Below are 72,089 nucleotides of genomic sequence, written 5' to 3' on the forward strand. Positions count from 1 at the left end.
TTGTGGCTTATATTAGTATAAGTAGGGGTCTTGGGTAGAGTTTTAATTGTAATTTGAAGGCAGAGAGTTTTGGGGAAATAATTGATTATAGATAATTGATGAAAATCTGAACTTGAAGTTGGATCTTGGATTTGAATGTATTTATATTTGGCCATAACCTAGAAGGCCTTACAACTGGGCATGTATGATGATATTTTCATGAATCAATAAAGAATATTGTTCTCTATCTCTATGGCACTATTCTCTTTTATGTTTTCTTCCATTGTGTCAACTCTCACATGGTGGCTTGGGTAGCTAAGTGTGCCATTGGCCTTAGTTACTCCCAGCCTACCCTATGCCATGTGGTATTAGAGCTTGAGGTTCATCCTTGTACCCTATTTTGGATATTGGTTGTAGAGTTGAAGATTTGCAGATTCAACCTATAACTTGCAGAGGGTTACAATCTTGTAGGATCCTAATTTGTGAATATGGTTTATGGTAGAGGAAATTTTGACAATGCTATATTGGATGAATTGAGCCAAATTATAGCCAAATTAGATGCTTTGGAGATATCCTAGAGGAGAGGAGCACATATTGTCGATGTAAGTAATGATGAAGCAGTAACACCAAACCATAATCCAAAACCTGAAGAAGATCAAGATGGGGAAATATTGTTGAGATTGCTATCTAGGGAAAATTTGAAGCCTACTATAGAAGTTGTTCCTTATGATGGATAATTAAATACCAATGCTATGTTAGATTGGATCTTAGATATGGAGAAGTTCTTTGAGTATGAAAAACTCTCTTGATAATAAGAAGGTGAAGATCTCAGTTACTAGGTTGAAAGGTCATGCTTCACTATGGTGGGAGAATTTTCAAACTGATAGAAAAAGGAGAGGAAAGGAGAAGTTCAAATCTTGGCTAAAGATGGTAAATAAGGTAGAAAGAAAATTCCTTCCTACTAATTACCAAGTTATCTTGTTGAGAAAGATGCAAAATTTGAGACAAAAGGACATGACTGTGAAAGAGTATACCAAGGAATTCTATAGATTGGACATCAGATCTAGACATGTGGATGATGATGTTGAGAAAATTGGAATGGTACATAAATGGGTTGAGATCTAGAATTTGAGATGAAATATGTTTTGTGAAGTTGGAAAGTGTAGAAGAAGCATATCAATATGCCTTGAAAGCTGAGGAGATCTTGACAAAGAAGCATGAACAAAGACAAAAAGGTAGAGGTGGTAGATTCCTAGAGCTAGTTTTCTCAACAAAGCACCATACAGATTGACACCTATGGAGAATGAAGAACTTAATAGAAAAGTGCATGAGTTGTTGAAAAAAGGTTTAATTAGAGAAAGTTTGAGTTCATGTGCTATGCCTACTATATTAGCAAATTAGAGAATGTGTACTCATTCTAGAGCTATTAAATAAATCATAGTGAAATATAGGTTTCCTATGTTAAGGATGGATGACATAATGGATTACTTGAGTGAAGCAAAGTATTTTACCAAGATTGATTTGAAGAGTGGCTATCATTAGATCAAAATTAGAGAAGGTGATGAATGGAAGACTGCTTTAAAGACAAAAGATGGTTTGTACGAATGGTTGGTTACCCCTTTTGGTTTGACTAATGCACCTAGTACTTTTATGAGGTTGATGAATGAAGTTTTAAAAAGATTCTTGGGTATGTTTGTGATTGTTTATTTGGATGGAATTTTGATATTTAGTAAGACTAAGGAAGAAAATCTTGAGCATATTAGACAAGTATTGTAGAGGTTGAAATAGGAAAAGTTGCTGATTAATTTGAAAAAGTGTTTTTTTTATGCAAGAGTAGAATGTGTATTTAGGATTTATGAGTTCAGCTGATGGATTAAAGATGGATCCTGAGAAGGTCAAAGCAATTTTGGAGTGGACTACCCTTGAGAATGTGGATGAGGTATGATCATTTCATGGTTTGGCTAGTTTTTACAAAAAGTTTATAAAGAATTTCAGTTCTATTTGTAATGCTATGACTGAGATAATGAGGGGAGATAAAAAGAAATTCAAGTGGACACATGAAGCTGATAAGAGTTTTGAGACTTTGAAACAAAAGGTTGCTAAATTATTTATATTGGCTTTGCACAATTTCAATAAGGTATTTCAAGTTTAATGTGATGCAAGTGGTAGTGCAATAAGAGTTGTATTAAGTCAAGAAGGTAAACTTGTTGCTTTCTTTAGTGAAAAGTTGAATTATGCTAAAAGGAAGTATTCTGTGTATGATCAAGAATTTTATGCTATATTCCAAGCATCGAAGAAGTGGAGACATTATTTGATTCCTAAGGAGTTTGTGCTATATATTGATCATAAAGCCTTACAATACTTGGGATGTCAACATAAATTGAATCAGAGACATATGAAGTGGGTTGAATATTTGCAAAATTTTACATTTGTAACTAAGCACAAGAGTGGAGTTACTAATAAAGTTGCTGATGCATTGAATAGAAGATGTTTTTTGTTGACTGAAATAAAGGTTGAAGTTCTTAGTTTTGATGAAATGAAAGAGTTGTATGATGTTGATCCTAATTTTTTTGAAGCATGGAGAGAGTGCAAAGTACAAAATTTGACAAATCACATAAGTAAGTATGATGAGTATTTCATTCGAGAAGGTATGTTGTTCAAAGGTATTCAATTGTGTATAGCTAAAAGTTCTATGAGGTCGAATTTGATTAAGGAAAAAAATAGTGGTGGATTGGCTAGACATTTTAGAATTGATAAGACATTGAGTTTGTTGAAAGAGAAATATTATTGGCCACAAATGTATAAAGATGTTCAGAAATTTGTAAAGAGTTGTGGTTATTGTCAAGTTGCAAAAGGAGTGAGTCAAAATACATTCCTAAGAAACCTTGGAGTGGCATTAGTATGGATTTTGTTCTTGGATTACCTAAGACAATGAAGGGTTATGATTCCATATTTATTGTAGTGGACAGATTTTCTAAGATGGCTCATTTCATACCATGTAAGAAGACATTAGATGCTTAGCATCTTTTTGAACTTTTCTTTAAAGAGATTGTGAGATTGCATGGATTACTAGGAAGTATTATTTCTGATAGAGACAATAAGTTTGTTGGTTATTTTTGGAAGACTTTTTGGAAGAAGATGGGTACTGAGTTAAAGTTTAGCTCTACATTCCATCCATAGATATATGGATAGACATAGGTTGTGAATAGAAGCTTGGGTAATTTCCTAAGATGTTTAGTTGGGAATAAGCCAAGTAATTGGGAGATGGTATTGGCACAAGTTGAATTTGCATATAATAATTCTGTGAATAGGAGTATAGGGAAGAAACCTTTTGGGATTGTTACTAGAATGAAGCCTAGAGGAGTATTAGATTTGAGAGATATTGTTGGTGAAGAAAAGAGAAGTGTTGTAGGAGAAGAATTTGCTGATTTTATGAAATATTTACATAAGTGAAGTTGAGGATAAAACAAAGTAATTAGAATTATAAGGAGAATGCTGATCAGTCTATAAGACATCATAATTTTCAAGTTGGTGATGAGGTGATGGTTCATCTAAAGAAAGGAAGACTTCTAGTTGGAACATATAGTAAGCTGAAGATGAATAAGTTTGGACCTTGTAAGATCTTGAAGAAGTTTGATAGTGGAACTGCCTATGAAATTGAGTTACCTAATGACATGGATATATCTCCTATATTCAATGTTTCTAATTTATACAAGTGTCATGAACTAGATGATGAAGTTACTATATCAAAGGACCATCCTAAGATGTAGATTAAAGAAGTTGAACAGATATTGGATCAGAGAGTTGGTAAGAGCACAAGTGGAAAAGATTATTATGAATATCTAGTGAAGTGGAAGAACATATCTATAGAAGATGCTTCATGGATTTCTCAATTTGAGTTGGATTTATAATAGGTTGTGACATCTCAATGATTCTGGAGAATCATTTTTTTCAACCCTAGTTGTCAGATGGAGGAGCATCCTAGGTTGCATTGCTATCCTACATGTTTTCAGTTTTTACCTTGCTGCTGAAACTATGTTTTTTGATTTCTGGGTGCCTCTTGCAAAAAATGTAACTAAATTTTCACAATGAATGAGAGGATTTTCTTTTTAGGTATTGAATAGGGCCAATATTTCTTCCTTTTATCAAAGGAACAAGTTTTAATTCCTCATTAGTTGGGAGATATGGCAATTCTCCCAAAGTATCAATTTTTGGTAGTTTTGCACGATAGTTTTTTGTGCTTGACTTTTGGGATGGATGTGCACTTATCCTTAGTGAATCAGCCTTTGCACACTTAAGGGGCTATAGAGGAGATAAATTGCTACCCATATTTTGAAGTGCGAGTTCTAATTTAATTGGAGCTAGGAGATATCACAATTTTTCTTGGATATTGATTTGTGGACATTTAATTGCTTTTGCAGGCTAACTTGTGGCTTAGATTAGTATAAGTAGGGGTCTTGGGTAGAGTCTTAATCATAATTTTAGGGTAGAGAGTTTTGGGGAAATAATTGATTGTAGATAATTGATGGAAATCTAAACTTGAAGCTAGATCTTCGATTTGAATGTATTTGTATCTGACCATAACCTCTGACCATAACCCAGAATGTATGATGATATTTTCATGCATCAATAAATAATCTTGTTCTCTCTCTCTCTCTCTCTCTCTCTCTCTCTCTCTCTCTCTCTATGGTGTTGTTCTCTTTTATGTTTTTTTTCTGTTGTGTCAACTCTTGCATGGTGGCTTGGGTAGCTAAGTGTGCCATTGGCCTTAGTTACTTACAGCCTTCACTGCATCACCATCAACCCATCCAAATCAAGATCCTATCCTTCCATCCCCTCTTCTTCATGATCAATATTACCCTATAGTCCATAATGATAGACCCATAGAAGAATAACTAACTATCATATCCAAAGCTTTTAATCCTTCAGCTAGTAATGGACTCACATCTTGTGTTCCAAATAATGAACATCATAGTGAAGAAATAAATAAAAGTGTGTCTCTAGATGTTGGTATCCCTTCTATCCTTGTATAGTCCCAAGTCCTTCCATATTCACCCCAATGTTCCCATCCATCTTGTTATCTATCTATCTTGGGCCCTTATCCTACTACTTCTTTCCCACCCTCCATTTTGGGTCTGTATATCCCTTATCTAAATCCCCCACCCTTTCCATCCATTTTGGGTCCTTATATACCTAATATGAATCCTTTATCTCCTCCCTCTATTTTGGGACCTACTCCTTCCTCATTTCCATCTATTTTAGGCCCATATCCTTCATTCCCTCCATCCATTTTGGGAAATTATATGCATCCATATCCTATATTCCAATCCAAGATTCTGTCTCCTCAAATCCACAAGATAGATCATCAATGACAGTCATCCTTGAATCCCTTCCAACTTTCAAACCCTATCACTCCATCGATAATCTCTCCATTTCATCCATGCTCTTGCTAACATACCATGGCTAATAAAATCATATTGGATGCCAAAATAAAAAATCATAAATCCAAAAATCCACAAAAATCCAAGTTTTGACATGTCCCTTCTATAACACATGTTCCAAAAGAGAAACATTTAATCCCACTAATAGAAGAAGTCAAGAGGCCACAAAGGCCCAAGCTACAAAAGTAAAAAATGATGTGGATACCTAGGATGCTCATAAAAGAAATACATCTTAAAGAAAAATCTCAATGGTATCCATTCATGCTACTCAAAAAGCCTCATCCATTCATACTCTATCCTAATATGCATATATACATCCTTCATCCCCCCAATCTACTCTTAGTCCATATCCTTCTTATCCTAAATTTACCATCCTCCATCAGCCAACTTTACTTGTAGTCCTTATATTTGTCTTTCTCCATTTTCTCCTTAACCTCACTCAACACCATATTTCATGCTACTTTATCACCTTTCAAGGTGTGTGCCAATGATGATCTTTCCATTTTTCTCATCCATTTACCCACAAGTCTTATGTATTCCCATCTCTTATATGCCAACTTCCACCCACCATTCCACACCTTTAATCTAATCTTTTTCTCCCCATCCTACCAAAATTTATGAGTAAAAATGCATCAAAAAAGTTTTTTAAAATTTTTTTTTAAGGTGAAAGCTTGGCAAATCAAGTGCCTTGGACAAGTACCATGATGAAAACTTGGCAAACAAGTGTCATGCATAATTCATCCATCCAAATGCTCCGCACGCTTGGGGGCACTTTCCATCACCCACCATACCCATCTCATCCCACCATACCAACCACATCTTATCTATTTCACCCGCCATCTTACTTTTGATCTTGATAAAAATAAAGTCTACCAATGGATACAAGCTTTTGGTCATCCTTTTGACATCCATTTCCCATCAAAGTTTTTATCCACGTATCCTTTATCCAACCACCTATTCTTCCATATAATTCCTCCACCTCCTCTTTTTCACACCTTAACCACCAAACATTATTATCCCCTATCTTCCCTACTCATTCACCTTTCCTTGTTAGATTAGGTGAAAAAATAATCTCCCAAGAACACTTGCATGCATAAACCTGTCACATGGATAAAGCAAAGAACAGAGGCAAGGAAAAATCATGGAGGCCAAAAAGCTAGAGACATCTTATGGACATGCAAAGAGAAATTTCTATTATGATCCAATAAGTGAATCAAAAAATACAAAGAGGTGAATCCTTATAAAAGGAATCATGAAACCCTAACTAGGTTTGCACATTATAATTAATATAAAATATTAATTATATGCACCTAAAAGCAAGCTTAAGAACTAGAGTAATAAACCACTTAATTAATTAAATCAAGATGATCTAATTAATAAGTGAAACAAAATAATTACTCTAACACCCCCCCTTAAGTGAAGCTTGGGAGGAAGCTAACCTAGCAAAGCTATGAAAGCAAAAAAAAAATGGGTCCTGGCAACAAGGCATGATCAGGTACCCAATACAAGGAAATGAACTAGATGAAGGAAAAAAAGCCTCCAATCTAGGAAATGTCCCAAAGAAAGGAACAAGAAAGAGCATGAAGCATCTCTAAAGCATGAAGCTACAAACACTGTCAGAAGAAACTATTGGAACCCCCACTGAAATAGAGCATGACCAGGTAGAGAAGACAAAGTCTGAAGAGCTAATCAATCAAAGAGGTGACCTCCAAAAGTAGGAATGAATGAGTGTCTATATAGTAGATGAACCATCTCATTGAAATGCATAGGTGCCTAGCCACTACATCCACCTAGTACATAGGAACAGAAATTGAATACATAGATCACTCAACTGAACCAAGGAAGCAATAGAGCCAATAGGTGAACCCCCCCATAATGCTAAATAAGGAGAGGGGTGACAAGAAAATTGAAATGTAATGCCAAAAACATCTACAAGAAGAAGAATTAGGAACACTAATAGTGCAAAAGAAGTAAAAGCACAGGATAAAGGGTGGTGTCACTGACACACTGCATGGGCTAATGTCATGGAAGGAATGCTCACTTGACAAAGGTGGATGAGCACAAAATGGAAAAACATCATGACCCCCCATGGCACTTTATAACTGAGTGCAAGTACAAACAAACACAAGGTGTACAAGATCCTAGATATGCAAAAGAAGGCACTTTATCTCAGTGTGTTTACAGAAAAAAGAATGCAACAGAAGAGAAGCATACAATGCTCAGAAGTCAAAAAGAAGAGTGAGCCAAAAGAACAGAAGAAGAGATCCTAGGACCTGTATAATCTAAGTAATCTACTAGAGTATGAAAGTGAAAAACTCAAAGAAGAAAGAACCTGGAATAGAATCTGGATAAAAGACCCCTGAAACTGAATAACTCACAGAACCAGCTTTCCAACGATATCTGGCGAGCCCAAAAAAGAGTCTGGATGAGCGAGATATGGCTTTCAGAAGGCAAAACAAAATATCTGACTTTGACTGCCAAAATAGGCAACCAAACTACATCAAAACTCAAAAAAACCTATACCATCATCTTCATCTCAGAACTGCTTTTCGGTGCATTTTTCAGATCGAAAAAAAAGTCCGTATGCTCAAGTTACGAAAGAAAAAACTCCAAGCTCTCTAAAATGAAAAAAATTATTATTTTTTAATAAAAAAAATAATTTAAAAAAAAAAGGGCTGCCACCCCCACACCACCAGTGGAGCGATGGCTGGGTAGTAGAAGGGTAGAGAGTAGCCACTGGGTGGGGCCACAGCGGGAGCCATCGACAGAGCCGTTGCGGGCCACTGGCAGATCGCCAGCAGTAACCACTCACGGTTTCCTCCAGCGATGACCGCAGTGGTTAACTGCTAGCGGTTCTACTATGGCTTATTAACTGCCAGTACTGAAAACTGGGTAGAATTATTTTTTTTTGCGATTTTTAAAAATTTTTCAGCTCGTAACGCGTGCAGGGGCCCGTACATCCCTATTGGGCAAATTTTTTTTGCGTCCCAGACCAACGTTGTCTAAAATGGATAAGTTTTATATGGATTCTACATTTTTTGTGCGCTCTAAGCGCAATAGTGATGTTCATTTGAGCCCAAAGTGACCAAAAAAATAAGGTCCCCCCTAAATCCACATAAAAAGCTTCTGAAACCCTTGAAAAATGTAGCTTCTAAAATGCTTCAACAAACCACTAACAACGAGCAGCAAGCTTGCTTTGATACCATGTTAGATTACGTGAAAAATTAATCTCCCAAGAACACCTGCATGCATAAACCTGTCACATGGATGAAGCAAAGAATAGGGGCAAGGAAAAATCATGGAGGTCAAAAAGACAGAGACATCTTATGGACATGCAAAGAGAAATTTCTATTATGATCAAATAAGTGAATCAAAAAATACAAAGAGGTGAATCCTTATTAAAGGAATCAAAAAACCCTAACTAGGTTTGCACATTATAATTAATATAAAATATTAATTATATGCACCTAAAAGCAAGCTTAAGAACTAGAGTAATAAACCACTTAATTAATTAAATCAAGATGATCTAATTAATAAGTGAAACAAAATAATTACTCTAACATTCCTATCCTAGCTTCCCTCTACCTTATTATCCTCTTATCCTCCAACCCTCTATCCTATCACACCCCTCATAAAAAACTCCTCCTAGCTTCCATCTATCTCCCTCATCCTGTTGTTGACCAATCTTCCATCCTATCCCATCCCTTGTAAAACCTCCTCTTGAATAACCTATAATAACTGGGGCCACTATATTCCTTGGAGACTATGTCATGTCCATCTTTCCATCCCCTCATTCTAGTCTCATTTTCATCTTGTCATCCCCTTTTCTTCTATCCTTGCATTCTCAACATCTCTCCATCTTTTTCATGGTATATCCCTTGTCATTGCTATCTAGCTCTAGGCTATCCCCATATACCCCAATGTCATCCATTCATATCCTAATGGTCCTAGAATTCTACCATTCACTGGACCATCCCATTGCACATCTTTTTAACTCATCCAATCACCTTCTTAATGTTCTACCCAACCTCGTTACAAGCCTTGTTCACACCAAAATCATCATCATTGGGATGCATCCTTCCCACTCCTTGAGATTTTCATCCACATCACCCTATCCACCCTCAATCCCACTATCTCCTCATCTTGAGCTTTTCATCCACTATCTTCTCATCTCGAGCTTTTCACCCACTATCTCCTCATCCTGAGCTTTTCATCCACTATCTTCTCATCCTGAGCTTTTCATCTGCTATCTTCTCATCCTGAGATTTTCATCTACTATCTTCTCATGTTGAGATTTTCACCTACTATCTCCTCATCCTAAGGTTTTCATCCACTATCTTCCCACCAAGCTTTTCATCTATTGTCTTCTCATCTTGAGCTTTTCACTTGCTATCTTCTCATCTTAAGCTTTTCATCTGCTATCTTCTCATCCAAAGCTTTTCATCCAATATCTCCTCATCTTGAGATTTTCATCTGCTATCTCCTGATCCTAGGCTTATCATCCGCTATATCCTCATCCCAAGATTTTCATCTGCTATCTCCTCATCTTGAGCTTTTCATCTTCTATCTTCTCATCCCAAGCTTTTCATTCCCTTTATCAATTCATCTTGATCTTTTTCTTTATCTCCTTACCTAAGATTTTCATCCACTATATTCTCATCCCAAAATTTTTATCCACTATATCCTCATCTTGAGCTTTTCATCCATTATCTTCTCATCCCAAGCTTTTTATCTGCTAATCTGCTCATCCCAAACCTTTCATCTACTACCTTCTCATATTTATCTTTCCCATTGCTATCCTATCATGCTAAGATTTTGTTCGATAATCCCTTGTACATACTTTGGTTTTTCAGTTGTATATTCCTTGTGCGTCAGTCCTTCACTTGGTACCATTGTATGTCTCTCATCTCTTCATGTCTATTCATGCTTGATCACAAATTGCAATTATCTTGGTGAGGTGCTTTAATGAATCCTCGTACAAGATCCCTTGTCATCAAAATGTTGTCCTAAATTTTTTTGATTGCCTAACTTATCTTAGTCCTTGGTATTACCGATAGGTCCTTGTGGGATGCATCCTTCCTGTCATTAGATCTTGGTTTGTCAGTATTTAGTCCTACTGATCTCTTTGGAAAAAGGTTACATTTTAATGGATTCACATTTTCTTTTGATTTATTTTCTTTTCAAGATTTCAAGTTTTGTTCTTAAAGAATCTCTTCCAAGCGATTTGGGTTATTCCCTCCTCAAAGTTGCCATGATCTCTTATATTATGGTGTGCTACAAATGGGATAGTTCTAGAGCAAGGTTTTGATCTGGTTGCTTTCATCTTCTTTTTTCTACTTGTGAGTGAGTTGGATACGACCCTTACATATTACAAACATGTGATCACTTGTGGTTACATGCTACACTTGGAAAATATCATTTTCTTTTGAGTTACCCAATATCATTTCCACTCCGATTCTTCTAGGATTCATGTGTGATGCTCAAGAAATCCTGGTGTGTTTGTTTCACATTAGTCCCATGTAATATTAGTATAAAGGCCTTGATGTTCTCTGTAACCTTGGCATATCCCCAATATTCCTATATCAAAATAAGTGATCAACTATATGGTAGTGCTCCCATTTGGAACACCTCCATGCTCAAACTTCAATGTATTACTTCACACTCCCATCCTATCCAAGCATCCCATCCTATCAAAACATCACATCCTATCAAAGCATCCTATCCAATCAATCTTGCCATCATGATACAACCAATCTACCAATTCCATAGTATCCAATCCTGCATCAATCATAATTATAAATCTTGAATCAATCATAATCATAGCTCCTACATCAATCATAATCTCCCCAACCCTACCATCTTCCAAATTACTTCACTAAGTTCAATTTAAAAAAACCAATCACCCTCCCCCATCCCCTATAACCAATGTTCTTAACCATTGGTTATCCTTGCACACAAGGTTTTCCTTTGTATCATTCTCCCATTGTGAGAGTATGCACTTCCTTAAACCCCCTCTCTTAGTCTTCTTGCTCGCCCTAGATTCTTGTCCTTTTCAAGAAGCTATCAGGCCTCACCTTCCCTCCCCAACACATTATTGAGGGGGCATCATGCATTCCATTCTCTCTTCTTCTTTCCAAAACCAAGCTAACCATGTTGTTTTAAAAATTCTTCTTCATGTTGTTTATATTAGAACTTCTTTATAAAATAATGTTGTCCCAACACTATGTCAAAGAGGGGAAAAATGTACACACCTCTAGGTAATCATATTTAGTCATCTCCTAGGACATTACTAATTAAATATCTATTATTTAATTAACTAATCATCACCCCCTAGTTAATTAATTAATTAAATAAAATATAGTCCAATTGATAAAATCAAATGATAACCCAAAATTAATTTAGCAATTAAATCCCTATTCCTCTACTAAATTAAATAAATCTCCAAATCTATTTAATTTAATCCCACATCCCTTATTTATTAAATAAATCATTTAATAAATTATGTAAACCCCTAAAAAAATCCCTAAACCCTATCTTTACCCCTAATCCAATCCATTCACGCACACTAACCTCACTTAGCCTCCTAACTAACCCATCCCATCAAAGCTAAGGCACTTGCCCCCTAACCCCATTTCTAAACTTAGTCTAATTCCCCTCCTAAACATGTACACAACTTTAAGCAAAGGTTAAGACTTGCTAACCCAAGCCAAAGTTAACAAGTCTCCCTTGTCCTCTTCCATCCCTATCGAAGAGCATTAATGGCTCTTACATGCCATTAATGCCTCTTACACCCATCTTGATGCCTCTTACATCCCATTTACAAACTCATCCTCCCTCATTACTCCCCATGACCCTCTATTTTGACCACCCAATCCCCTTGTGACACTTGTCACAAGGCTAGAGCCCTGAACAAGTACAATCCATGTGCTTCCCTTTCAAAGCATCTTAGCCTTTCCTCACCATTCTTCTATCCTTGCATCCTAACCCTCCATTTTTCTACCAATTAGCCTATAAATAAAGCCCTTCCCTTGCAAAATCCATATCATCAACTTTCATGCAAACTTATAATGCCCCACTGACCACTACACCACAACCATTTTACACCATCACTATGCTAAAATCCATCCACAGTTCTATTGTTGAGACCCTCACCCATCTACATGCTTGGTAAAATGCCTACCCATTGGAAGCTTGAGAACACTACGAGCATACATCCCCTATCCATCAGGGACATATCTCATCATCGTAGGTTACACCCAAGGAGGTTACCATTATTGGTTTGCCTTCCTTCTTGGTGATAACCTCATCCTATCATAAGTGTTAACTATTTTAGTTTTGTAAATAATTTTGTTAGTATTAGTATTCAATATTACACTACTAAATTAGGCGATATAGTGTTCAACTCATATAGACATTTATTCCATTTTGAATTAGTTATAGCTTTAAATTCTACAACTTTATTTGTTCATGTCCATCTCAATTTTGTATAGGATATCAATCATATCATATTCTATTTCCACATTAGTTTCATCATTACAATAAGCAATAAACCTCTCATACTTCAAAATTCCTGCAAAAAGAAGTAGAGCTCTATTGCCATTCTTTCAGCTTGCCTTCATCATCAATAATTTACACAAAGCCAGGTTTGCCTTCAACAATGGTATTCATCTTGTTTTGGATTATCTCCATCTTTCCCAAGAAAAAACTGTCCAACTCCTTAACCTTATTAAAATTTTCCTAACTGGAATAATGATTTATATTGATAATTCTTACTTTTTTGTCAACAAAGGAACAAGATTATCAAAGAATTTCTTGTATGAACCCCATTTAGTAAACAAAGGGGAAAGAAAAGATAGGGCCTCTGAACATTGGTACTCATCACCTTTAGTGAAATGTAGTTGCTATGGATATTCTGTGATATCTACTTCAGGACACCTATCTTGTAGGAAAGAATATTTTCAATTGGTCTTTATCTCTATTTTCTTATTTGTCTCCTCTTCATCCACATCTACATCCATTGGCTGATTTTCCATTACACCCATGTCTGATATATCTCGCTCTATTTGGGTTTCACTGTCATTGACCTCTATAATAGGTTTTCTAATAGTCTTTAATGTTCTTATCTCATTTTCAATAGTAGCATTCCTTTGCTCCAATACATAAGTTTTCTTCATTTCCTCATATTTCTTTTTGGTCTCTATGTATTTTCAATAGGAATGATAAAGTTGTTCTTCTAGTAGATCAATCTTACTCTTACCTATGAGTGACCTTGTATTCATCATATTGAAAATCCGATCTCGAAAAGTGGAGCTGACATTCTAGAAAATTAGATTTCCTTTTGGAGAGTCTCTAACTTTCATCAATGTTGGCTTATATTGTTCTGGAGCAATTACTCCATATTATCATTGTTTGGGCATCAATATTAAAACCAAATCCCATGAATTCTCCAATCATATTATCATCTTCAAAAGATATAGATCTTTCTTGTCTCCTTATTTGCTCAAACATAAAGGATGAGCTCATTTCCTAGCAAGGGAATGATATCATCCCACTTCTTGTCACTAGTTCTCTGGCTTCTTCTACGGGTAGAGTTTCACTATTAGGATCATATTCTTGTAATCTTCTTACTAGTTTAGCCACCTTTTCCTCTAAAACTCGTGGGTGCAATTGCAAGATCAATTCACTTTTCTTCAATTTAAAAAGGAAGATTTTAAATTCTTTAGTCAAGATGAAATCATCATCACACATAAACTCTTAAGCTTGAATGATTCTGTCCTCAATGATCTTAGCCTCAGGCTCAATCTTGTTAGGAATTTTCTCATTTTCAGTGGCTTGTCTCATTAGAAATCTATGCCTTAGATCATCAAAATATTGGTTCCTTATTGGAATGATTTGGAGAACCTTTTCCCTAACCTTATATGGTATTTCAATTAGTTTTTTTTTTTTTGTTTTGCCTCCTTGGGCCAATGCTGAACTCTCTAGTTTCTCTTCTTTGTCATCAACCTCAAGTACAACATCCTACTCAAGAGAGTTAAGATCCAAACTATCTCTCACTTTTGGAGGAACTTGGAATATTATTTCTTGATAATTTTGGATGCATTTATTGTACCTATCCAAATATTTTTCCTCATGATAAAAACCATTAAAAGAAGGGCCATCCTTTTTATCTCTTCTTCAATGGCCATTAGTTCCCTTCATTTTGTAATTATGTTCCTACATTCCTCTATTTCCAAGTGACTTTCCAAGAAGTCACTGATAACATCATCCTCCCATATTTTTCTTTTCAATGAAAAATTGAATTAGCCTCATCTTGCGTAGGGTTGTCCTGACAATATCATTGGGATCATATGTTCTAGCAAGACCAGTTGGAAAGTTAAATTATCTAATGACCTGACAATATTATTGGGATCATATGTTCAAGGAAGACTAGTTGGAAACTTAAATTATCTAATGAATGCATCCAATTCTTCAATTACATCTTTGCCAACATTGAAATCTCTTGCCTTGAAATTTCTATAAAAAAAATTCCCCTTTCATATGGTGGAGAATTTAAAAATAAAAATACGCTTCCCCAATCATGTCCTAGTCTCCTATCCTCATCATAGAATCTAAAAGGTTTAAACAATTTTATTGCATCCCTTGGGACCCTCTCAGATAATTCACCAAGCATATTCAAAATAAGATATACAAAGTCATTATAAAAAGCAAGAGAATTTGCATAAGGGTAGAATATTTTCCATACCCTTGTTCAATGCTGCATAGGTAGATTCTCTCCCATCTCCTTTGTTTCTTCAAGAAGCTTGGGTTTATATTGTAAGGAAACTTGGCAATAAAGAATATAACCATTTCCACATAACCCATAATAGATTTGAAATAAACACGGAATTAAAATCCACATGCAAGAGAATAGACAACATACCCACAAAATTGTGACACAAGATATACCCTGGGAAACCCTCATTGAGGGAAAAACCCAGCCTCCAAAAGCATCCATCATCATGTATTATTCAGCAAAAATACCATTGCCATACAACCATGGAAGTCTTCATGGCCATAGCCACAACCGAGCAAACTATGTGAACAAGCATGAATCCACACATCCCATGCCATGCTTTCAACCTTCACAAATGCTCCTTTGGCTAACCTATCAAGCCTTGTCCTGCTCGACTCTTACCTTTTTTCTTCTCCTTGTCACTCTCTCTATTTTTCTCTACAACAACTACCCTTGTGGCTACTTATATAATAGCAAGTCCCACAAAACCACCAAGTGGTATTACATTAACCATGTGCTAAAACAATGTGCTACCTAACCCACTGACCCCACATTTAATATTGGGCATTTAATTCTTTTCTCCAATATTAAATAATTACATAAAATATTTTCACAATGTTACAATACAACTCATCAAGAATATTCCATGGAAATCTTTACATGTTGCATGTCCATCTAGGTACAACATTACATAATAAAAATAAAATAATAAAATAACAATATTATGCAATGTGTGCAACACCCATTATCTCAACAATCTCCCACTTGTTGTATACATTGCATAGGGTCAATCCGTAGCCACATAAATGAACAAGGGAACAATCCCTCCCAGCACATCCACCATCATGGATCAAAATACACCAAGTGCTCGATCCTGGTACCCGTAACAAAATCAAAGTATCTAGCATCTCAAACATGAATGATCTCACCTCCTATTATGCCACTCCCACTAGACATACATAGAAGCCATCCAAAAGAGAAAGCCACCCAACCCGTCGCATTAGAAGATCATAAAATCCTGTACCAACTAAAATTTCAAGCACAAAAAAAAAACCTGATCCAAAGGTAATCACATGTATCCGTAGTTGTCAAAATATCCATAGCTGAAATAGCACCCACAACAAGTGCCAAACCCATCCAACTATCCATACCTCAAAGGTATAACAAGTGAATCTCATATCACTGACATATCCAATCTCTAACCTGCAATCACAAGCCTCAAGAGTAATACCTACCACATATATACCAAGAAGCTCCCACTGCAAAAGATAATGTCAAATCTATAACCAATCCACTCACAACACCTCAAAGAAGTGAATCCATGTAGTATCAAGGACATCCATAATACATAATCTGATATCCTATAAGAATAACTCTCATAACAAGTCTCCAATGCTCTCCCAAGTTCTCCACAACCAACAGAGGAAAGAGAAAGAAATAACCATGGCATCTCTCATGTGACATACATGAGCACAAACCAGTGATCACAATCTCTAACCAATCTCAAATCCAATGTAGTCAGAACTGAACATCCAAGAAAATAACCAAGACTAGAGAAACCATGCAAATCGTAACCTGTATCATGTCCTTCTACACACACCTCTAGATGTAAACTGTGCAAGTATGATCTCCTCCATAAAACCCCAACAAGAAGCCTCAACAACACCCAAACCATACCATATAGCTAATCATGGATGTAAGCCTCTCACAAGAAGATCAAACTCAATAAAACCATTCCTAAACCAAGGAATAGCCATTCCTAATCCAAGGAATAGCCATTCCTAATCCAAGGAATATGTCCAATATAAAACCATCTCCCAAACTCAACCAGCATAACAACATATGCTCATGGAGATAACCAATGCTAAACCATCTCTCAAATGAACCCTCCAGAACTAACTCATGTACCATAGCTCAAGATCCATATCCATGAAAGACAAGCATAAATATAATGCAATTGAGAGAAATAATGGGCTATACCTCTCAAGTAGCAAACCGCCGAGTAGACCAAGAGTGGGGAATGAGAATGCTCATCAAGATACCCAAGTCTCCAACCAAGACTCATCTAAGAACAATCTCCTCTCAAGTCCATATCAGGTGACTGCCCCTCGGACTTCTTGTTGAAACTATCAACCGTCCCAACAAATACTTCTCTAATCCAAGAGAAATCAGCATCACCACTGTCTCTAAGTATCCATGAGCACCTGTAACCAATCAATCCATGCTAACTCCAAATGCAACATAGCAATATCATGAAGTATCTAGCTTATGATCAGTGTACTCAATACCAAGAAACTAAACCAAGATCAATGTCAAAGTTCCAACCATGGCCTCAGGAACATAAACATGACAACATGATCTTACCATCTCAACTAAAGAGATAACATGCTCCACATGAACATACTATAACATGTCACAACTCTAAATGCGTATCAAGAGTATACCATGACATAATAATGAAACCATCCTCATACCAAGGATAACATGCCAAATAAAAGCATAAACCACACCTTTTTCAAGAACCCTGTGAGTCCTCAAGATGCAACCATCTCCACACACCATGAAGATAACCAAGAACTCCATGAGTCCTCAAGATCTAACCATCTTCAAACACCATGAAGATAACAAGTGCACCATGCAAATGTCAAAGACACTTCTGCAGCAACAGGATCTAAGACAAACCTCCAACATCTGTAAACACTCAATAAACATATCAATGCCAACAACTCCCACTCAACCATGGTACCAAGTCACCTATGGCATCATAAAATCCATCTCCTATATGAAGATCCAAATCAAACCAGGAACTAATCCTGCACTGTCACCCCATCACTGTCACAAGCTCCCATTAAACCATGTATCCAAGCTATCCATGACATAATGATGAAAAAACCATCCTCTAACTATAAGAATCAACCAAGGCATCAAACCATCAAAGAACTCAAAGTGCACATCATGAGCTCCTCAAAAGAAACTAAATAACTATGATCCTCAACCAAGAAGATATACCACCATAACTAAATCAGAAATCCAAGCTAATGAACATCAAGGATGTACCTGTATAACCAATCATGTCATGCCAAAATCCATGACACCATGATCACATCCATGAATCGAGCATCTGGCTCTCAAAGTGTCCAACCTGTCAGGATAGTCAACCATAATCCTCTGCCATGACTGTACTTGGTTACAACATCTCATCCCTTCTACATGAAGATAAAATCATGTGACTTAGGACATAGACAACCCAAATCCAAGCCACCAATCTGAATATGCATCAATAATGAAAGATCAATGGGCAAAGACAACCCATAACCAAGTTATAAATGCAACCTGTAAGTATAGACCGCTTACAACACTGCACAACTTGTAGATCCAACAAGTCATCATGCATACCCAAACCAAACACTAATAACCATATCATCATGAGACCAATCTGAAATATGAACTGAGTATACAATGACATCAAAACTTAAATCTCCAATGTCATAAACTCACAATGTTACCATAGTCAAAATATATTAATAAACTATTCATATCAATATATCAACAAATAAATCATGCCAAACCTGCACCAAATCTAAACCAATGTGTAGAGCTCTCTAACAGCTTTCCGTTGACTACTTGAAGTCCAAAATCCGATTCCGTATGCCCAAGTTATGCCCTAATTCGTGCTCAAAATAAACAACATCTAACTTTAGGGCTCTTAAAACTTAAAAAATTTTCAAAATCACAAAACCAAACCTACACCATGTTGTAGTGCTCTGAATTAGCTTTCCAACGCCTATAAGAACTCTGAAATCTGATATTTTGAGAGAAAGTTATGACCATTTTACTAAAATAGTCTTTTTACCATTTTCAGTACGATTTTTTATTTTTAAATTTTTTCGGTGACGAAAATTCCGACGGGATTAAATTTGACGGCCATCATGGGCTGAAACCAAAAAACTCTTTCATTTCCTCTTAACATGGCCAAACTAGGGCATATTATATATGAAAATTTATGGAAATGTTGACCCGGATCCAATGGTGAGGTCTGTTTTTACCCAAGAGGTCATTTTTGCATGCTACCCCCCAAAACCCTCATTTAAATGAAACATCCGAAAAAACCCTTTTGTCCAACAATTTCCCATGCCCAAATATTTTATCATCCCATCATAACAGCAAACCCAAAACCCTCAAATCTGCAATAAATCATTCATATATCTTGCCATTTTCTTTTATCCTCTCATGCATTCCCATGGATTCAATCTAGGGTTATAATAATAAAACCATAGCTCTGATACCACTTGTAAGGAAACTTGGCAATAAAGAATATAACCGTTTTCACATAACCCATAATAGATTTGAAATAAATACGAAATTAAAATCTACATGCAAGAGAATAGACAACATACCCACAAAATTGTGACACAAGATATACCCTGGGAAACCCTCATTGAGGGAAAAACCCAGCCTCCAAAAGCATCCATCATCATGTATTATTCAGAAAAAATACCATTGCCAGACAACCATGGAAGCCTTCATGGCCATAGCCACAACAGAGCAAACTATGTGAACAAGCATTAATCCACACATCCCATGCCATGCTTTCAACCTTCACAAATGCTCCCTTGGCTAACCTGTCAAGCCTTGTCCCGCTCGACTCTTGCCTTTTGTCTTCTCCTTGTCACTTTTTTTTGTCTATACAACAACTACCCTTGTGGCTGCTTATATAGTAGCTAGTCCCACAAAACCACCAAGTGGTATTACATAAACTATGTGCTAAAACCATGTGCTACCTAACCCACTGACCCCACATTTAATATTGGGCATTTAATTCTTTTTCCCAATATTAAATAATTACATGAAATATTTTTACAATGTTACAATACAACTCATCAAGAATATTCCATGAGAATCTTTACATGTTGCACGTCCATCTAGGTACAACATTACATAATAAAAATAAAATAATAAAATAACAATATTATACAATGTGTGCAACACCCATTATCTCAACATATATACCCCACATTCTTCTATAGGATCACATACATCAACACCAAATACTGGTGAAACTTAAAATTCTTCAAGTCTCCCTATTGTGTAGCAACAATCTCATTGTGGATAACATTGATTATATGTGTGACAAAATCATATCCAACATTTGTATGTTGGTTTTGTCTATCTAGTGCCATTATATATAAAGAACAAGGAGTGTTCATGGTCACATCCAGTCCTATTATTTTTCTCAAACTAAAGATAGTGTATTGGAAATATCTTTTGAATCTTTCCAAGGGCATGAAATCCCATACCTTTGTTGGAATTTCTCCCTTCTCCTTCTTGGACATAGGGATATGTTTCCTCATAACCCTTCTAATGAGAAAACTCTTCTATTTTTTGAAAGTTTATTCAATTTTCTCTAACTCAATATGAAGAGTCATGTATCCTCCTAAATCAAAGGCTTCTTTGAAAGTCTCCATGTCTAATGTACACAATATGCTTTTGTCTTTCTTATGGAATGAGTGGCCTATTGGATTATATGATTTGATCAAAGCTTTCAATAGGTCTACATCCACAAAAAACTATGGTACAATTAGCTTACCCAAATTCCTATTCCAAGGAATTGAAATAGGAGGTTTGCATATTCTATTATTATAGAAGAACAAGAACAATTCATTCCCATTTGATTTTTGTGCTATTGCATCTCTGCAAAAACTATATGGGTCTTTCAAGACATGTGACTTAGCATCTTGTGCATTTGATGAACTTGACAAGAAATATACCCATTCATATACAAATGGACTAGGGATTTTTTCTTTCCCTATGTAGTACTGGTGGGAACTTCTTCAATGTCTACCTGTGCAATCAAATTTCTATCTTCTTGCATTATTTATCTACAATTTAAACACTTTAGCAAGATTTTTGCAATTTAGAAACTCTAATAAGATCCTTTCACAATTCTATCTTCTTCTGCAATATCACTTTACTGAAATTGGTGACAAAAAATTTGTATAATCAACTCTTTAATGCCTTTTGCAAGTTAGAGGTGGCATTAATGGATTTTAAGGAAACATGCATTAAATATTTTGAATTTCCAGAAAACACTTGCATTTACACTTTATGACACTTTTATTGGTAGTCATGATTCTTCTAACACCCACAAAGTTACCCTTTTTCATAAAGTTTGCATGCTTTCAAGAGTAGCGATGTAGAGGCAACCAATTTTATTTCATATCTCCTCTTCTCACTAGTTATCAATGACCTATTAGTTTAAGTTATGATGGTATGAAAGCCTAGAAATATTAAATTTTCACAACATTGTGAGGCTTTCATGCTAACCCATTTTTCTAGCTTCCATGTTGCATGTATACCTTATCTGTACCTTGTGACCTTTATTTTCTATCAAACCTTTAGCTTTTTGAAACATCAAAGACCATGTTATTCCTTCATCACTAGGTTGCAATAGCTATAAAGTATGGAAATCATTAAGTTGGAGATCTAGTGTTAATGCCTATTTTTATAGTTTATCGCTACATCGCTACTCTATTTCTTATGCCTTTAAAGCACCTAGAGAAGTGGTGAACACAACTATATTACCCTTTTTTACTACTTTGCAATTGTTAGATAACCTTATGAGCTTGACTGCAAGATCCAGTGTGAACCAAGCCTTTGTACCATATAACCTTGTCTCCATTTTGTAGCTATCATCTTGGACCACATTCATAGCTGCACAAAGTCACAAACAAGGTCAATCTAGATGGGAACACAACCTAAGAACAAAATGGACACAACAGAAAAGGGAAATTGTATTAACTGAGAAAATAAGCTAGTACAAACAGTACAGAGAAAATAAACTTCAAAACATGCCCTAAGGTCTTACAATAGCATAGATCTAGAGATAATTTCTCCTTTCAGTACCTCCTCTCAAACTCCACTCCAAACTGCCTTTTACAATGCCAAAAATCTCCTTAAATAGACCTCGGAGGGTTAAGGACTAGGAGTACATTCTAGAAAGTTCTAGTAGGCATCCATCGACCAAATAGAAGGTTCCAGAGGCTGCGTTAGAAGTCAGTGCAAATCTAGAAGAATCCAGAAATGGTAACCGAACTTCTGGGAGGCATAACTTTTGAACCGTAGCTCCGATTGACGAACTGTTTACAGTTTTGGAAAGCTCTCGAAGTACTCTATAGCCCTATGGAGAAGCTTTTCTCATCCCCCATTTTTTGGCCCTTTTAAAGGTCATTTAATTCCCCTAACCTGACTTTGAAGCATTCTTAAGAGGTCTCCAAAACCTGAAAAACTGCAATATCTTTCAAACCGTGGGGCCTTTTGACCTAATTCTTTTTCTGGAATGCTCTAAATCACAATTACATTCATCTAGCCAATTCACACCTTCTAGGTCACCAAAATGATGGCTAAATTGCATGCTCCTAGTTTTTCAAGATTTTCTAGCACACTGATAGTTGAACTGTGAGAGTTGGAACCTTTATTTGACCCAAATGGGTGTCCAAAAATGAAAACACATGAAACAAAAACTAAGTCTAAGTACATTTTTTTTGGTGACACATGATTGCCCTTATACCTCTGGATGTTCCTACATCAGACACCCAGGGTAGATTGAAAAGTGACCTTGTCACTTTATGAATGGTAGAGGAAATCCCAAATGGGAAACCTCAGCTGTTGAAATCCAAGTTGATTCCTCGATTGGCCATCCTTTCCACTTCACCAGATACTCTTCATACTACCTATTTCTGGTACTCCTACCCACATGATGATCTAGAATGTCTTCTATCTCCTCCTTCTTAGAAGCAAGAATCAGACATGGCTCTAACACTAGCTCCTCATCTGCACCATCATCATGATACTTTGTTAAATCTGCAATGTTGAAAATGGGAGAAATGTGAATACCATCTAGCAGATCCACTTCATATGCATTTCCTGAGTCATGTTTCTTCAAAATTTTGCATGGGCCAAATTTCTTCATTTTTAGCTTGTTGTAAGTACCGACTGGAAATCTTTCTTTTCGTAAGTGCACCATGACTAGATCCCCTACTTGGAATTCCTTATGTCTTATCCTTTGATCAGCCCTAGCTTTATACTCTTGATTCATCTTGGTAATGTGTGCTTGAACCTCCTCATGTAGATGCTTGATATGTTCAAAAAATTCCTCTGCTTCAGCACTTGTACTCTCCCCTTGTTCTATCTTCCTCAATTCTGGTGCAGTCCTTGGGCTATTCCCATATACAATTTGGAATGGTGATTTTCCAGTACTCCTATTTATAGAGTTATTATAAGAAAACTCTTCCTGTGGTAGAATCAAATCCCATCCCTTGGGCTTATCCCAAACTAAACATCTCAACAAATTGCCCAAACTTCTGTTTACCACTTTTGTTTGGCCATCAGTTTGTGGGTGATGTGTGGAACTAAATTTCAAGTCAGTTCTTAACTTTTTCCACAATGTCCTCCAAAAATACCCCACAAATTTAGCATCTCTGTTAGAAACTATGCTCCTTGGAAGACCATTTAGTCTTACCACCTCTTTGAAAAACAAGTCTGCAATATGGACAACATAATGAGTTTTGTGGCATGGAATGAAATGTGCCATTTTGGAGAACCTATCAACCACCACAAATACTAAGTCATTACTCCTTTGTGTCCTTGGAAATCCAAGAACAAAATCCATACTTATGTCCTCCCATGGCCTTGATGGAATAGGAAATGGCTGATATAGGCCAGTATTCTGACTAAACCCCTTGGCAACTTGACAAACTTGGCAACTCTGTACAAACTTCTTCACATCTTGTGAAATTTGAGGCCAAAAATAATGTTCTCTAAGAATGGTAATGGTCTTATCTTGACCAAAATGTCTTGCCATCCCTCCACTATGTTTCTCCTTAATCAAATTTTCCCTCATGGAACTTCTTGGAATGCACAATTGACTACCCTTGAACAACATGCCATCCTAAATCAAATAGTCTAACCACTTGGTTCTATCTACAGCAACAGGTTCTTTACAAGCTTTCCATGCCTCAGCAAAATCAGGATCCTCGAGGTACAAATTCTTGAGTTCATCAAACCCAACTACTTCAACCTGCATTGTTGTAAGCAACAACTGTCTCCTACTTAGTGCATCTGCAACCCTGTTAGATTTTCCACTTCTATGCTTCAACACAAATGTATAGCTCTGCAAGAACTCTACCCACTTCATATGCCTCTGATTCAATTTACCTTGACTATTTAGGTACTATAATGCCTGATGATCAGTATACAAAACAAATTCCTTTGGCAATAAATAATGCCTCCATTTCTTTAAGGCATGAACTATTGTATAGAACTCTTGATCATAAACAGAATACTTCTTCTTTGCATCATTCAATTTTTCACTAAAATATGCAATAGGCTTACCTTCTTGGCTTAATACATCCCCAATAGCATTGCCACTAGCATCACAATCCACATAGAAAACCTTTCTAAAATTTGGAAGTGCCAACATAGGTTGTTCTGTTACCTTCTTCTTCAGCAATTCAAAACTTCTCGCAACTGCTGCAGTCCATTTGAACTCTTTTCTATCCCCTCTTATTGTATCAGTTAGGCATGCACATATGCCATTGAAATTCCTAATAAACTTCCTATAAAAACTAACCAGACCATGAAATGATCTTACCTCAGTAGTAGACCTTGGAGTAGGCCATTCCAAGATGGCTTTTACCTTCTCTGGATCCATTTTGAGACCTTCAGGTGATATAACAAACCCCAAATAGACTAACTCCCTTTTTACAAAGATACACTTCTTCAGATTAATTAACAATTTCTCTTCCCTTAGCCTTTCAAGGATACTACGAATATGCAGTAAATGTTCTTCCAAAATCTTGCTGAAAATTAAAACATCATCCAAATTGACAATAAAATTTTTTCTCAAGAACTTCTTAAGTACCTCATTCATGAGCCGCATGAAGGTGCTTGGGGCATTCGTCAATCCAAAGGGCATGACTAACCAATCGTAAAGACCCTCCTTGGTCTTGAAGTCTGTTTTCCACTCATCTTCTTCTCGAATCCATATCTAGTGATAACCACTGTTCAGATCTATCTTTGTGAAGTACTGAGTTCCACTCAAGCAGTCCATAATATCATCCATCCTTGGCAAAGGAAATCGGTACTTGATGGTGATCCTATTTATAGCTCAAGAATCTGTACACATCCTCCACTCTCCATCCTTCTTTGGTGTGAGTACTGCAGGTACTGCACATGGATTCAAGCTCTCTCGAATCAAGCCCTTCCTCAACAGCTCTTGAACTTGTCTATTTAGCTCCTCTATTTCAGTAGGAGTCATCTTGTGAGCAGCCTTGTTTGGAAAACTAGCTTCTGGAATCAGATCTATCTGATGACTGATTTGCCTTACTAGTGGCAATCCATCTGGAACATTATCAGAGATAATATCTCCAAACTCCCCTAGTAAATTTGAAACTTCAAGTGGTATTTCATTACTACCTTCTTTATCTTTCCTAGGAATCAAAGCATAGCACATATGCTAATGTTTCATGCCATCTAAAAACTTTCTTCCATCAACAAGACAAATCCTAGCACTGCTACATACCTTTTCACCTTCCTTTTTCATGGGCTTCAATTTGTGGCAAACTCCATCCTTTGTCAGAGAGTATGTGTTTGCATGTCCATCATGCACTGCATGTCTATCAAACTACCATGGTCTACCCAACAATAGATGGCAAACATCCATCGAAATAACATCATAGAGAACTTCATCATGGTAACTCCCAATTTTGAATTTCACTAAACATTTTTCACTTACCAGGACCTTATGATCATCTTTTACCCAAGCAATCTAATAGGGCTGGGGATGTTTCTCCCTCTTGAGCTTTAGCTTAGAGACCATCTCTTCTAATACCAAGCTATCAGTGCTACCACCATCAATGATCACGTCACAACATTTATCCTCACACTTGCATCTGGTATGGAATAGACTCCTCTGTTGTCCTAGTTCAATCTCACCACTTAGTAGGACTCTTTCATTTACCAAGGTCTCTCCTCTTTTTGCATCCTTTGAATGTGATGATTGTGCATCCTCATCCACATGAGCAACCCTAGCTTGGCCCTCAGCTCTCCTATCTGTCCTTTCTTGTCATTGAGGGCATCCAAAGGCACAATGACCTTCTTCATTGCAATGGAAATAGGTACCACAGAAGCCTCCTCTTCCTTTCCCATGTCCTCTACCTCTTCCTCTCTGATTTCCAAAGTCTTGATCATGGGAGCGGTTGAAACCCTCATTCCTCTAGTTCCTGCTAGTACCCACATCTTCATTTTTCTTTTGGGTTTCATTGCGGCCTCCAGATGATCTACCACTTCCCCTTCCTCCTTGACCACACCCTCTTTGTCTTCCTTCAAACCTTTTATTTATCTTCTCTTCAACTTGTAAGGAAAACTGCTATGCCTCTTCAACGCTGGTCATTCTTACCAGACTTAATTCCTCCTAGATGCTAGGTCGCAACCCACTGATATAACGAGCAACCTTCTCCTTATTTGCTTCTGCATGTCTCACTCTAATCAAGAGTCGATAAAATTCCTCTGTATATTCTTGGACTTATCTTCCTGCTTGCTTTAACCCATGCATCTTCTTAAACAAATCAAGCTCATAGTCCACAGTAATGAACTACTTCTTCAATTTGTCCACCATGCGATCCCATCTTGTGATCTTCTCCTTTCCTCTTCTATTTCTTTCCAATTGAACCTCTTGCCACCAGATTTTGGCATGGCCTTTCAGTTTGGCCTTTGCAAACTTAACCCTATTTGGGTCCCTAATATCCTCATACTCAAAGTATTCTTCCAGTTCATTGATCCAATCGATCAACTCATCTGGTTTTAGATTTCCTGAAAATACACCCACTTCAATTGTGGGTCTTTTCCCAAACTTAGTAATGGCCCTAAAAAGCCTTTCCTCTGCATGATTCAGAACTTCCCTGTCAAATTCCCCTTCTGGTTCCATTACTTCTTCTTCATTGTCATCCTCACTGTCATCACCTGTGGCAACATTTGCTCCTCTACGGAGCTCCTCTTGCAATGCCTGCACCTGCCTTTGGAGGGCTCTAACCTCCTAAGGATTAATAGCTCTGGCCCTTCCACCATGCTCTCTTCATGGAGGCATCTTCTTAACTCAAACCCACAACCACACAGTCCTGGTGCAAACTGCCTCACAGTCAGCGTTCTGTCTACACACCCAGGAAAACCTGCTCTGATACCACTTGATGGGAACACAACCCAAGAATAGAATGGACACAATAGAAAAGGGAAATTGTATTAACTGAGAAAATAAGCTAATACAAACAATACAGAGAAAATAAACTTCAAAACATGCCCTAAGGGCTTACAATAGCATAAATGTGGAGATAATTTCTCCTTTCAGTACCTCCTCTCAAACTCCACTCCGAACTGCCTTTTACAATGCCAAAAATCTTCTTAAATAGACTCCAAAGGGTTAAGGACTAGGAGTACATTCTAGAAAGTGCTAGTAGGACCGACCAAATAGAAGGTTCCAAAAGCTGCGTTAGAAGTCGGTGCAAATCTAGAAGAATTTAGAAATGGTAACCAAACTTTTGGGAGGCCTAACTTTTGAACCGTAGCTCTGATTGACGAACTGTTTACATTTTCGGAAAGCTCTCGAAGCGCTCTATAGCCCTATGGAGAATCTTTTCTCATCGCCCATTTTTTGGCCCTTTTTGAGGTCATTTAATGCCCCTAACCTGACTTTGAAGCATTCTTAGGAGGTCTCCAAAACCTGAAAAACTGCAATAACTTTCAAACTGTGGGGCCTTTTGACCTGATTCCTTTTTTGGAATGCTCTAAATCACAATTACATTCATCTAGCCAATTCACACCTTCTAGATCACCAAAATGATGGCCAAATTGCATGCTCCTAGTTTTTTCAAGATTTTCTAGCACACTGATAGTTGAACTGTGAGAGTTGGAACCTTTATTTGACCCAAATGGGTGTCCAAAAATGAAAACACATGAAACAGAAACTAAGTCTAAGTACATTTTTTTTGGTGACAAAGGATTGCCCTTATACCTCTGGATGCTCCTGCATAAAATCTCCACATCTCCACTCAACATTAATATTAAGAACCTTAAGCCATGGAGGAGCATCTTAGTTTTCTTTTACATCAATCAATGGTTGTCCACCTTGAAACCTATTATGTCATAGTTAATTTTCTTAGATTGCTCCATGTGGCATGCTTATGAACTTTGTAACCTTGGAGATCTCTTGTCAAAAAGTCTTTCACAAAATCGCTGGCCAAGTTGAACCATCGCAACTAATAATAGAGATGCTATGATAGCCATTGAGCAAACCATATTACACCTTCACAACCTTAAAAAATTAAGGATCACTAGACCAAAGATGTAGTACTTAAGCATGAATTGTAACATTACGACTTAAAAATAAGGTCAACTTTCTTCAAACATGAAAATCCACACATAACAGATTTAATTAAGGGCTTTAAAACATGGAAAAGTAGATAATAGAAGGAAAAGGAACACAAAGACAAAAATTAGGGCTTTTTAAGAAAAACCTCTATAACAAATATATGTAAACCCTAATTTATGTATTGAACCTAAATTTTCACAATAGACTTTTCAAAAAATAAATTAGAATGGTGAAAATATAGGCCATCAATGGTTGTGTTTGGGGATTATGGATAGCTTGTATCTATGCAAGGTTCTAGAATTTCTAGAAGAGTAGATCCCACACTTGACAAAATGACAACTTACTCAAAGAGAAATGCCTAATCAAATTAGGGGTAAAGTACAATATATTTTAAAAATATGTACATTATTTACACACATATAGGGAAATCTAGACTACTTTTCATGGAAAAAAAAGTAACTTCGATAGAACTACTTCTTCAATAATTGTCCAAGAACTGGAAATTCTAGAATACCTCTTGATACCTCTTTAATGAAATATGAATCTTTCCCCCATTTTTAATGAGTTAGATATGGACCAAGCCAAATGGGATCAAATTTTCCATTTTTTCCTTTATCCTCCATTCTAGCATTCTAGAGTAGTACTAATTAGTTTGATTCAAAATTCCTTTTTGATGTCCTTTTATCATATAGATGTTTCACTTGTAGTTGCAAATTTTCATTTCTTATAGAAGGTTCTCTTTTGGTCTCATCGAGTTGCGTAATATCATCCATTCTTTGTTGCATTTCATCTATTACATCATCTTCATATTGTTGAATAAATTTATACATACCATTGAGGTTGTTAGTGGTAGCTTGGCTTGTATCCATAAACTAAGTCATAAGGTGCACAACCTATGGCTTTCATCACTATTATTCTATATACCCATATCGCTAAGAGAAACTTGGAATTCCAAGCCTTCTTTTTTTCATCCAAAATGCACTTAATGATTTTCAACAAGATTTTGTTACTAGATTCTGCTCGTCCATTCCCTTGAGAATGATATGGGGATGATGTAGATATTATAATGATATATTTCTCACAAATTTTTTCATATTCTTCTAATTTGAAACACATAACATCATTAGTTATAATCTTTTCTACATAACCAAATATGATGATAATGTTATTTAGGATAAAATTCATCACTACTTTACTAGATGCTCTTTTTGTGGGGATTGCTTCAACCCACTTTGTAAAATAATCTGTTACAACTAAAATCCATTAATTCCCACTACTTGATTTGTTTAGGATTTCTCCTATGAAATCAATCCCCCATTGTTGTAATGGTGTTTTCACCTCTACTAGTTTTAATGGTAAGTTACCAGAGGATTTCAGTTTTCCTGTGAATCTTTGACAAGAATCATATTTCTTCACAAGTTCATGTGCATCTTTGAATAGTGTAGGCCACTAGAATCCATCCCTAGTCACCTTGTGAGCTATTATTTTAGTCATAAAATTTCCTCCACACTCTCCACTATGCATTTTTCTTAGGATTTTGACTGTCTATTCTCCATCAACACATTTTAGCAATACACCTTCAATACTTCATCGTAACTCTCCTTTGAAAATGACATATTTAATGGCTTGCAACTTCAGTGCCCTTTTCTAATTGTCACTCATATCTGGTGGAGTCTTCATATATTACGAATAATGGATTATGCCCTTGTACCATTCACAAGAATCCATACCACACAAGTTACTTATTCAATCATCATCAAGATGGTTTATCTAATTTTCTTCTAAGGTGGCATTTGCCATTAGCTTTGGAATTCCTTGCCCTCTGAGAACTTGGTGATTTGAATGTCTATATTGAATTCTTGGATCCTATTGATCCATCTGCATCTTCTTCTAACACCTCCTACTGAAGAAAATATCTTTTACTATAGCACTTGTGACAAATGCAATTATAGTTGCACCCATGACATAAAATCTAAATGCTTTTACAACTTTGACTAATGCATATGCTTGTTTTTCATTTATCTCATATTTCAATTTTGTAGCTTACATGATTTTCTAAAGAATGCTATGGGTTTCTCAAATCCCTCCTCACTTTTTTGTAACATGACTATTACAATAGTATGAAAGGAATAAAATGAATGTGCATGGGTTTTGAACAATCAGGGTCTCTTAAAATAGGGGCATCTTTAATTTCTTTCTTTATTGTTTAAAAAATACTATTTGGCTCAACATCCCATTTAATTTCAAAACCCTTCTTGAGTATCTTAGAGATAGGTCTATTTATGTCTACAAAGTTAGTAACAAACCTTCTCAAAAAGTTAATTTGACCAAAGAAAGATTGAATTCATTTTACATTTTGTGGCTTCTAAATCTTATCACTGTGAGTGTTAAATATGGGCCTCTAATTCCACACACACTTCAACATGATCATTACTTGTCAAAAACATCTCAAAATGAATATGATATTATTCATTTGGTATATCTACACAAGGCAATCTATTGCCTTCTAACTAGACAGGGTTTCCCTATACACTCTCAAAATTGAGAGTTCAATAACCAAACCAAACTGGTACAAAGGATTTGAATGAATGAAAGTGCAATCTAATCCATATTTTGGATGGTTTTGTATGCAAAGATATGGATTAGTCTAAATGATTTTTAAATTAATCTACAAACAATGCAAATTTTTTTTAGCTAAATGAGTGCATTATAATCTAGATGATGTGCATGTAAAATAAATAAGATTCAAATGCAAAGCACTTGAGTGATCAATCCAACAATGATTCAATACTCTTCATGTGCATCCTCTCAAATGAGAGGCTAGGGGTCTCTTTCATAAAATCTTGGATCCGATCAATGATAAAGATAAAACTGAGTGTACAGTTCAAATTGAATGTGAGATTGAGTCCTCCATTTTTGATGGAGTTGAATGAGATGAATAGGAGATCACATTGATCCATTCCAATATGTGCTCATTATTATTTTTCTAATTAATTAAATAATTAGTTTTAATAATTATGATGAGAATGTTTGATTAAATCAATATATTTAATTCTTTTTTCATATTACATGAACAAGGAAAGAATATTGATCCATTCAAACATCACATCATAATATAATATTCTAATTAATTAAATAATTGGTTTCAACACTTATGATATGTATGTTTAATTTAATCAGTATTTTAATTTCTTCTTTTATGTGTATTACCTAAAGAGGGTGGATTAAATTAAATTAAAGTACTTATGAGTTATAATTAAATTAGGAGATTAATTTAACTAATTTCAATCAATATTTAGGAATTAAATAAAGTATGTTATTAATATAGATTAGGGATTTTTCGCATTTGACACTTAGGTCGAGTAAAGAGGATTATAATTAGAAATGCCTAGTACAATAGGACTTAATTTGATCAACAAATAGATGTTGTAAGATTGATGCACCAAAATTGGTTCAAGATGCCAATGTGCAAATTTAGGGGTATTACATTTGCTTGTCTTTGAACAAATGTGCAAGAAGTACATTGATTCAAAGCAATCATAAGTCTAAAATATAGGTCAAGAACTAAGATTGATGACATAGAAAAAAATTATTGAGATTTTTAAGGTTATTTCCATAATGAAGCTTAACCCTCTGGAGTCTAGATAGAATACCTAGATATTGGCCTTATAGAACAAAGATTATTGAAATTCATAGGATTATTCCCAGAATGACACACAATCATTAAGAGTTAGGGTTAGAATGTCTCAAGACCTATCTATTAAAAGTTAACAAGATTAATCACAATTCATAGGATTGTCCCCAAAATGAGTCTTAATAATCAAGAGTCAAGGTTAGAATTCCCTAATACCTATCCATTAAATAGTGATTGAAAGAAAGCTTAGAATTATCTTAAAGACAAAGCTTAACCCTTTCGAGTATAGGTAGAACACCTAAATGCTAGTCCATAAAAGATAATAATACCCAATCATGAGTCATAGGATTATCCCTAGAATGAGGCATAATCCTTAGGAGTAAGGGTTAGAATGCTCTAATACTTGTCCATCAATCTATGACTAGAATTGTTATGAGTTTGATCAGCTGATCAATAATTAAGATTAGATAGCATATGATGTTAGATAGAGGGAAAAAAGATGCCTCGAGTGATGAGATGCCCCTAGCAATTAGGACATTATATTCATATTAAATTGAAGCCAGCTTTGAAAGATTCAATGATATAATCATCCTGCCCCCTTAGGAGTGAAATCGAAAGATGACACATCAGAATAGTGATGTAAAGTATTAGATTGGAAAATACTAAAGTGGTTAGATATTCATAAGAATGTAGAATAGATCAAAAGAGCATAAAGAAAATTTGAAGTTGATTCAGAGTAATTTTGAGGTTTGGTTGACCAAGTTTGACCACAGTTGACTTTTTATGACAATTTTGAAAGATTAAAATAAACGTTGAATTGATCATGTTCCAAGATTCATAAAGTATCAAAAAGATAGACTATAAAAGCGTTTAATTTGGTTGGTCCCAAAAAATTTAAAATGTGATTTTTGGCTATTTAAGTGTGTCATATTTCAATTTTGATCTTGAAAATGAGTTCAGAGCAGTGCAATCAGCCAGGGGGTGATTTTCACATTCATAGGAACACTTTGAAAATTAGGTTGAAAGCTATATAAGGGCCCAAAGGGTCATTTTTAAATCATTTTTGCATATTTCTTTTGTAGAGAAGGAGCTCTAAGGCAAAAATGGTGGTCCTTGTGCACTCTCACTAATTCAAGTGATCCAAATGACACAACTGACCAACAGACTATAGACCTCCAGTGAGTAGTCAATATGTCATGTCCCCTTTTCAAATAATTAAAAATAATAAACTTTGCTAAGGCAGGCAAGCTCCAAAAAAGTGAAGTTTCAAAAAAAGGGGGCTAATCTTTGGAAAAAAATGGACTAATAAAAAAAATTATTATTAAATTAGATTTTATTAACCCCTCTTGGATGTGAGTTAGGGTTATGCCCTCTTTTAAGGGGTTTTGGAGGCATTTTGGGCTGATTCCAGAACTTGATTTTTTCTCATTTTTTTGTTGTTCTTCAAAGGCTACCAAACCTATGGAGAAGGAGACCCAAGAATGAGAGTTTTCAGGTTTCCAAGAAGGATAAGGATGGGAGTTTGAATCCATTTCATGTGCATGCTCATGCAGAGTTTGCATTTGTGCTGAACAGTGCAGATTTGTGGGTTTTCGGGTGTGATTTTTGTAAGAGTTTGGTATTTTTGGTTGAGTATTTCATATCAGTTTGGGTTTCTGCTATATATCAGACATTTAGATGTTAAAATAGATCTAAATATGTGTATTTTTTCATGATTATACTTCTATGATAGATTATCAGTGCTTTGTGGTGTTTTTGGCTATTTTGTGTTGTCTTCGGGAGCTCGATGAGCATTGTTTTTTCCCTCCATTTGGGATTTGTTGTGTAAATGTTATAAAAATCTGGACATGTCAGTTTTTAGGATATTATGCTGCTGAAATTTCTATAAAAAATTTCAACTTTTAGATTTATTAATAATATGTGAAGCTGTGAAGCTTTTGGCACTATTTCCGGCATACCCGATTTGGGGTTTATTGAGAAATAGGTAGATCTTTGAAATATTGGTTGTTTGATCTTAAAGATCTGATCAGAGGTTTGAAATATCATAAAAAATCAATAAAGTGACATTTTAGTGGTATCAGAGAAATGATCTTGCCAGCCTGAGGGTTTGTAGAAGTTTGCATGTCAGTTTTGACAACTACCCAGATCTTGCATGTCATAATTTATGGTTGCATGTTGCTTCTAATCAGTTGCATGTCAAAATTTATGGTTGCATGCTACTTCTAGTAATTTTCATGTTAGTTCTTGGTGAATTTGGTGGTTGCATGTTGCTTCTAATCAGCTGCATGCCAAAATTTATGGTCGCATGCAACTAAGTGAAAGAGAAAAAAGATATTTGCAGCGAGAAAAGAATAAAGAAATTTTGATCAAACCTCTAGTTGAAAGTAAAAATAAAAAATCCAAGGAAGGGAAAAGTATGGCTGATCCAGATGAGATGGAAAAGAAATTCTTCCAAGACATCCAAAATACTCAGAAGCAAACAGTGGATAGTTTGGCAGAAACTAGAGAGGCTTTGCGAATATTGATAGAAAAACTACAAGGAGTTGCATCTATTAATGAGAAAGGAAGCACTTCAGAGGAGCCAAGAAATCTAAAATCCACACCATCTAAATCAACCAAAACTATTTTCTTGCCTGCAGATGAGCCACCGATACCAAATCCAACCATTAATCCTGTGGAAGAGGTTACATGTAACTTGATTGCATTAAGAGCTACTTACAATGGCTTAGATGATGAATTTCGTAGTTCGGTTCCTTTTAGAGAATATGTGGATATGATGAACACTTTGATGCCCAAGAAAGAGAATAGGAGGGAGCATGACATAAGTGGAAGAGAGCTCAAAAATAAAATAAGCAAGTTTATAGCACCTACTTTTGATGGAACAAATAAAATTTGAGCTAGAGCATGGCTACAAAAATTACAGACTTTCTTCACACTTAAGCCCATGAAGGAGAGTGATGTTGTTCAATTTGCAAGTCTACACTTGGAAGATGTAGCCTATGATTGGTGGTATCATGGAATGACTACTCAAGGTCATGATCAAGTAACTAAATTTGATGATTTCAGTCAAAGAGTGATAGATAGATTTGACCTCAAGGATGATGAAGAGTACTTTAAAGAATTGTCAAAGTTGAAGCAAACCAAATCAGTTAATGAGTATATAGAAGAGTTTCAAAAAGTGGCTATTATGGTACTTGATATGAGTGAAAAGAGGATTGTTTATCTTTTTATTGATGGTTTAGAAGATTCTGTTATGGGCTTGGTTAAGGCTTTCTCACCCTCAACCTTACAGGAAGCTATCAAAAGAAGCTTGCAACTTGAAACTTGCATGCTTATGAAACCAGTCACTAATCAAAAAACCCCAAATCTTTGGCAACATAAGGAAAATTTTCAGAAAAAGACTTTCCCAACACTACCACCAAAAGATGTGATAAATTGGCAAAAAATAAGGTAGATGAAGAGACTAGGAGTGAATTACAAAAGAAAAAGCTTTGTTTTACTTGTAGAGAACCATGGGTTCTAGGACACAGATGTTTGGGGAAAGGTCAAGTGCACTATATTGAAGTTGCTTCAGAATCTGATTTACATGAGCATGAGGAATTTCATGACACTAAGGAGGAGGTAGAAGAAGAGAAAGAAAAAGAAATCAGCAAGGATGGCACTTTAGCAACATTATCAAGAGTCCCAAGATACCATCCCTTTCGAATTCGAGGGGTACTAGCAGGGAAAAGGTTGACAGTTCTTCTTGATAGTGGGGCAACTCAAAATTTTATTGATGAGGGATTTGTCATGAAAAGAGGGCTTAAAGAAAAAGATTGTGAGGGATTCAATGTTACTGTAGTTGATGGATTCATTATGCCTTGCACACGGGTGGTGAAACAACTCAAGATGTCCTTAGGAGATTATGAGTTATGTGATGACTTCTATGTGGTTGGTATTGGGGAGAGAGATCTAGTATTGGGTGTTCAATGGTTGCACTTTATTGGAGGCTATTATATGAACCATCAAACTATGGAGTTTAAATTTCATTCCAATGGGAAAGAAGTCATATTGAGAGGCTTAACAAATGGAGCACCTAAGGCGGTCTCTGCAAAGAGGATGGAGAGGACTTTTCGAAGAGGACAAGTAGCATGGGCAGTAGGATTCATAATCCATCCAACAAGCTCTCCAAAGAATCAAAGTAATTTCCATTTTGAAATTCAAAATATTCTTGATAAGCATAGTATAGTTTTCAATGACTTACCTCTAGGATTACCACCAGTTAGAGGTTTTGAGCATGTTATAGAGTTAGAACAGGGTGCCAAACCAGTTATAACAACGCCATACCACCATCCAAGAGGTTATAAGGAAGAAATTGAAAAAAATATTAAAGAACTCCTAGACATGGGATTCATAAGGCCTAGCTCTAGCTCATTTGCATCATCTGTGGTACTTGTCAAGAAAAAGGATGGTACAATGAGAATGTGTATAGACTACAGGGCTCTAAATAAGAAGACCATAAAAAATAGGTATCCCATACCATGCATAGATGAACTCATTGATGAGTTACATGGTGCTGTATACTTCTCAAAAATTGACTTAAGATCAGGGTACCATCAAATCTGAATGAGGAGTGAAGATGTGGAAAAGACTGCTTTCAAATGTTACTATGGGCACTTTGAATTTCTTGTTATGCCATTTGGCCTCACTAATGCACCTGCAACATTCCAATCTTGTATGAATAAGGTATTCAGCCAGTGTCTTCAAATTTTTTTTTTGGTATTTTTTGATGATATCTTGATTTATAGTAAAACATAGGAAGAGCATCTAAAGCACATAGACATTGTTTTGGGAATCTTGGAGTAGTAATCCTTCTATGCTAAGCTATCTAAATGTGAGTTTGGTTTGATAGAGATCCTATATTTGGGACATATTATAAGTTCTAAAGGAGTACAGGTTGATCAACAAAAAATCCAGGCAATTTTGGATTGGCCTCCACCCACTAATCTTACATAGTTGAGAGGTTTCTTCGGGTTGTGTAGCTACTATAGGAGATTTTCCAAGGGATTTTCTCAGCTTGCTTCCCCCTTGACTGATTTGACAAAGAAAGGAGCTTTTGTTTGGACAGAAGAGGCACAAAAAATTTTGATAAGCTTAAGGAGGTAATGAGTTCATGCCCTGTGCTTGCAATTCCAGATTTATCTTTACCTTTTGTTAGTGAATGTGATGCTTCTGGAGAAGGTATAGGGGCTGTCCTAACTCAAAGGGGACATCCAATAGCATTTGAGAGTAGAAAATTAAATCAATCAGAGAAAGGTTACTCCATCTATGATAAGGAAATGTTGGCAATCATGCATGCACTTCACAAGTTTAGACAATATTTGGTATGTGGGAAATTCATTGTAAAGACAGACCATAATAGCCTTAGGTTCTTCTTGAACCAAAGGGATTTGAATGATCGTCAACAAAAATGGGTAAGAAAATTGCAAGCTTATGATTTTCATATTGAATACATGAAAGGAAAGAATAATGTGGTTGTTGATGCTCTCTCAAGAAAGCCCACTTTGTTTTCCTTAACATCTATCTCTGTTGATTAGAAAGTCTCCATAATTTTAGAGTATGCTAAAGATTCCTTTGCCACCAAGATTTTGGATAAGTTAGTGGATGATAAAAGGTACAAGGTTGTTGATGAATTGATTTATTACAAGAACATGATCTTTTTAGTGCCAGGATCAAAAACTAAGGAGAGGATATTGAGGGCCTTTCATGACACACCTTTGGCTGGTCATCAGGGATACTTCAAGACATATAGGAAAATTTGAGAGTAGTTTTCATGGAAAGGTATGAAGGAGGATGTGCTTAAACACATTAAGGAATGTATGGTATGCCAACAAAGCAAGAGTGAGCAAAATTTTCCTGCAGGGTTGTTGCAGCCACTTCCTATTCCTGAACAAAAATGGGAAAGTATTTCCATGAACTTCATCACTGGGATACCCAAGGTTCAAGGTAAAGATTGCATATATGTGGTGGTAGATAGACTAACTAAGTATGCACATTTATTTCCTATCACATCTGATTTCAAGGCATCACAAGTGCCCGAATTGTTCTTCAAGGAAATTTTTAGATTACATGGCTTGCTTAGAAACATTGTTAGTGACTGGGATAGTAGATTCCTCAACTCTTTTTGGAAGGAGCTCTTTTATTTGGCAAGAACTGAACTCACTCCTAGTACTAGCTATCACCCTCAAACAGATGGAAAAACATAGATAGTTAACAAATGGATAGAGGGATATTTGAGGAACTATGTTTCAAATCAACAACATGCTTGGGTGAAATGGTTACACCTAGGGGAGTATTGTTACAATACATCTCATCACATGTCTATTGGTATGCCTCCTTTTCATGATCTTTATGGTTATGATGCCCTTTCCTTTGTTGATCTAATACTTTCCGATAGCAGAGTACCTGCAGCAAGTGATTTCGTCAAGCAAAGCCAAGACATAATAAGGTCCCTCAGGGATAATCTACAACATGCACAGAACCAAAAAAAGTTATATGATGATAGGAAAAGGATTAAAAGATCTTTTGAGGTGGGAGATTTGATATTTTTTAGGTTTCAGCCATATAAGCAAAGCACCTTGAAGAGGAGTGGGGCAGAGAAACTCAAGCCAAGGTTCTATGGGCCTTATAAGATCATCAAGAATGTAGGAGAGGTAGCTTATGAATTGGAGCTCCCACCAAATAGAAAAATACATAATATTTTCTATGTATCTTGGTTGAAGAAGGTTCTAGGTCAGCAAACCATAGTATCTACAGAATTACCACCTCTTGATGATGAAGGGAAATTAGTTTTGATACTAGAAGAGATTTTGGATACAAGAGAGAAAAGATTGAGAAACAAGAGAGGCATAGAGCATTTGGTCAAATGGAAAGGATTACCACTAGAGGATACAACTTGGGAAGGAGCACATATTCTTGAGAATTCCAACCTTCATTACTTGAGGAAAAGCAATATTTGGGAGGGGAGGACTTGTCATGTCCCTTTTTCAAATAATTAAAAATAATAAACTTTGCTAAGGCAGGCAGGCTCCAAAAAAGTGAAGTTTTGGAAAAAGGGGGCTAATCTTTGGAAACCAATGGAATAATAAATAAAATTATTATTAATTATATTTTATTAACCCCTCTTGTATGTGAGTTAGGGTTATACCCTCTTTTAAGGAGTTTTGGAGGGATTTTGGGTTGATTCTAGAACTTGATTTTTGCTCATTTTTTTGTTGTTCTTCAGAGGCTGCCAAACCTGTGGAGAAGGAGACCCAAGAATGAGAGTTTTTAGGTTTTTAGGAAGTCTAAGGATGGGAGTTTGAATCCATTCCATGTGCATGCTCATGTAAAGTTTTCCTTTGTGCTGAATAGTGCAGATTTGTGAGTTTTCGGGTGTGATTTTTCTAAGAGTTTGGTATTTTCGGTTGAGTATTTCATATCAGTTTGGGTTGCTGATGTATATTAGAAATTTAGATGTTAAAATAGATCTAAATATGTGTATTTGGTCATGATTATACTTCTATGATAGATTATCAGTGCTTTGTGGTATTTTCGGCTATTTTGTGTTGTCTTCGGGAGCTCGATGAGCATTGTTTTTGCCCTTCATTTGGGAGTTGTTGTGTAAATGTTATACAGATCTAGACATGTCATTTTTTAGGCTGTTATGCTGCTGAAATTTCTATAAAAAATTTCCACTTTTAGATTTATTAATAATATGTGAAGCTGTGAAGCTTTTGGCACTATTTTCGGCATACCCGATTTGGGGTTTATTGAGAAATTGGTAGATCTTTGAAATATTGGTTGTTTGATCTTAAATATCTTATTAGAGGTTTGAAATATCATACAAAATGAATAAACAAAAATTTCAGAATAAATCCCATAATCATTTGAAATTTTATGTATTTCTATTGACTTTTGTCAATTTTAGGATTGCTTGAATTTTTTTTTCGTAGGGTCCTCATACGAGGACTCAATTTCTCGTGCGTGCCTTTATGATAGCTCATGCAAAGAAGTGCCACTAGGGCACTTTATCGCACAACATATAGGGTTTTCTCACATGAAACACAATTATATCTCACATGAGAAACCCTCAATGTTGAGGCATTATCACTTAATGTTTAATTTTGCTCATGTAAGGGTGTTTTCTTGTACAATATGCACAATTTCCTCATGCAAGAAAATACCTAATGTGCATAAAGTGAAAAATCTCACATGAGATTGTGAACAAATTGGGACCAGTTAATGTAAATTTAATATTTTTCATCTTGTTTTGCATCATCGATGGTCATTGAAAGTGTGTTTTTAGGATGTTTTCAATTTAGTAGTATTAGTACATTTATGTTCAGATTGAATATTGATTGTGTTATGTTATTTTCTTGGTCACAAGTTGACTTTCTGAATATAGGATTTTGATCACATTATCATGGCATCAAAGCACTAATTAAGAAGATAGATATAGTGGAGCTGACACCCATTAATACATTGGGTCTCTCTCATCTTTGTGATAGCCCTAATCTATAGGTGAATCATGGATTATTGACAACATTAGTAGACAATTTCCACTTGAAGATGAACATGTTTCATTTTCCCTCAGGAGAGATGACTATCAGTCTAGAGGACATCTATAAGATACTTTGGATTCTATTCCATGGGCCTCGAATAAAGTATGATACACAACTATGCCCTGGTACATTAGCACTAAGGGTCATATCCTAGGACAAGATCATCATGGGTAGGACTATTCCCTATGAGGAGTTGGTGTAGGTATTCGGGCCTACACATAGGCTGACAATAGTGCATGGTGCATTCCTTAGATGTTACTTGATGCTCGACAGAGGTTAGCATAGGTTGGGTTTTAGATGGGGATAGATACTACAGAGGATGCTTTAGTAGCCAACACATTTTGGGAGGGGTCAGTCTATGCTAGCCCATATGTTCCATGAGATGCATGAGATCATCTATAAAGAGATGAAGAGTATGGCTATAGGAGTATATGTTTTGTAGATATGGGCATGGGAGAACCTACCCATTACTAAACCTATATTTGAGGATGATCAATAACTACATGAGCCATATATCTATCAATATAAAGGATAGATTACTCAGAGTACTCTTGGTAAGACCAAGTAGTAACAGGCATAGTTGGATGACTTAGCAGCAGTAATATGGTGGCCTTGGAAATAGATAAAGGTGTGGGATAATTATATGTTTTCCCCTTGGCCATTGACTAGTCACTCGATCGATTTGATTGAGAGATTTCCCTTGATACGAGTATGGAGGCAGTATGATTGGTCTCACATTATTTCATAGGAGTATTTCACATATGCTCATTTCACTAAGGAGATCAAAAAGGAGTGGTCAATGAGGTTACACCCTAGGAGGTCTATGATCAATACTCATGGGATCACGCTAGCCTGCTAGGACTATATTCCAATGATAGTAGATGGAAGGGTGACTCCTAAGTACAAGGAGAATTTTGTCAGTCACCCCTTTCCATAGTTTACAAATTTGGTGGGGATAGCAGTACTAGTACAAACAGTTCATGCCATACATAATCCATGGTAGCATGGTTTGAGATAGAGGAGTACAAAGGTTTTGACCCCTCCACAATAGATAAGAGTGGATCTTGATGCTGGTGGGAGTGGTTCTGAACAAATGATACCATGGGGAGAGATGAGAACCTTGGGCTCCATTGGCAACATGGCACAAAGGTTGAGAGTGGTAGAGAACCTGACATAGCATGTCAATAGGGTGTGGGCGATGCAGGATTGGCCTTCTCCTAATCCATAGGGTAGAGATATTTTGACACATTCCTAGGATGCCCTTAGGAGATCTAGAGAGTGAGTTAGGATAGCATAGTGACAACTTGGAGAAATGCAAATCCAGCTAGTAGTTTGAGACACATGCTTAGAAGAGCAAGATCAAGAGATCTGTGAGTGAGTAGTTAGAACACCAATGAAATGAGGCTTGTACATAGATTGAAAGAGTAACATCTTATTATGTGGCTTATGTTGGTGTAGCCCCTGAGGTAGTATAGCAGGTGCCTCAATTTTTTGAGTATGGAAGAGCATCAAAGGGTGCACATCCACTAGTGAGAGAAGATGCACCTACTCCTCCTCCACCCAAGGCTGAAGGAGAAGGATGTAGTTAGCTTACCTCCTTCTATTTGAGTTTTGATCATGTATTGTATGATGCATCAACATCATTTTGTATCATTTTTGAGATTGATAGTGCTTGAGTAGAAACCATTTTTGTATCGATGTATATTTTGACTCCATTATATATATATATATATATATATATATATATATATGTATGTAAATTTAATATATGAGCTCTTTTTTAGTACCATTGTGCATGTCACACTCTTTCTCTTATAATTGTTCATACATGAGATGTGTAGCTAAATGATTTTGATTAGTGCAAATTGATATGATGTATGGATATGTAGCATAGATGAGATGGATGTTTATTATGCAAATGTGATTAATGAGATATGATGTATTCTTATGAGTAATGCAAAATGTATATGTACTGATATCTCATGAAGGATTCTCATTTGCTGCTTATGATAGGTGCTTTGTCAAATTTAGAAAGATTGACCAAGTAATCAAATGCTTATGTAGTCAAGATAAAACATGATACATTGAAGAAATTAGCAACCTCTCAAGTCAAAAGATACAAGTAAAGAAGTAACCAAAGCTATTCCCTAATGCAATTTGAGTATGAAATGCAATCCTATGCTAGATGTAGTCCCTAGGACAAGTTGTTGAGCTTGTAAGATAGTTATCATGAAAAAGCTTCAACTTAGACTCATGAATGTCATACAATTTGCACCAACATTGCAATCATGAGAATATGAATATGACATGTGTCTTAGTTTTGTCGGGATTAGATGTAAGGATTAAGGCACAAGAATCTAGAATGACTAGAACATCTGTCCCTATTAACATAGCAAGCAAAAATAATCATCAGAGTATAAATGCTAGGATGACCAGAATGTTTCTTGCATACAAACACACTAGACACACGAGAGATCCTTTTTATGCTAAGTAATTAGTAAGTATTCTATTTGCAATGACCCTTGCATTCATTACTGTAAGGAAACTTGGAAATAAAGAATATAACCATTTCCACATAACCCATAATAGATCTGAAATAAACATGAAATTAAAATCCACATGCAAGAGAATAGACAACATACCCACAAAATTGTGACACAAGATATACCCTGGGAAACCCTCATTGAGGGAAAAACCCAGCCTGCAAAAGCATCCATCATCATGTATTATTCAGCAAAATAACCATTGCCATACAACCATGGAGGCCTTCATGGCCATAGCCACAACTGAGCAAACTATGTGAACAAGCATGAATCCACACATCCCATGCCATGCTTTCAACCTTCACAAATGCTCCTTTGGCTAACCTGTCAAGCCTTGTCCCACTCGACTCTTGCCTTTTGTCTTCTCCTTGTCACTCTTTTTTGTCTATACAACAACTACCCTTGTGGCTGCTTATATAGTAGCAAGTCCCACAAAACCACCAAGTGGTATTATATTCACCATGTGCTAAAACCATGTGCTACCTAACCCACTGACCCCACATTTAATATTGGGCATTTAATTCTTTTCCCCAATATTAAATAATTACATGAAATATTTTCACAATGTTACAATACATCTCATCAAGAATATTCCATGGGAATCTTTACATGTTGCACGTCCATCTAGGTACAACATTACATAATAAAATAAAATAATAAAATATAAGAATATTATGCAATGTGTGCAACACCCATTATCTCAACAATTACTTGAGGCAAAAGTGTGCTATTTATACTCACAGTGACCCATATATTCATTTATCAGGATGAGTATCAATATTTTAATATATGATAGAGAATTCACTTAAATAGCGAGGGAGAAGACCAACCTCACTAAATTGTTCATTTAAAATGAATCGATGTAGACATGGCCATCCAACATGAGATAGAGGTTCTTATAGTGGACACCCCTTCTATATGTATTCTTTAGATCATTGGAACTAAACCATCAAGAAGAAAACAAAGAAAAGATCATGCCCCTAGTCCTTGCTTTTCTAGTCAAAATAGACATCCTCAAGTTTATCAAATGGGAATGACAAAGGAAAATAAAAAGAGATAGAGAAAATCTCAACATAGCTCAAATAGTATCAATGTTTCTATTTCAGTTTCTGTTTCATTGAGTTGATGTTAAGTGTTGATGTTCAGATCATATGTGTAAGAAATCTCTTCAATAGGAGGATGACAGTAGAAAGAATCAGTTAGGACAACTGGTGATTGATGTCAGAGAGAAATCTTCATTGAGATTAATCTTAATAGAATACTAAGTGACAATAGAAAAAAAAGCTAGAATAAATGGTGATTGATGCATAAGAGATCTTCTTTGAGAGGAATATCAATCATAAAGTAAGTGATAGCTAGAATAATTGGTGATTGACACTTAAGAAATTTTCTAAGACACCATAAGGTGTTTCCCCAAGACTATGACCAATTTCAATGTATGTAAGTTTTGAACAGGTTCTCAAATGTAGCTAGAAGTATATGTATAAGCAAAACTAGCAAAGTAAAGCAGGAAAGCAATTGTACAAGAGCCAAAAGATGCACAATATGATGTAGCATTTGAAACAAGAGGCACATGTTTTTTAGGTTTTCACCTTCTTGGAAAAGATTCTATTTGTGATACCATGATGCATGTTTGCCAACTTTTCATTGATGACACTTTTTCTTGTTTTTAAATTTTTTTTTGTATTTTTGAATTTTTCAATGTTTTTTGTGTTTTTTTAATTTTTTCCAAAAAGATTGGTATTACCAAAGTGCCTATCACTAGGCTTTCACCAAGATAATAGATTTTTTAGGACATTTAAGTACATATAAAGAGCTTCAAAAGCATCTCAGTTGTAGATCTATTTCAGATGAAGGGTGTGGATTGGCTCTTTGAGCAAGTCTCTTCAATTGTTGAGAATTGATAAGCACCATATCCAAACACTGTAGTGACTATGTATGGACCAAGCTTGCTAGGTTGAAACTTCCATTTTTGTATCTATTTTTGCTAATTCTTAAGGTTTTCCCTCAAGATGAGGTCACCCACTTGGAAATCACATGGTTTAACTTTCTTATTGTAGCTTTTAGACATTCACTTTTGATAAGCTTGTAGAGATCAAACACCACTTGTCAATGTTCATCTAGTAGTTTTAGCTCTTGGAGTTGAGATATTCTATAATCATCGTAAGTAATGAGGCCTTTTAGAGAGATTTGAAAAGTAGGAATCTTGACCTCAATAGGAAGCACAACATCCACTCCATATACCATGGTAAAGGGTGTTCTCATAGGAGTTCTAATACTTGTTCTATAAGCCCATAAAGCTAGATTTATTTGAAGGTGCTAGTCCCTTCTAGTTTTGTTGACTGTGTGATGCAAGATCTTAAGAATAGCCTTATTGGGCACTCTCTCTTGTCCATTACCCTATTGATAATAGATGGAAGACCAATGTTATGTGATTTTAAATTTTAAACATATCTCCTTGAGATCCTTGTTTTTAAATTGTATTCCATTGTTAGTAATGATGGAGGATGGTACACCATACCTGAAGATGATGTAATTGAGAATGAGCAGAGCTACAATTTTTCCATTAGCCTTAGAAGGAGGAACTATTTCTACCCATTTTATGAAGTAGTCTACAACTATGATAATGAACTTGTGTCCATTCAAAGGAGACAGATGAATCTAACCCACTAGATCAAAGGCCCATTATTGAAATGGCCAAAGCGTAATGAAAGGGATTAGCTCCCTGACTAGAGCATAAACTGAATTTTGATAGATTTGGCACTGTTTGCAAGACTTGGCATATTTAATTTCCTCTTTCTCCATATCTGGCCAATAGTAACCAGCTCTAATAAATTTGTGAGCTAGTGTCAAGCCATTTGAGTGGGATCCACAAATGCCTTCATGTATATGTATTAATGTATGTTTTTACTAATCAGGTTCTAAACACTAAAGGAGTCTACTATCAAGACCTCTCCTAAACAAGTCATTAGCAATAATGGTACATCATGAAACATTTTAGATTAGGTAACATTTTTCGTTCTAGGTTAGATTGTCCAGAACAATTTGGTCATGTAGGTAAGAGTAGATATGATGGTAGTGAGATAAATCATGTCCTATGATAGAATAGATCATTCAGGATTCATATGAATCATAAGTAGGGCACAATAACATCTCCACCAAGAACTCATGTCAAAAGTTATTTTCTAGCATTTGTAGCATGGAAGCAAGAGTGGCCATTGCATCGACTGCTTTGTTGTCTGTCTGAGGAATCAATTGAAAAGTAACATGTGCAAAGTACATTTTCAAATCATCAACCATTTCTTTATAAGGTCTCAATTTCTCATCCTTTGTCTTGATTAATTACTAACTATAAGTTGATAGGCGAACACTGGGGCAAATAATAACAAAAGAATTAACAATTTTATGAAGAAGTTCAGTTGGTCTATATGTTTCAATTTGAGAGCATAAGCTTGCGAAAGGTGTTTGAGGAGTATGACATCAAGGGATGCTAGCAATGAGCTGAGGGATTATGAATGCAACTAAAAAACTCAAAACTAAATTTACAAAAAATTAAAACGATTGCAGTGACAGAAATTGTAACTTCCTAAGGATACAAATATTAGAAACAAAACTATCTTCCTCAAATAAAAATAATAATGAAAATAATCTACAGATTAAACAATAATAAATTCATTTCTATATTATATTCTAATTATTAGATGACTAATAAAAAACTCACTAACTAATACAAACATGAAAATATGTTGTGATGATAATCTAAGAAAGAAATATAAATTTATACAAGATAGAATAACACACTAATGAGATACATCACCATGTTTCACCGTGGAGTGGGCCCTTACTCCTGGCTTGCATTGTGGATGGAGAAAATTCTATTTCTATGTTGTTTTAATCATGTAAAGTATAACTTTGTTCCAACACAACATATGTTGATACAATATGTTTGCTGAGGTTCCTTATAGTAATCTATAGAAATGTACACCCCATGATGTATGTTTACTGCTGCTTATATAGGCACAAATTTAAAAATTCAATAACTACTGTGATAAGTAATTCATACCAAGAATAGTAGGAATCGAATATATGCAGATACTAGGTATTTTTCTGTTACCATACCAATGGACTATTATTGTCTTTATATTGATTATGGTGTAGTCTTGTTTTGGTCCATAACCAATAAGTAATAAGAAGTAATTTGGTTGTAATAGAATGCTTAGAACCATAGGTTTTTCAACATATATCCATGTAAGTCTCCTTGCTATCATCTTCACATATTTACATAGGTTTTTCATTCCATATTCACCCCATGATATTTGTAGCAAATGTTGATGAAACAAAAAAGTGTCTCCATGCTAGCAAGAAACAATATGCAATACAAATTAAGGCTTGCAATCCTCCCCTTTAATATTATAAGAAATATTTCCATCAAGGTAAGTATGTGTCATATATTTAAAAGTTGATGGAGATTTAGATTGGTGAAAGAGCTACATGAAGATCCATAGTGGGTGCTAAGAAGAAACATAACATATTATCAACTTGTTAGATAAATACAATTTGATCTTATTTATTCACATATTCTATCTAATAACTATATTCATATTATATCATATGCAACATAGAAGGAGAAAATGGAATATTAAAATAGATATTGAAATGAACATGAAGGCTTATATGAAGGATAAAATATGGCATAATCTGGGACATAAATTGCTCTCATCATTCCCCCAACTTAGCTTATTGCATGTCCTCATGTAATCATTATGATCATGAGGTCTTTAGTTTTAATTGAAAGCACTCTAGGTTTATGGTTTTTAGTTCTGTCTCCACCTTGAACCATGATAACTCATATAAACACAAATCTTTTCATTGCTTCACATGAAAAGCTTAATTTTTTTGTTCTCTAATAGGGATATCTCTTTCAAATTTTCATAATTTGTTTCTTTTTTCTTTTTTCTTTTCTTTTCATTTCAATTTTTATAGCGTCATGGTTCAAAAGGGTACATATAGGAGAAATTTTTCTCATTTTTTCTCAAGTTTTTTCTTTTCTTTTCATTTCAATTTTTAGAGCATCATGGTTCAAAAGGGTACATATAGGATAATCTTGTCTCAATTTGGACAAGAGTAGTTTAAATGGGCAAAACAAAGGCTATTGTATGATGGATATAATGTATAATGTGCAAGGGTGATGGATGGAAGATAATAGGATGACATACCTCCCCCCAAATTAAGGGTTGACCATCCATAGGAAATGAGGAGAGGATAGGAAGGGGTGTTGCATTGTGATCAACATAATAAGCAATATAAATAAAGTTAAGAGATAAAATAAGGAAAAACAAAATCAATTGTTTTACCAACATGCATGTACAGAGAGACCAATGTCAAAACATAGAGAAACTCAACAACTATGGAGGAATTTGCAACAATGAATGAATAGAAGCATCTAGAACTACAACACCACAAAATATCATTGTTCAACTAAAAGCATTGAAGAGAAGACCATTGGAAGGTACCAAAAAACTATGAGAGTGATTGCAATGGGAGGGGCCACCATAATTAACTAAAAACCCCTCAACTAAATAGGCAACTCAGACTATAGGTGATCAAAGATGTGAGGATCACACTGAAGAGGAGAAAAGCTACAAGAGTGAGCAATAGGAATTGCCAAGAATGAAAAGAACCACTTAAGCCCATGAGTGTTCCTAAAAAGAATAATTAGTAGAGAAACCAAGAACACCAATTATTGCATTTTTCATTTTTGATAATGACAAGTGACTATTGGCAAGCCAATTTTCAATCACTCACCACTTAATGGCACTCTAAACATAGTTTTCACCACTAAGAATTTATTTTGTAGTTAACATCTGTCAAAAATCGGTTTTCAAATATTAATTGGCCAACAACACCCAAAAGTTTTCATTGTCAAGGATCTTTTATTTCTTTTTTTTTTGCTATTTTTTATTTCTTTTTTATTTTTTATTTTTTTCTATTTTTCAATAACTGCATAGAATGACCAAAGAAATGAAATCCTAACATGGATGATGAAAAATGAGACCATCCAAAGCTTGATTTTTGACCATGACCATGTAGAAGGCACTGTTGAGACTTGATTGCATAACAAACTTGGAATGATCACCAAGAATAACCTTATCAGAACTAGAACCACAAACCATTGCACTAGAAATATTTTTGATCTATGTATCTCAGACCACTAAATCCAAAAACTAATTGGAGAGCTTTAGAACATATTGAGACACTTGGGTAAGAGTATTACTGAAAAGGATTATGATTCTCATATTTCTCTATGCTAACTAAATAAGAAGACATCACTTGAAGATATGAAACCCTATTCTTGTGAAGCATGTGAAATATTCATTGTAGGAAAATGTAAAGTTGCAAGTAACACACCTTCATTACCAAATACATGAGTATGGAGTGAAAACCAATAGTAGTCACCAATGTGTCCATAAAATTTTAAAGAGAAGGATACACATCTCAAGGAAGGCATGTAGTATCTAAAATTATTTTCAAAGTATCATCAAATGTGTTGTTGAATATTGATGAATCTCATAGACTATCTTGCATATTTTCCTCCATGTGATTAATCACCACGGAAAAAAAATGTATCTCAAGGTGGTGAACACCTTGTGCCAAAATTTGCATGTGATCTTGAATAGTGAGACATAAGAGAACCCACACAATGTGAACAAAGCCAACATAGTGTGTTATGTAATGCTTGTGTAAAGAAACATCATTAACTGGTATTGGTTCTAAGATTATCGCACCACAACAAGAGACTTATAACCATATTCTTTAAACCAAGCATATCAAGTGTAGTAAGGAAATATCATTCATTTAATAACTCTATCGTTAAGTAGGTAATTTAGTTTTACAAATGATAGATAGAGTTATTACTATGAAGAGATGATAGAATGGATAAATAAAAATAAACTCTTGTGTTCACATACTAGCAATGCTAATTAACATCAGAACACATACCTTGAGTTGTGGATATGCCACATGTGGAGGTTTGTAAAAGGGCCAACAAAAAAACTAGTGAAGCTTGATTGGAAATCATCGATGAATCACAAGATTGAAGGGTTCCCCCAACTTAACTTCATGCTACAAGGTCATAAAATCATTAGGATAACCAAAGAAATTATGTACCCCAAAGAGAGTAACACATATTTAGAATTTTGTGAGCCTTATTGATTGATAGGTAAATCAATTATTTCAATAATTCAATGGATGTATTCCCAAATAAACTATAGGTTATAAAATCATAGGGAATTTGAATCATTTAAGGAATCAAGGAATCAACATGTGTAATCAATGAATGACCATTTGGATGTACAAGAACCAAGAATAAAAAATACATAGATAGTAATACTTTGATCCTTGCTAAATAAAATGAATCATCCATAGTGTATTTGGTCATCTTATGAAAATGAAAAGAATCAGCAATGAGGAATAATGATCATCCAGTTTTAACATTTTGGCCATTAATGCATAGAATCCCATATGAATGTGCTTAATCAATTATTGGTCCCAAATCAACAAGTATGTGAGGGATGCACATTTTAACCATAGGCCTCCAAATATCAATATGTATAAGTACAAGAGTAATAAAATATAGATATTGGAGGATTTGGCAGCATGTTTGTGGAGTATGGAATGCATATGGCTTAAAATTACTTAGTGCATGATTGATATTAACACACATACTCATGATTCCATTAATTCAAATTGATGCAATTTTAAGTATGGGCTCATTTGTAATATTTGGAATTCACTAAGTAGAAAAGAAGAACAAATTGGATTATAATTCAATAAATAATATTGTTCTTCTAATTTAATTAAACCAAAATCACATTCGTTAAGTGCATCAATATATTCCAATGTCAATTTACCAAATTCAAGCACATCATTATATGGCAAAGAGATCTATGAATGTTTATATTTACTATTAACTACCTTATTATGAAGTGTTATATGAGGCAATATAGGTTCATTTGGTGGATATGGTGGAGTGGGTAGAATATGATGTGAATGAGATAATGAATATGGTAAGAAGTGTGAAGGAGATAAAGTAGATGGAAATAAATAGCATGGGAGGAATAAAGATGGTAAGGATGGATATGGTGGAATATAAGAGGGATATACAAGTTGTGAGCATGCTTGATTACATTCATTGTACATACTAGGTGAACAAGTATGTTTTGAAGAAATATGTTGGCTTTATAATTAAATAGTTTGACAATATATGTTACCAACATAATGCATACCTTGATCTTCTTAGATTGGCATTTCAAATGATTCATAAGTTACAAGGAATTCTTGTTCACTTCCTCCCTTATCTTGGTAGGGATCATAAAAAGTTTGTACCTCATTCACCACTTGCTCTTGGTTGTTTAGGAATATGCACTGGTCATCCTTCCTGTAGCAAAGAGAACAAGAAGTGGTTAATTTTTCATCATCAAAATTACATTGCTTTAAGAATTCATCAATGATATTTTCTTGGTCAGAAATAAGGATAAAATTCTTGCATACCTCTAATAAGGGAAGATCAAGATCAGTAAAGATGCATTCATTAGGTAGAGAGGGTATTAAAATATACCCTTTGATCGGTGCATTTTCCACACCAAGTTCTTCTTTTGTTTTTAAATTTGAAGGTAGGGATCTAGGGGCAGAAACCACTAGTGGGGTCAAGGGGCAATGCCCCTAGGAGGTCCTAAGGTAGTGCCCAAGGTGTGCTGCCCCTGATGCCAAGCACATTATACCTCTTGCATTCTCTTCAAATTTTGCATTTTTGAAACAATTTTTAACCAAAATTGATATACTTGAATAACATTGAAAAGACATCATTTTAAACAATTTTTCTTCAAAATATGTTTGCCTTTACCAATAACTCACAACATCTTATGATAATGTAAAATTTAATTAACTTCTAAAGCAACTAATGAATCTAATTTCTAAGGTCTACTTGCAAACTCTAATAAAAAACTCTAAAGCAATGCATCTATATGATTTACACAACACAAATTAAGATTAATTAATTAAGCAAGGCTACCAATTGCAAAAGATTTCATCCTAATGCATTGTTCCTAACTCAAATCATAAAACTAACATGCCTTTGATACCTTTCCCCAACAATGTCACCAAAATGATAGGCCAACACTAGGGCAAATAATAACAAAAGAATTAACAATTTTATGATGAAGTTTAGTTGGTCTATACATGTCAATCCAAGAGTGTAAGCTTGTGGAAGACATCTGAGTAGTGTGCCATCAAGGGATTCTAGCAATGAGATGAGGGATTATGAATGCAACTAAACATTCAAAAATAATTCTACAAGAAATCAAAATGATTGCAGTGACAGGAACTATCACTTCCTAACAATACAAAGATCATAAACAAAACTATCTTCCTGAAATAAAAATAATAATGACAATAATCTATAGATTAGATAATAATAAAATCATTTCTATATTGTATTATAATTATTGGATGACTAATAAAAAATTTACTAACTAATACAAACATGAAAATATGCTGTGATGATAATCTGAGCAAGAAATATAAATTTATACAAGATAGAATAACACACTAATGAAATACATCACCATGTTTCACCATGGAGCAGGCCCTTACTCCTGGCTTGCATGGTGGATGGAGAAAATGTTGTTTCTACATTCTTTTAATCATGCAAAGTATAACTTTATTCCAACACACCATCTGCTGATACAATATGTTTGTTGAGGTTCCTTATAGTAATCTGCAAAAATGTACACCCCATGACGTATGTTTACTGCTGCCTATATAGGCACAACTTTAAAAATGAAATAAATATGGTGATAGGTAATCCATACCAAGAATAGAAAAAAATTGATATATGTAGATAATAGGTATTTTGCTGTTACCATACCAATGGACTATTATTATCTTTATATTAATTATGTTGCAGTCTTGTTTTGGTCCATAACCAATAAGTAATAAGAAGTAATTTGTTTGTAACAAAATGCTTAGAACCATAGGTGTTTTAGTGTATATCAATGTAAGTCTCCTTGCTATCATCTTCACATATTTACATGGGTTTTTTCATTCCATATTCGCCCCATGATAATTACAACAAATGTTGATGAAAACAAAAAGTGTCTCCATGCTAGCGAGGATATGCAATACAAATTAAGGCTTGCAATCTTCCCCTTTAATATTATAAGAAATATTTCCATCAAGGTAAGAATGTGTCATATATTTAAAAGTTGATGGAGATTTAGATTGGTGAAAGAGCTATAGGAAGATGCGTAGAGGGTGACATGAATAATCATAACATATTATCAACTTGTTAGATAAATACAATTTGATCTTATTTATTCACATATTATATCTAATAAATATATTAAATATTGTTCATAAATATTAGATCATATGCAATATAGAAGGAGAAAATGGAATATTAAAATAGATATTGAAATGAACATGAAGGCTTGTATGAAGGGTAAAATATGGCATAATCTAGGACATAAATTGTTCTCATCATAAGTCACCAAAGATATTCAATTCATCTACCCTCTATTCAACTACAATTTTCATGTCATTGATTAAGGCTTCATATTCTGTAATATTATTTCTACAAAGAAAAATAATCTTGTATGCCTTAGGTAAAGAATATTTCTGTGGTGTTATCAATAAAATTCTAGCACTAGATCCCTATTGTGTGAAAGATCCATCGAAGAACATTACCAATGTTTAATGTGTTAGCAATAAAATAGATTCATCAAGGAATTCAATACTTAGTGGTACAAAAAATTGTATTGGTGCTTCTTCTAGTTGATCAACAATTGCCCATCCTTTGATAACTTTCCTTTCGACATATTTGATGTCAAACTCACTTAGGATCATGACCAATTTAGCTAGACTTCCTATTAGAGTAGCCTTTCTAAGAAAATACTTCAATGGATCAAGTTTTGAAATCAATCACATAGTATAAGCAAGAATATAGTGTCTCAACTTTTAAGAAGTGATAATAACTACCAAGAAAGCTTTCTCAATAATGTTATGGTTCATCTCATAGGAGATCAATGTGTGACTAAGATAATAAATAACTCATTCCTTGTTTTTTTTGTTGTCTTCTTGAGCTAATAAGATTCCTAGAGATGACTCTATTTTAGAGATATATAAAACAAGAGGCTTCCTATAAATAGGAGGCATCAATATTGGTGGATTAGCAAGATACTGCTTAATTTGTGTTAAGCTCTGATCACAATCCTTGTTCTAGTCATATTTCACACCTTTATACAAAGTCTTAGTAAAATGTTATGACTTCTCATCTAACTAGGAGATGAATCTAAAAATAGATTAAAGTCTTCCTTGTAAACCCCTCATTTGACTAATGTTACCAGGTGGAAGCATTTTCATTATAGCTTGAACCTTTCCTGGGTCCACCTTGATTCGTTTTGTAGACACAATGTAATCAAGTAGCTTCCTTGATGTGACACCAGAAGCACATTTCTTAGGATTTAACCTAAGACTAAATTACTCCATATGATCTAGGTTAGGTTCCAGATCTTGAAGATGAGTGTTTTACTGCATACTCTTTAACAAGGTATCATCAACATAGTCTTCTATCATTTTATACATCATGCCATGGAAGATTGTTGTAACTGCTCGTTGATATGGGCACCGACATTATTCAAACTGATTGGCATTAGATTGTTGGAATTAACAAGTGGGAAGATTTACTTCTGAGAGGTTGGGGGGGGTGGGGGGGGGGGGGGGGTGGTGGGGTGAATTAGAAGTAACTAATTTTAACCTTTTCAAGTCCTTTTAACTGAAAACCATTTACTTGCATTTAATTCATCTAATAAACTTGAAAGTAAAGACATGCATAAAAATAGATAACACACAAATTTAGTAACCTAGAAACCCTCCAAAATTAGAAGGTAAAAATAGGGTAGGGATGACAACCACAAAATATCACTGCAACAATGTTTAACTATTCAAGGTTACAATGTTTGACCACTTCCAATAGTTTTCCCTATGAAAGGCCTGTCTTGTTAAAGACTTTACACCTTATTAAAAGTGACCTGGTTAAAGGATTTCACTACCCTACTAAAACTAGGCTTGGTTAAAGGACTTTAGTACATTCACTTGGAATGTGACCTTGTTAAAGGATATACAATTGGCTGCTAGGCCAACCCAAGTCCATAGGATTTCCACTATCTAATATAGTTTCTAGAGAGTATTAGAAAGTCTTTGATCTAATAGCTTTGCAATCTTCAATTGCTGATTCTCGATCCTTGTTCTACTCTAACTAACCTGATCCTTGCTTGATCTAATATGTCACTCTTCGAAGTTCTGATACTTTGTTCTTGGTCAATTGAATTCTACAATGCTACTTTGTTCTTCACTAAGTCTTTTTAAAATCCCCTCTAAATTTTTCTATAGTTCACCCATACACTTCTCTCATCCATGCATACAATGGGGTTTCATCCTCCTTTTAAAGATTTTGAAGACTTACAAGTTGTTGATGCTTGACACATATAGGAAAACTGGCTCACTCAGCTCCTATAGTAATTTGGTTTCACTCAACATCTATAGTGACTCAACATCTATGCTTTTCTTGACACTTGAACTTTTCTCAGCACCTTAAGATTACTCAGCACCTAAAGTTCACTCAACACCTATTGAATTTTATGGCTCATCATACATTGTATCTCGGCTTTTGTATTATACTCAGCATCAACTTGAGAATTTGGTTAATTGTTTTGACACTCAAATGTCAAAACCAATCTGAGACTAACATAGATTCCAACAAAAAGTACCCTATGCAAAAGTAAAAGAAATTTTCTCTTAGTCTTCTTGTGTAATTTTATTTTGATTATACCTAGAAAATTCATCCATGAGTGAGTACATTTCATATCTCACTATCATGTTCACTATCATTTCAATATTGGGTAGTAAAAAGTAATCCTTGTGACATGCTTTGTTCAGATCTCAAAAATTAGTACAAACTTTAATAAACTTGTCATTTTTTGAGACTGGGACTATGTTTGAGACCTATTTAGCATAATCAATAGCATAGATGAAACCAACTTTCAAGAGCTTTCCCATTTCAACTTTAACAAGTAGTACCACATGAGGATGCATTTTCCTTAGTTTTTGTTTGACAGGTTTTACCACTAGTGCAATAGAGAAATGATGCATTATGAGACCATGATCTAAGCTTGGCATATATGAGTGAGTCCATGCAAAATTGATCTTCTTCTCTTGGAGGAAAGCAACAAATTCCTATTTTTCTTCTACAGATAAGATTGCACAAGATGTATAATATGAGGGTGTTCCTCAGTTCTCAGATTGATTGGTTGTGTTGGTTCTATCAACACTAAGGATCTCTTTTGAAAGTGACTTAGAAGAACATCAAATATCTCATCCTTTGGTGCCTCAAAGAGGTTTTCACCTTTCGATACTTTTTTTTTTTGGTACTATTTTTGGTTCCAATATTGCCACAATGTGGTTTTCACCATTGAAACATCTATTCTTTTTTATCTTAATTGTATGACTAAGATATTTGATGTCATCTTCAATCATAATATCACTTTATTCACTAGTGGAAGATGTTATTGGTTCAAAAATTTGTAGGTAGTAGGAAAAAGCATAGTCATTCTAGAACATAGAGATTTCACTAGATGTAGTATTAGAATTCCAATCTATTAACTCAAGATAAGTGAGTAAAAGAGAAATGGCGAGTTCAATGTTGTTCATAGTATAGTCATAAAATGCATGGACAAGTAATTCAAGACCTAAAGAAATTTTTTCAGAAGGCATTGGTGTAGGAGTACCTAATCCTCCACTCACCATGGCATTTTCATTTTTCACTCTTTACGATTTCTTCTCAAAGGCATATAAGCCTAAGAGGCATAAGTGAGTGAAAGAGAAGTGGAAAGTTGGATGGTGTTCATAGTATAGTCATCAAATGCATGGACAAGTAATTCAAGACCTAGAGCAATTTTTTCCAAAGGCATTGGTGTAGGAGCACCTAACCCTCCACTCACCATGGCATTTTAATTTTTCACTCTTTATGAGTCCTTCTCAAAGGTATGTAAACCTAAGAGACATGTGCAATAAGGTAGTCATAGTTATTCAATAATTTGAGCCTAATTGTAATACCTAGTCCCCATTTGGTACTTTATAGACCATGGGTTTTGACTATGGTCAAAAGACATTTCTTGGATCTATCATAGGATACAAATTTCTTTAGGTTTCTAAACACAATCTAGGTGTTAGTGTAAATAATTAATTATTATTTACACTTTACTTAAATTTACTTGGGTTAAATGCATTATTTAATTATTTATTAGTTAGACACCTAGGAGTGTGTGTACTCATAAGAGTTGTCTTGTTGACAACATGAGTTAGCAACTCTATTTTAGCACATGGTGTCTACAACGGTAGAGTTTGCATAATCAATTGAGTTGTCATGTAGACAACATAGTTTTTCACACTCTAATTAAGAACATGGTGTCTACAACATAATTTCACATGAAACCCAATGTAAGCTTATCCTCTCATCATCACACTAACTCTTGTGCTCAATGGAGGATAATCCAATCTTGGTGGACATGTGCTTAGTTGTAAGGCTTATCCTTTTTCTAACTCCTAGTCATTCTAAAGGACTTTATATATAGACAATTTTAGTGTGCATGTACAACATCAATTATTAAATGATTTTATATCCAAAGATTGAAATATCAATTCATTATCATATTGTTATTATGATCATACATCATTTGGTCCATATTGTGCTTTATCTCGAGCTTCGTGATATTGGCATCTTTTTGCCCTAAGGAAAATTCTTACATAGTATCAGAGCTATACCAAATTCTTACATGGTATCAGAGCTATACCAAATTCTTACATGGCATCAAAGCCATAGGAGTTCCATTTCATAGCCATTGGATACCATTCTTGCTTCACCTCTCAAAGGACCTCGATTTAGATCCAGAGTATTTGCTAATATTGGGAGTGTCTAGAGCCAAAGCAGACCTTGCCATTGCATCTAGAGCATCAATTCGATAAATTTTGACTATAAATTTTCCTACCTTGGGCCATAGTCAAAATTGAGGGATTTTTTTTTGCAAACCAGAACCTGAAGGCCCAATTTGCAAAATTGGTATGATCTCTTCAGATCTATGCAATTGATTTTTAGATTTGTAATTAGATATTGGCATCATATTTAGAAGGTCAAAAAACTCCCAAATCAACTTTTGTTTCAACTACATTGGACATCTGAGGTGAAATGTAGAGTCAATTGATTTTTGGAAGTGCAACAGTGGTGATTTAGGAAAAATAATTATAGAGGTAATTTTCAAACAATGATATATCCCTCATACAGACTCCTTTTTTTGAGTAATTTTTTTTTTTGTTTTGGGGTAGAATTTCATGATCTACACATTGGTGTAGGTTGTTTGAGATCTCTATTCCTGAAGTTTTTTGCAACTTGTAAATCCTGAATTTTGCAACTTCAAAGGCTTAGTTCAAGCTCATCTGGACACATATTCAGGTGCTATTTTTTTGAGAGTGCATGATTTTTTGTCTACTTTCTAGGTCTAGTATTAGTTTAGAGTAATTCTGAGTAGACATAGTACTTTCAAAATTTGGTCTCATTTTGGCCTATTGGCACTTGTAATTGATTAGATCTTTGAGAGGTCTTGTGTCTTATCTTGTTGAGTCTGATATAGCTTCATATTTGTTATTGTAACCAACAAAATCAAAAGTCCACTTAGGCCCTAAATTGGCAAGTGGCCCATTGTAAATGCACTAAGTATAAAGTGTAAAAATCATACATTAGGGGGGTTCACTAATTTTTTTTTTGCATTTTGGGGGTGCATACATTTATTGATCTCATTGAGTTTTGTTTCACATGTCAGTTTGGTATAAGACCAAGGTTGACAAAGAGGAACTATAAAAAATAGAGTGCTTTATGATTAATCATCTAAGAGAGCACAAGGAAGTATTTCCTTTTCTATGTTCCAAAGAATTGCCCTCTTACACTGATTTGAAACCTATTAACATAATTATGTTAGTCATTTTTTTGAGTATCAGTATGGATTGTTTTGCTGTCCTTAAAAAGGTCAATGAAACTTACAACATTTGGATGGCTCTTTGGAAAGCATATGGAGATCCAACAGTTCCTCCATTTTTAGAGGAAATTCTATGTCCAGTCACTCTAGTTATGATACCTTCAACTCCAGATGAGATCACACATCCTAATGCTCCTATTGCTTCTACTGATCCAATTCTAGCCATAGATGCTCTTGATTTAGTGCAGTAGGAAACATCATGTCTTCCTAGTTTAGCTTCATGGGGAAACTTCCTTCTAGACATTGTAGTGTTGTTTGTGGAGTCTTACATTGAAAATGTGGGAGTTTTCATTGATAATATCTATCTTCTCTTTTTTGATGAGACTTCTTCACTTGTTGTGAGGAAAAACTTTGACCCTCAACCACTTGATCTTTCTTTCAAGACTAAAATTATTGTGGACACTTCTTTACAATAGTTGGAGAAGGACTCTTTTACTTTAGAGGAGACACATCAGTCTTTGGAGATTGTATTCCAATTTCTTTAGACATCATATCCTCTAAGGATTCTTCCTACTAGTTGTGGAGCATTCTCTACTACACCTATGACAACATTTCTTCCTACAAGGAGGAACATCATTCAACTTTCATGGTGTAACTTCTTCAGTAATCAAGGAGCTTATTTCATGGGTATCCATTCATCATTAAGGGGAGGCTACATTGATTCTCTTCGCATATCTTCCTATCAAGATGATTCATTTTCTTTAGAGTTTGATTCAATTTCATACATGAACATGTTACCTTGTTTTCCATCTTCTTTTGGGCATCCACTAGATTGATTCATGGCATCTACATTCATTAAGGACTTGTCAACATACAAGCAGACTTCAGAGGCAACATCCACACCATACTATATCTAGATCCCTCTTCCATCTTCCTATCCACAATGGGAAGTACACTTGCACCTATACTTGGTGTATCTTCTTCCTAAAGGGAGAAATGTTGTTTATAGGCATTGGATTCTCTTTTTTCTTCAAGTTCTCATCATCAAGAAATCCTTCACTAAGGGGGGGATTTCATGGAGGGATTCTCTATTGTATATGCATGATGTATGTCATAGGGGGGTCTTGATTACTCCATCCATACATGCATCTTCTTTATTGTACTTCTCTCTCTTTTTGGAGAAGGGTTTTTCCCATGAGGTTTTCCCTCTTTCTTCATTTTCAAAGAGATTGCATTATGTGTACAAAATTGCATTTTTATTTGGGTACCTAACTTGGCCTAGTAGCTGAGACCCATTGTGCATTTTCATCATAGGTTTTGTAAGATTTAGTGCATTCCCCTAAGTTGCAATTAAGGGGAGGTGTTAGTGTAATTAAATAATTATTACTTAAACTTTACTTAATTTTACTTAGGTTAAATGTATTATTTTATTATTTATTAGTTAGAAACCTAGGAGTATGTGTACTCATTGAGTTGTCTTGTTGACAACACAAGAATTAGCAACTCTATTTTAACACATGGTGTCTACAACCCTAGAGTTTGCATAATTAACTAAGATGTCATGTAGAAAACATAGTTGTTTCTACTCTAATTAAGCACATGGTGTCTACAACATAATTTTACATGACACACCTATTTAAGCTTATCGTCTCACCATTGCACTAACTCTTATGCTCAAGGTAGGATAATCCACTCTTGGTGGAAATGTGCTTAGTTGTGAGGCTTATCATTTTACTAACTCCTAGTCATTCTAGAGGCCTTTATATATACACACTTCTAGTGTACATGTACAAAATCAATTATTGAATGATTTGATATCCAAAGATTTATACATCAATTCATTATCATATTGTTATTATGATCGTACATCATTTGGTCCATATTGTGCTTTGTTCTTGATCTTCTTGATCTTGGCATCATTTTTCCTTAAGGAAAATTCTTACATGGTATGAGAGCTATACCAGATTCTTCAATGTTATCAGAGCTATATCAAATTCTTACACTAGGCCCCTAGAGAACAAGGAAAAGGTCCTACAAGGGTTAGATTGCACAGTTTGTTAAAATTGCAAAAGGTTGCTAAATGCAACAAAAAGTTGTCAAATTTTGTTAAAACATCCCCCAATGGAAAAAACCTTTCAATTTTGGTTGGCATGGTTAGGGAAGAACTTCAAATATCCCTTTCAGGTGGGTGGATGTTAGACAATGTAATTTTGCCTTTCAAATCAAATAAAGAATCCATTTTTCCTTGCAAAATGAAGTAATTTGTAAGTGATAGATAGGTACAAATTAACACATTTAAATAGTCTATTTTTTTGGAATCCTAGACACACTATCTGATCAATGCAATTTATTTGAGGGCCTGAAATGTTCTACAATTCATGTTATTGTTAAATATTTCTTGAGTGCACCTAAACTCTCCTTTTGGTGGCTAGTTTTAATAAGTAAGCCCTAACTTGCATTCCCACCATGGGATTTCTAATCGAGTGGGTAAAATGCAACCTAGGAACTTGTACTATAACATTTCTAAAGGATTGGAGATGGAAGTCAAGGCTTCTTCATTTGCTAGTAGACTCTAGCCCAAACATCTCTATGTGTTTGGTGTAGAACAACAAATATTGAGTGTTGCAGGCACTTGGGGAGTGGATGAAGCCAACCTAATGGTGGATATTGAAGCTTGATAGTTTCTTGCATGTTTTATCATTGGTAGCTTTTCCTAGCCAAACTTCTAATTAGCATTTCCTTCACAAACCCCAGCAAGTAGGCTTAAATAAGGAATTTGTTGTATTTTTGGTTAGGGCATCATCCAATCGGTTTGGAATCTTGTTTTTCTTCCAAAAGAGTATCCATATATTTAGTTTTTTTTTTTGGGTCCTTTGGAGGATTTTCAAACCAAGTTCTAATTACCTTATTGATAGGGATAATGGGGGCTCCTTGACCTAATAGGAAATATGATTGTTTGTGACCTTTGGGAACAAAATGGGATTACCAAACTCACTAGTTTGGAATTGTTGATCATCAAGGATGTAACACCCCACCAAGGGATCCAAAGAGTTAACCTAAAGTTTCACTAAGTTTGGTAGCATTTTTTTTTTTTTTGAAATATGAAAGTAAAGCCATTCACAACATAGTAGCAGAAGCAAAAACATCATTCAACTAAAAGTATACATACGCATACATAATAGGTTACATTCTTCAAGGATCCCTTAATGTTGAATCATAATTATATCTAGTAATATTAATTCCATCTAATACTACATCCACATGAAATAATAATGATAAGTCTAATGTTCTTAAAATAATATACTTTGTTCCAAATGTCCCTTGGTAAATTACATTTTAGAATGCTCAATCATCCACTATACATGTCACAAGGTATGAAAGACATAAAAGAATAAACATATGTGAAAAGAAAGTACATCATCCTAATTTTAAAACCATGATGCAAATGCAGTAAGTAAATAGAACCACATTTCATACATGATACATCATCATATAACATATAAACATACATCATAACAGATAACCAAAAATCACAACACATGATTATCTAAGTGCACGGTTCCTCCCAACCGTAAATAGCAACATTAGACCATCATGGGCCGTAGCCATCCCTCTGTGCATAACATCCCAAGTCAATGAAGAGATCATTGGTATTATCATAGTAGGAATGTCACTCCTAAACATACTACATCATATGCAGAAAGAAATCTAACATGCTACAACATATGCATAAGAAATCTAATCATGAAAAATAAAGCATAAGATAAGAAAATTACATCATCTCTCATATGCTAATCATTAATATATGGATATGTGTCTACTATCATAATCCATGAACAGAATGAAGATAGATGCAAACAAAGAATGAATCAGCCATGGTGTCTCAAACGGATCTCAAATGGTAATAGTGGAAAAGCACTACGACTCAACCACGTGGAACCTAAATGGCTCACTCCCACCATGATGAGGAGATAATCTCAAGTCCCAAACAAGGTATCAACTCACAAAGCACAAATACTCTCTAAGTCCAGGAATCCTAAAAGTATACTAACTCAAAGGTTCCAACACAAATCAACATCTAATCCTAGAGGCACACAAAGACATGTAGGAAACCTACTATGTAAGTGGGAAAGTGTCATCACACGGATCACACTAGAGTTACCCTGGTAGTCTCTCAATAGACCCTAACCCCCTAGTGATCCCTATGTAGCCAATAGTATCCTCTCATACTGACGAGGCATACTACGAAATGCAAGGTCGCAACCAAGCATTCTCTCTACTCCCATCCTAGTTTGTACTAGCACTCAAGGCATGGGTGAGAACAAACAATTATCTTATTAGGTTCATTTAAGTCAGTATTAGGTGTAATGTTTTCACTTATTAAACAACTTACAATGAGATACCCTGGTAGCCACTTGGGGCCTTAGCCCCCATTGCAAGCCACTTCTCGATACTACAAGTAGATAACCTACGCTAGGCTCATGGAATTATAAATAAAAAAATAACCACAATCCTATACAAGCGATTGGAAAAATACCAAAAGATAATCCACAATAAGAACATTAAATCTCGATGAGCAACTGAAATACATCCATAGATAATCATGACCACAACAACTCTCTATTTGAAACTAAAGGTATCAATGAAAATCACAATATCCTTTGGTTCTCAACAAGCAACCAAAAGGCATATCAAGAAAATAATAATACTGATCGAAGACTTCAAAATGGTTAAGTCAAAACATTTCACAACGTGACATCATCAAGATCAGATAAACAATTCAATCCCATCAAGGTGACTGGAAAGTAATCTAAATACAACTTATTGATACTCATGAATGGTTACATATGTCACAACTTATACAAGAAGACTGGAAATATTATCAATCAGTAAACCACACACACACCATAGAGCATGCCATTACATAACCATGGTTGGATTTAAAAAGATCAAGATCAAAAGACATCATCATGACATCACAATCATAACCCTCGAGCCTCTAGTAGACGTTCTATAACTAGTCAACAATCTAGTCAACCCAAATTCCCAAAAATAGGAAGCATAGAGAAAACACAAAATACAAGCACATGTTTTGGGTTCGTTAAAATTGCATAGATGAATTGAGTATGAAGGAACATTGTTCGTCCTCCTTATAACTAACCCGTGTATTAGTTTTAATAAGTTAAAGATTTTCCCAAGACTCTTAGAATTCAATTTTCTAAAGTGCCTATAGGATAAATACGTATTTGGACAATATTCCCCCATTGAGTTCAATGACTACAGTTTATCCTCATAATAATCTATCCTTCACAACTAGATTTAATTAAATAATTAAATTAAATTTATATTATTAGACTAAAATATTACAAAATGATTAATTATTAAAAGAAGTAATCTATTAATAAAATTTTATTCATAATATATATATAAATTAATATTATATAATAATTAATAATACACAATAATTAATAATACATAATAATTAATATTTAATAATATATAATAATTAATATTTAAAAGTTATTAATATTTAATAATTTTAATAACAATATAATATTAAAATTGAATTACACATATATCAATTTAAAAAAAAACAAAACTTAATATAAACACGCGGTACGTAGTACCTATTGTCGCAGGCACCGTGCCGACAGCGGGTATAGAGTACCCCTGTCGTCGCAGTCCCTACGACGATAGGTCTCTGCCACCCGCAGGTTAAGGGGTACGATTTGTGCCCCCCCCCCCTCAATGCAATAATTTTTTTTATAATGTTTTTTCAAAAATATTTTTTTCTTAAAAATGCACTTTAAAAACATTTTTGTTTTTTTTTTTAAACATTTTTTTCACTGCGACACCATAAAAATAAATAGCATTTTTAACAAACATATATATATATATATATATATATATATATATATATATATATATGTATGTATATATATATTATTGTAAATGTTTCTTTTAAAATATACATATATATATATATATATATTTATAAATTTGCATTTAAAAACATTGTAGTGTTTATTAAAAATCTGCATACATATATACATACATGCATGCATACTATAGGTATGTACTATATGTATGTATGTATACTATATGTATGTACTATACGTATGTATGTATGTATGTATGTATGTATGTATGCATGCATGTATGTATATATGTATGCAGATTTTTAATAAACACTACAATGTTTTTAAATGCAAATTTATAAATATATATATGTATATTTTAAAAGAAACATTTACAATAATACATGCAAACATACACATAACTTTTTAAGAAAAAAGGGTTTTCCAATTCTATAAATTAAGAATTTTGTTTTAATGATCGTTCTCTAATTTACCTATTAATCCTCCTAATAGGTTTGTCCATAAGCATATGAAAACCCTAGCCCCATAGATTCCTCAGATCTATGCATGTGGGATTTCCTCATATAGAAATTTAACTACCTATGACAAGAATGCATACAACCAAGATATTCTACACATGAAATTCTTAGAAAGTATTCAAAAGACACGAAGAAGACAGGAAGTGCAAGAAGCAAAATATCATATGCAAAGATCACGAGTGTCTACCTAGACACTAATGCTAAATCACTTCTCCTTAGAATCTATAGAGCAAGCTCCTTCCTTCTCCAATGTTCCTGGGTCCTCCAAACACGCTCTCCGAGCTTCTAGGAGTGCATGAATATAAAGAATTCTCAAGAAGCACCTAGAATGTCTCTAGAATCAACCAAAAGATGGGATAATTATTGACAACTAAGAATGAGTCTTTTCCAACCTTCTAGATGAGTCACAAGGTTGTAGACACCATGTGCTTAATTTGTGCGCTAACTCCTATGTTGTAGACATATGTGCAATCAAGGGGTGTGCTTACTCCTAGGTAGACTTATAACTTTTATTTTTATTATTTATTTATTAATTTATTATTATTTTTATTATTATTAATCCTTTTTCTCAATTAATTCCTATTTAATTAATGAAAATCAAAACAACAAAATATCATAACATTATATTAATTTTTTCCCAAAATAATTAAATTATTAATTAAATCTTTTAATTTTAGAGTTAATTAATAGAAAATTTACCAAAGACCTCTAAAATAAAATATGAAAACCCATCATAGAACAAACCATACAAAATCTGTCTAAAGGGTTGAAATCACGAATTACATCATCCGACGCATTCAAAAGGTAAAATATCTCAGATACTTGTCCTACCTTTCTAGGATAAATGGTTTAAGGGTTTAGGATTTGGACTTGAGAATTTATCTCCCCTCTCTTACCATTGAGATAGTGCGATAGGGTACGCTCATCCTAGCAATTCAAGGAAGTTGATACTCAGTACCTACAACCTACATAAAATCCATGCATGTACATACTATATATATATATATATATATATATATATATATATATATATATATATATATATATATATATATATATATATGCTAAGCTAAACAGGCAATGGCAGGAAGTGGTGCATCATGTAGATCCCAACTAGTAGGTGACTACGACTCCCTTCCTTTACCACATCAGAAATACAAAACATAAGGAAAAAAACACACACACTATACACATGCAAGTATGGGGTAAGTATCCATAAGAAAAAACATGTGGTAATAAACCATCTAACTAATCATCATCAATAATTGAAAGTAATCTAATAATCATCATGCATACATGAAATGTAGAGTCTAAGTAATCACATCATATATCAACTGAATTTGTAACACAATATCTAATAGTCTCAAAATAAAACTAGTATAATAAAGTTTGGCCATGATAGCAACAATGTATTTAGAAAAATATAAACGAGGTTAGGCACTACAAAGGAACCTTTCCACCTCCCCTTAAACTCATAGGTTCCTGTTGGGCTGTCATTTTGCATGATTCTTAACAGTAGAAATCCTTTCAAACTCCTCTCTTGAAAAGCTGATATGGGATCAACTCCAAGGTTTTAGGCAATCTTGCAACCTATTGGAATCCACTCAGTTGAAGATAAATTTGAGTGTTCACGAGGAGGCCTTCACTGGTTTGTTTAAAAATTCAGATAAGATTTTGAATTGGCTTGCTATTTGAAAATAATAAACACACAAAAAAGAAATATATTTTTGTATTTTTCTATTTTATAATTAATGCAATCTATTAATGCAACTATATGAATTCCTAATTTAACCAAGGGGTTAATAAAGAAAATAACAAAGATAGGGTAACAAGAAGTTTAAGAAAATAACATGAAAGTAAAATCCTAACAGACATAAACCACAGAAACAACGCATCTACGAGTTAATCTTTCAAAAATATTGGAGGGTAACTAATGAAAATAGGAGCAACACTTCCTTAATTCCACTAATGTAATCATTGATGGGAATTTAGTATCCATAAGATGTTTCACTTTTCATCAAATTGCAAGGCCATGGAAAATGCACTCATGTGAGATGAAAAGCTATGTAGGAACAATATGGTGATGACTTCTCAAACTAAGTATGTCAACAAAATTTGTAGAACTGTAGCAAACACTAGAATTAAAAGATTGCACAACCAAAAAAATGCAAGAAAACAATTGGCTCAATTACACTTCATGAACATTCATTCACAAAATATAACACACTTAGGTAAGAATCACTACACTCCAAATGCGAACACCAACAACATATATTATTGCATCAAAATAATGGTAGCCTAGAATACATATTACATTCTTGAATTTAGAAGAAATCTTCTTCTTAATTTGTATTGAGAGTGAGAGATATCTTTATTCAATCATATGCTTCTAAACTAATAAAACAAATCTATTTATGTACAAATTGGCTCTCTAACTGGTTCTAAGTAGGACTCCATCCATATTTACATCATTTCATGGATGCATGAGCCTTTACAAGTCTTAAAATAAAGAAAGCATGAGAAAATAAGAAAGAGAGAGCCATTAGTCAATGTAGTAGTGTCTAGAAGTGCCAAAAATAGAAGCTCCATTTTCACTAGGAGTTTGTCAAAGTTAAACTACAGTCAGAATGCATTTTTGATGCATGGAAATCTCTAATTTAAGAACTCATAGTTTACTGTAAATGCACCTCTGACTTCTTCAAAATCTTCTAGAACACCATTAAAAAAGTGCACCTACACACTTGGCACACCTGTGACCTGGCACACTAGTGCACTAGCACAACTCAGAAGCAAGTTTCAAAAATTGCAAAATTTCACTAAGTGTTAAAATTGAAATTCTTTGTTCTCCTTTATACTAGAGCTATGTCTATGCATTTTCCCTTGAATTTCTTGATAATCTAAATGATTTGAGCCACATCTGGAAAATCTAAGGCTTCATATTTTTTTTTTACTTTCTGCCTGTAGTTGCCCACCTTGATATAGGTCTCTGCAAAATCTCCAAGCTTTACATCTAATTCTAATAGTGTGTCTTCTATTCTAAATGCTTGCCTAATGTCATCATCATTAGCAGATCCCTTAAATGTTTTCTAGAATTGCTCCACTACTACCTCTATTGGTATTAACTTCTCCTTGGAATCATCCTCAAAAATGTCTAAACAAGCATCACTATAATGCCTCTCCACCTCCAAAATTTTCTCTTGGGTTTGATCCTTGAGCTTGAGAATCTCTGCGTGTAATGTTTCCATTACTTTATTGACATCAACAATTTTCTCTATCCAATCATCTATTTTATCTAACTCCTTAGCTATATACACTTCCATCAACATCTGATACCTTTTTCTTTTGATATATTGTAATTTCTACAAATCTTTGCCCCAGGTATGTGCTCCATCCATCAGAGCAAAATCCTGATTCAAAATGGCAACTAGCCTACCCATATTATCTTTCATATGGTGTAGCAGCTTTAGATTTCCTTATATAATCTATACATGTTTCTCCTCAAAAATTTCTCTCCACTACTGACAAGCTTTCAAAAATGGATTCAACTAGCTTGTACCCTGATCTCTTCTCTTGATTGCTATGTTCAAGGTTTCTTTGGGGTTTGTGGGATCTAAGGGACCAACAACTTCACTTAGATATCATTTTAGGATCTCATTTTGTCACCAAAGCATTATCAATTCCCACCCATCCTATTCTAAGCCCCTAAATACTTCTTTAATCCTTTTTGTAACCATTAGCTTAGTAGTATCCAAGGTAGGTTTCCCAAGCATGACCTCCTTGATCTGATAATCCCACAGAGTCAATTCTTCAACATTTGAATGTAGAGGAGGGATAACTACATGAGAAAATAATTCCTAGCTCTGATCACTCATGATGAAGGCTAATGTCCATGCATCCTTTGGGGGTGATTTAGGTTTCCTTAGGACTTTAATTAATTCCATCCTATCCTCTTCCTCTGTGGTGAATTGCTGCTTCTTTTTTCTTATCACTTCTTTCCTTAGCCACCTTAAGATATGCTCCATTGGAGATTTTCATTTTGAGGACAAAGGAGTCTTCTCAAAAATTCTCTTTCCCTTATATTCCCTTTCTAGAGTCCTCTCCTTTTGTATGAGATCTACATCGAGAGTCTCTATGTTTGTAGAGTCCATAGTTCTTAACTCAGTGTCTTGGGAAGTTTGCTAAGGATGTTCACTTATTTGCCCTTCCTCTGATACTTCCTCGATGGATGCTTGTTGTTGCTCTTCCTCTTACTCTACGTAAACTTTTTTTCCTTTGGTACTTGGAGGAAGAGGGGTAGACAATCCCTTGTCTACAAAAAAATTGACTTGTATTGGGGATGATGGAGCTACCTCAGGTCCTTGTGGTTTAGGTGGCAACTAACTCCAATCTTCCTATTGAGGTTGATTGGTTGGAGTGTCTCTCATCTTATCCCTAACCAATTTAGTACCCATGGGCATGAAATCAAAATCTAACATCTAAAAGACATTAGCACCCTCCACATCATGCTCATCTATCCACTATTGCATTTCATCTTCTGATGTTGTAGTCTGAATGGCTTGCTTAGGAATAGATGGTTGTGTGATTGTGGAGCTTCTTCTCCATTCTAGCTCTATGGATCTTGTGAGATGAGTCCTTTGGTTCAAAGGTAGATTATCCTCTTCCTCATCATCATCCTCTTCTTTTGTCTCTTCTAGGATAGGTTTAGGGACTAATGGGAAAGGAATCTCTTTCCTAGTGACCTTTTGTCTCCTCTTTACTAAAGTTTTGATCTTTCTTTTCTTTGGAGTAGAGATGGAGGCTTGTACTTCTTGTGAAAGTGCTTCTTGTATTTCAATCTTAGCTTCTCCTTGGCCTTGTTCAATACACTTAAGGATCATCTTGAGCTTGTGTGGATTCCATATTCTCTAACCCTTGTACATTTTCTTCTCCCTACTGTGGAGGTACTTGAGTTGCTTCCTCTTTTGGCTTGACCCATTGAGGAGAAGTTTTCTTCCTCTTTCCTTTACCCTTTTGATCCTTGTAGTATCCAATTGGTCTATCAAGTTGGTAGACTATCTTGGGTCTCACTAGTGATTGGGCTGTAAATGTAGGTATACTGACCTTAGCTCCTCGACCTTTAGTTGGGTGGGCTTGAGCATGGACAACTATCATTTGAGGAATCAGATCAAGTTTAAAAGGTCTCTTGATCTAATCCTTTGTCAATTTAATGACATCCCTCACCCTATGATTAATGTTTTCATTTTCTTCTTTGTCAATCTTGGCATTCATGATGGGTCAATCACCAATCTTGTCCCTATTTAACACTAGATTGAGAAGATCCTTTGTATCTTGTTGCACAATCTTCAATAGAATCTTCATCTTTAAAGTACTTTCTACCAGATATAGAGTCATCCTACAATAATCCCTTATGTGAATATCATAGTTGTCCACTACATTCATCCAGTGATCCTCAATCACATCCTCATGCTGAAATGTCTTGCTAGGTGGATGTTGCACTCTTTTGATATTATCAAAATAGGTCGATGGAGAATTATATTCTTCTAAGAGATATTGATCCAATTCACACTCAAAAGATAGAATGTCTTGCCTTTGAACCATATTGAAGTGTCCTATAGTAATAGGCCATACCCAACATATTTTGTGCTTCTTTCTAACTTTGTTGCATGCATACAAGAGTTGCCGAGTGATCTCCATTAGAATAAGTTTGTCACTAGAATAACTAGGGAGCTTCTTCAGGTTGATAGTTGTACCCACTACCTTGAAATATGTGAATGTTTGAAATTAGATGTAGTAGGCTCCAACTTGTAATACCTTAGTAGCTTCCTCCTTTGACATCCTCTTCACATAATCCCCCTCTATGAACTAGATTATTATGAAGATAAATGCATCATTCACAATGCTATATTCCTTGCTTTGCTCTAGAAGCTTCTTCTCTTCCAGCTGAGGATACACAATATAGGACCATTTGTTTGCATCCTACATGCTACCCTTCTTACAAAGCCCTAAATAATCCATTTTTGTTATAGCTAACAAATACACCAAGTATGATGTCATGTAAAATTTATGGTTGTTCCTAACTGCCACCAACTGCTCACCTAAGTTCTCACTGAGAATAAAAGCCTAATCAATTGGCATCTCCACTATCTTAATAGTCTCAATGAAATGGACCATCCATATGTTCAAATGTACAAAAGTAGGAAAACCCATGACTTTGATCAAGAGTATGATCAAATATCCAA

The sequence above is a fragment of the Cupressus sempervirens genome, chromosome 11 (genome assembly GCF_028749045.1).
Source record: "Cupressus sempervirens isolate cs-2001-9-10 chromosome 11, ASM2874904v1, whole genome shotgun sequence".
NCBI lineage: Eukaryota > Viridiplantae > Streptophyta > Pinopsida > Cupressales > Cupressaceae > Cupressus > Cupressus sempervirens.